General features: G+C 37.8%; 1 protein-coding gene and 6 pseudogenes across 3 annotated transcripts; 6 read left to right on the top strand and 1 right to left on the bottom strand.

Moving 5' to 3' along the window:
* The first annotated feature begins 5,815 nt into the window (after nucleotides 1-5,815).
* On the top strand, nucleotides 5,816-10,365 carry LOC143892982 (plasma membrane ATPase 2-like; annotated as a pseudogene). The gene is made up of 9 exons (XR_013255676.1): nucleotides 5,816-5,996; nucleotides 6,076-6,281; nucleotides 6,550-6,582; nucleotides 6,797-6,878; nucleotides 7,027-7,187; nucleotides 7,795-8,007; nucleotides 9,273-9,455; nucleotides 9,563-9,740; nucleotides 10,041-10,365. The product of XR_013255676.1 is annotated as a plasma membrane ATPase 2-like (transcript).
* A 4,830-nt stretch (nucleotides 10,366-15,195) lies between these two features.
* Nucleotides 15,196-16,942, bottom strand: LOC143892977 (protein Brevis radix-like 2). Its single transcript, XM_077397897.1, has 3 exons — nucleotides 16,710-16,942; nucleotides 15,858-16,029; nucleotides 15,196-15,504 (listed from the first exon to the last, which is right to left on the bottom strand). Exons 1-3 carry the CDS (start codon nucleotides 16,940-16,942, stop codon nucleotides 15,196-15,198), a joined length of 714 nt encoding a protein of 237 aa, XP_077254012.1.
* Nucleotides 16,943-20,856: 3,914 nt separating this feature from the next.
* LOC143878348 (plasma membrane ATPase 2-like) lies at nucleotides 20,857-26,969 on the top strand (annotated as a pseudogene).
* A 2,863-nt stretch (nucleotides 26,970-29,832) lies between these two features.
* LOC143892965 (3-isopropylmalate dehydratase small subunit 1 pseudogene) lies at nucleotides 29,833-30,459 on the top strand (annotated as a pseudogene).
* A 10,594-nt stretch (nucleotides 30,460-41,053) lies between these two features.
* Nucleotides 41,054-42,077, top strand: LOC143892954 (plasma membrane ATPase 2-like; annotated as a pseudogene). Its single transcript, XR_013255665.1, has 3 exons — nucleotides 41,054-41,254; nucleotides 41,362-41,539; nucleotides 41,840-42,077. The product of XR_013255665.1 is annotated as a plasma membrane ATPase 2-like (transcript).
* Nucleotides 42,078-45,438: 3,361 nt separating this feature from the next.
* LOC143892946 (3-isopropylmalate dehydratase small subunit 1 pseudogene) lies at nucleotides 45,439-62,279 on the top strand (annotated as a pseudogene).
* Nucleotides 52,656-58,767, top strand: LOC143878338 (plasma membrane ATPase 2-like; annotated as a pseudogene).
* Nucleotides 62,280-72,089: the final 9,810 nt, after the last annotated feature.

Here is a 72,089-nt window from a genome sequence, read left to right as displayed (position 1 = left end):
ATTTAGATCTGAATGGAGGGCACCAATGTATGAAAATACTCTTCAAGAAGGTTATTTTCATAACATTTAAAACCCCTACAACTAACAACATTTTATTTTCCCTCTTCTCTTTCCATGGCAATTCTCTTTATCTAGTTTGTTTCCCACTTCCCTCCCATAAACCTAATCCCTAACTGTGTACACTGTCTAATTTGTTACCATCTTTCTTATTATTGCATTTACAGGTTGAGGGAGCTCGATCCACACCCTGAAAGGAAGGGTGGAATCATTTGCCAAACTAAAGGGCTTAGACATTGATGCTATCAACCAACACTACACACTGTAGATGTGTTTCTTGAGGGCTCCCTACCTTTCCCAAATTTCTTCATAATCATATTACCCATTTTCCAGTACTGTGCTCCATTTTCCGGTACTGCTATTCCTGGATCTTTATTTATCATTATAAATGAATAAAATATATTATTTATTTGCAAGTTTCATGGCCAATATGTAAGAGAAGGATTTGTAAATTTCCAAGCAATTATGGAGTTCATTTTGAGCCGGCAAGCATCATCACCATCACCATCAACTGTGATGCTTAATTGGAGCCTGGTCATTTGAGAGATAAAAAGAGGGGAAAGATCTCTAATAAGATCCTAAGCGTCTCTCAATGTCAGTATCCAAAGGCCTGTGGGCTCCACAAGTTTAGATGATCTAAAGCGTTCATTTACTGGGCCTTTCCTTGTATATATTTTGGGAAGTGATATATCCGCCCCTTTTGATTACTTGGGACACCCCGCAGCAGTGTGCATGGCAATCAGGCCCATTGAATGCTTCTGATGTGAAGTACATCAGCCCCTCTGCAGTCAGCTGCTGGGTGTCCCAAGTAATTAAAAGGGGCGGATTTATCACTTCCCTATGTTTTGCCCTAAAAATCTCCTCTACGTGATGATCCAAGCCCTCCGATTTGTGGATCAAACCTTAAGTGGATTCCACACTGACCCCAGTAGGGGTGCAACTTTGTTGGTTGGATTGGGTTGATGCCAGCTCTAGCCCAACCAGAGATAGCATTCCCTCAACCCTAACCCGAGCCTCTGGTTGGTTGAGGATGGTCAACTCTAAGGGGCCCACAACATTATAGAATACATATTAGGCTTAGGATTATCCTGTATATTGAGATGATTTATGAGGCACAACCTATTTACGTTGTAGCCCAACAAATGCAGAATTTGGATCATCATATGGAGTGGGACCACTGTACTTTTTGGAAAATATTGGACTTCATGCGCACTCAACGTATAAAATCTCAGAGAAGTGATATATTCACCCCCTTTTCCTTTTCGTACCTGGGACTACTCTTTTACACTAGATGTCGCTGTCCCAAGCAATAAAAAGGGGGGATATATCATTTCCCAAACTCTCATCTATAGAAGGTTGCTGTTGTTTCATCTTCGTCGTGACTTAGGCGTGTTACCTAGAAATCAGCCTTTCACATTTTTGTGTAGGGCTGGGATACAAGCTCACTCGGGATACAAGCTCACTCGAACACCATGCTTTAATCTCAGCCCTTTACATTTTCTTAAAAAAAAAAACTTAGCCCCTTACAAAATGTGAAAGGATGTTTTCTAGGTTACTGATGCAGGGTATTGGTACTGTAAATGTGCTTGCTAAGGGGATGCTCTGCATTAGTGTCCCTTTCCAAGAATTTTGCTTGGGAGCCTAGTAATCAAATAACATGAAGTGAGAATGGCTTCGGACCAAAAACTTTTGGGAACATTCTTCTGAAACATAATTGATCGAGCAACCTCTAATGTTAGAGGTGTCTCTGTTTTTCCTTTCAGACACACCATTTTGTTGAGGTGTGGAGATGCATGAGGTTTGATGAAGAATACTTTGATCTAAGAGATATTTTGAAAATATTGGACTTCATGCGCACTCAACGTATAAAATCTCAGAGAAGTGATAAATTCACTCCCTTTTCCTTTTCGTACCTGGGACTACTCTTTTACACTAGAGGTCGCTATCCAATAAAAGGGGCGAATATATCATTTCCCAAACTCTCATTTATAGAAGGTTGCTGTTGTTTCATCTTCATTCGTCGTGACTCAGGCGTGTTACCTAGAAATCAGCCTTTCACATTTTTGTGAAGGGCTGAGATAGAAGCTCACTCGAACACCATGCTTTTAATCTCAGCCCTTTACATTTCCTTTAAAAAAAAAAAAACTCAGCCCCTTACAAAATGTGAAAGGATGTTTTCTAGGTGACTGATGCAGGGTGTTGGTACTGTAAATGTGCTTGCTAAGGGGATGCTCTGAATTAGTGACCCTTTCCAAGAATCTTGCTTGGGAGCCTATTAATCAAATAACATGAAGTGAGAATGGCTTCGGACCAAAAACTTTTGGGAACATTCTTCTCAAACATAATTGATCGAGCAACCTCTAACAGGTCTCTGTTTTTCCTTTCAGACACACCATTTTGTTGAGATGTGGAGATTCATGAGGTTTGATGAAGAATACCTTGATCTAAGAGATATTTTGAAGTGAAACTATCACTGTAAGCTTCATAATTCGTTTTCTTTAAAAAAAAAAAAAAACTATGTACTGTCAATCAAGGACTGCAGATTTCATTCCTCCAAAAACTATAAACATGTTAATTTTAGCTTCTTAATTACTTCATACATTATTATCCTTGACGGAAATGATATTTCCGGTCTTTTTCTCAACATTCCCAATTTTCCACCCCTCCTTGTTTGCCTTCTTTGAAAAAATAAAGAAAAAAAATAAACAAATGGGAGTACAAATGCCTTATTAATTAATAAAATATCTTATTTAAGATTGTTGATATCTTAATTTTCTTCCAACTTTCAAGGTTAGAAGTTAAGGATTTTCCATATGATTATCACTAAGGGCACGGTTGGCCACAATGAAACTTTTTTCATGTTAAATCAGTGTCACCAAGTTGAGACCAGGGTGAAGTGGCTAAGGTCATGTTCGTTTGTAGGGGTGTAAACGGATCGAATTCGGAGCGAATATGGCTATATCCGAATTCGATTACAATTTACACTAGCCGAATTCGGATTCGACGGATATTTAATATTTATTACCGAATTCGTATCCGCCGGATATTGTTCGAATTCGGATATTATCCGTATCCGTTTATCCGGTAAATTCGAACATTTTATTGCAGCACTTTATATTTTTTCTCCTTCTTACTCGAATGAATTTTCCAAACCCTAAAACTAGACCTCTACATTCTTTTCACAAAATTAACTCTCAAACCCTAAAATATATGAGATCCTCTTCTTCCTTTTAAAACAAAGGCAGAGAGAGAGAGGGAGGCGGTAGGGTTGGATGATAGTGTTGGTAGTGGTCTTTGGGTTTTTCCTTTTTTTTTTGTATATGATGAAATGGGTTTGGGCTATTTTGATGGAATAGGTTTGGGCTATTTTTGTTTTTTTTTCCTAAAAAGAAAATTCACTTTTCTTTTAGAAACAAAAGATAGTCTGTCATTACTAAAAATAAATATTAATGATATTATTAATAATAAATAAAAAGGATTTACTTCTCGGATTCGGATGTTAAACGGATCGGATATACCATTTACCAGTTTCGCATCCGCTAAGAGCCGGATATCTCATAAACGGATTCAGATAATATCCGCTTGAAACGGATTCAGATTATATTCACTTTACACGGATTCGGATGCGGACGGTAATCGAATTTCCGAATATCCATTTACACCCCTATTCGTTTGAGATAGTGACAACCGATTGTTAGCCCAAAACCTATTATCAGACTCAAATTTAAAGATAATTTCGAGTCCAATAATAGGTTTGGGGCTCACCATCGGTTGTCACAATCTGAAACGAATAGGCCCTAAAAATCAAGAAACAAGAAACTAGTCTCCAAGCGATGAGAAGTAGCTAGAAATCAGGAAGCAAAAAAATCCACTCAATATTGGATGGGTTTTTCTTGATTTTTAGCCACTTCTCAGCCCTATTTCGTTCGTGCCCTCTCAAATCTCTCCCCTTCTCCCACTTCCTTATCCCTATCTCACCAATTGGAGAAATCGATTTATCGTTAAAAAAAAAAAAAAATTCCTCACTGCCAGACACGGCCTAAATTGCTTCATTTACCTTTATTTTTCTTAGGGAAGTGATATATTTGAAGTCGAATCAAGTTACACGGCGTGTGAATTATCCTACAGGGGGAGCGAATTTTTTATTTATTGCTACATCTAAATTTGGGAAAATAGCCATTTAGACATTTTGTGAACATGCTATGGCAACCTTATTTGTGGAATTCAGCTTAATTTTTTGCCCATGGGAAGACAAGTTTTCTGGAATTGGGCAGTCTTCTGGTCCATAACCTTTGAAATAAAGTCACACCCAGGACTCCATAAAATGGTCTACGGATTAGCTTGAGACGGTGATTCTGCATGTAGCCATATGGTAAGTTGATTGACAGGTCCCTTTAGAGCTTGTGGCGTACTTGGCTAGGCAGGTCCTCGCCACCAATATTCTCCCATTGATTTTGTAGTTTTTCTTAAGATCCATTTTATCACTTGGAATTGCAGGAAGCTGCCTAACATTTCCAAGTCTAGTGGGAAGCTAAACCGTCATGAGACTTGTGGATGGCAGTGTTGTAATATTGTGTTGTTCTCATTCTTCTATCTGATTTTAAAGCTCCATCTTCTTGTATTTTATCTGAAGTGAAACATGCAAGAAGCTCACAATTAGAGTCGGGACTTCCTAATGAATGTGTGGCTGTCAATTTTGGAAATAAACTGGGTATGCAGATTATGGAAGCTCGTGATGATAAAAAGATGTCAGAACCAACTCGGACTACAAGTGAACATAAAAATGATTAAAAAAATCAGCATCGATCGTGAATATGTAGCAGATTCTGTGGAGTATCACTCCCACAACATAAAAAGTTTGTGGGTCATTCTATAACTTGTCAATAAAAAGTTCAACTAGAAGAGTGCATGTGGAGATGAGTATGAATCCAACACCATAACAGGTTTCTTAGTTACATTGTGGAACTTGTAAATGGAAGTTATATTGTTTTTAGAGTATCTGCTTTTTTAATGGTAAAATATCTGGTTACGTATCTGCAAGTTCACTTTCCGAAAACTTAATTCATGAAACTTCCAAACACTTAGGGGCCGTTTGGATATGCGGATTTTAGAATCCAGGTTTTTAGTTTGAAAACAGGGTAAAAAAGGGTTCATGATCAAGCTGTTGTATGCTGTCTTGACAGCGTTTCTTGGATTTTGAGTGAGAAATTCAGGTTTTAAAAATCTCTCCCTCATCCTGTGATTTCTAAAACCTGGAAATGTGGGAGAATCTGTTACTCTCTGGCTAACGGAAAGAAGGCCGAGAAGTAAAAAACAAGTCAAAAACGACGACTGGTCCTCTTCTTCTCTTGTCTCTTAGCTACAATTTTGAAGAAATCCCGGATTCTAAAATCCGTGTATCCAAACAGCCCCTTACTCTCCAGTCAGTCTAAATTAAGGTTCAATTGTGAGCATTTACATTGGAATGTAAGAATTGGCTGAAAATCATATTTTTGGTATGTTTCTCTTGGTGGAACTTTGTTAAACTGAATTTTATCGGTCCTCAATGCTCCTGGTGGGCCTCTTTGTGTAGATTTCTTAATAAATTCAAGCGAATACATGAATCCAGTGGTTGGGCGGCATTAACAACTAAAATTTATTGTTGCATTTATCAAGAAAATCCTTGTTTTCAAGTTTGAATGGTTTCCTTTTAATTTTTTTTTTTGAACCGGTGCTCAATGCTACTGTTGTTAAATACACTTCACTAAGCTGTTCGCTCATGGAAAATTTTACAGGGGATCAATTGGCAATTGCCAAGGAAACTGGGCGTACGCTGGAAATGGGCACAAACATGTACCCATCTTCATCTTTGTTGGGGGAAAGCAAGGATGAGGCAGCTTCATCCCTTCCAATTGATGAACTTATAGAGAAAGCCGATGGTTTTGCTGGAGTCTTTCCTGGTAATTATCCTGTTTATATTCCATGAGTTTTATGAATTTATCTTATTCTTGTCTCTGATTTCTCTGAGTTGGTCCACAGAACATAAATATGAGATTGTGAAGAAATTGCAAGCTAGAAAGCACATCTGTGGAATGACCGGAGATGGAGTTAATGATGCACCTGCTCTAAAGAAGGCTGACATAGGAATTGCAGTGGCAGATGCCACAGATGCCGCTCGAAGAGCTTCTGACATAGTTCTAACAGAGCCTGGGCTGAGTGTAATCATTAGTGCTGTTTTAACACAGTAATGCTCCATCCATTTTCATCTTTGAAAATCTATATGGTGGGTCACTTACACAAGTACCTTAATCATTTCATTTGGTATATTACACTTGTTCCTGAAAATAAGAGGCTATGCTTTTCTGCAGAAAAAGGGAAAAACATGGTGTATCATTTTCTAATGCTCATCGAGACAATTTATTTATAGTTTAATAGAGGGAAATATATTTGTCCTAAACAGATTTCTATGACTGTAGATGCTGACAGTTTCACTCATGTTTCTTTCTCGTGCAGATATATGCTGTGTCTATCACTATTCGTATTGTGGTAAGCTGTCAATTTTCCTCCCCTCCCCCCCCCCCCCCCCCTTCCCCTCTCTCTCGTTGTTCAAAATAAGTCTTTGGGTAGGTTTACCTTTCATGGATGTTGATATATGGATCTGCTAAGATATTATCTGAAGTAAATGTTTAAAATGCAATAACTTTTCCTCCAGCATGAAGCCATGGCTTCTCTTTAACATTCTGGGTTTCTGTGGAAACAGCTAGGATTTATGCTGCTGACGCTGTTCTGGAGATTCGACTTTCCTCCATTCATGGTTCTTGTCATTGCCATTCTTAATGATGGTTAGCAGTAAACTCTTAGCTTGAATTGCCTGTTTGGTTGTGGAATATTTTTTCATCCGTCATTTTGATACGCATTGCATAATGCTGAAATTTTTGTTTGTTTTTCGTCTTTCTTATAATATTTGCTAATTTATGAGCCCATTTCCAGGTACTATCATGACTATCTCCAAGGACAGAGTAAAGCCTTCTCCACTTCCTGACAGTTGGAAGCTCACTGAAATATTTGCAACTGGAGTTGTCATTGGCACTTATCTTGCTCTCATGACCGTTATATTATTCTGGGTAGCTCATGACACTAATTTTTTTGCAGTACGTATTCCTCTTGGTTCTTCATTGTTGTAACAAAGACTTCACATTTCCATATCTTTACCAATTTTTTCCTCACAACAAAAACACTCTTTTGTGGAATGAGAAAAACTACCGACTGTAAATGGACAAAATACATTTAAGGCACTCCCCAAAAATCCTGGTATCTGTGGGAAATGGAATTTCATGGCTGACATTATTTTTTCAAAAAAATAAAAAAGATGCCTGGGCCCTGGGAATTGGTAAGCACGTGTTTCCTTCATCTTGTATATGTTTAGCTTTGCTTTGTGTTCTTTAGCTCGGCTGGTAATTTTCGTGCCTTTCAACTTGTGGTTTTGGTTTGTGTTCTTTAGTTCTGCTGGTAATTTTCATTACTTGCAATTGTTGCCACAGTTCTCACTGTTCTCACTACTTTTATCTGGTTTTCTATACCCATGCTTGGTGATTAACTATTATCAGTGCATTTTTCTTTAGTGACCCATTACCTCCTTTTCTGGGCCCTCTACAATATTAAGTGTGTCTCATATACACATTTGTCACATAGAGATAAAATATACATTTTCACATGTGCTGGCATGAAGTCTTAATTCTCACTTATTTTATTTTTCAGAAAATATTCCACGTCAACACCCTCAATAAACACGAGATAAAAAATAACGATACAGATGCTATAGACGCAAACCAAAGGATGCTAGCATCTGCAGTATATCTTCAAGTGAGTACCATTAGCCAGGCCTTAATATTTGTGACGCGCTCAAGGGGCTGGTCTCTCCTGGAACGCCCAGGTCTTCTGCTTGTTGCCGCTTTCATCATCGCACAAATGGTATTGCCTTTGAGACTTCTGTAGTTCTACTTCATTTTGATTGCTCAAGTTAGAAGCTATGTCACAAATATATCCGATATTTTCAAAATTTAGCATTTTTATCGCAATATTTTGATAAAACGACAAAATCCCAATATAATACTCGGAATTTTAAAAATATAGCGATAATATCACGATAATATCACAATATTTTTACGATATTTTAATGTTTTCTTTTTTTAATTTATATATTTTATATAATTATAAATAATTTTATTGTATCGTTTTTGTTTCCCGATATAAACAAAAAAATATAAAAACATTAATATATCCCGAGATTTTCCCTTGCCGAGAAATTCCAGAGAACGATATTTGTGACATAGGTTAGAAGAAACCATAGCAACCGGTATGCCTCTGGGATGGATTGATGATTCTTAAGTAAATTAACAGCCATCAATTCGCAGTTGGTTATTAAGTAACAACATGACATCAGCTAGCCCAACTTTTACTTGGGAAATTGGGCCTTGGATTGATTTTATTGTCCTAATTTTGTCTACATAATCTACATACACAAATACATGTGGATGTACACATATCTAGATGCGCATGTGTTCATATAGGTAGATTGCCCTTGTCCCTTGCTTCCAATTTCTCTTCGTCTCACCCACATACCACTGTTTTTGCACTATGATAAACGATATTTTCCCACTAGAAATTGACACTCATCAGGGTATAAGTAGTTTAACTAGTTTCCCAATCAGTTGGTGTCGAGGGTACAATTTGGGTTTGGTTGGGTTGAGCTTCTGCTGAAAATGAATTGGAATCAACCCGAACCCAGCCCGATTTTGTAGTAAAAACTCAACCAGAGTTGTGCCCGCAGTAAGTGTTGAATATTAACTCAGCACACACACATCTATATCCGTCATTTGCATATGTTTCCATAAATTTACAGGATATCTACCGAAATTTTCGTCCGAAACAAATATGTTTCTATTTCCATCACACCCAAAAGACATTCCGAAACCTTAACTTTTGCTTTTCTTTTCAGTGGTTCTTCATTATTATACTAATTTTGTTGCTGCTTATTGTTTTCGCATTTCTGTTTTCCTTCTTCAAACCTACATTACACTCTCTCTTTTTCACTTCTGGAATTGTTGTGCTAGTTATGCGTGTTCTTATATCGCAATCTGTGAATCAAATAATTTATCATTTCTCACATTCTGTTTCCATTATTTTGTTTTGAAAGATTCGATATTAGAACCAGTGGAATGTCCTCTCTTGTGCAGGTTGCTACCGTCATATCTGCCGAAGCAAACTGGAAATTTGCTGGAATAAAAAGCATCGGTTAGCGTTGGACTGGAGTTGTTTGGCTCTTTAATATTGTAACTTACATGTTTCTTGATCCTTTCAAATTCTGTGTTCAATATGCACTCAGTGGAAAAGCCTGGGGTCTGGTTCTGGATAAGAGGGTCAGTAAATTTAAATTTTACCATTCAAATACTTTTATACCTGTTATCCCATATTTTTTTAATGGCTCTTCTTCTATTTCTTTACGGTCGGCCTTATGTTTGAGCAGACGGCATTTACAAACCAGAAAGACTTTGGTAGGGAAGTTCGAGAGGTGGCATGGGCACGTGAGCAGCGTACACTGCATGGACTTCAGTCGATAGAGACAAAGATGTTTGCCGATCGGACCACTTCAGAGACATTAATATGATGGCTGAAGAAGCTAAAAGGCGTGCAGAGATTGCAAGGTTAGTAACAGAATCCTTGAAATTATTTTGGATTGTGACCCAGACGTAGATACAAAATCCAACGGAGCATTTTAGAATTTAGATCTGAATGGAGGGCACCAATGTATGAAAATACTCTTCAAGAAGGGTATTTTCATAACATTTAAAACCCCTACAACTAACAACATGTTATTTTCCCTCTTCTGTTTCCATGGCAATTCTCTTTATCTAGATTTTTTCCCACTTCCCTCCCATAAACCTAATCCCTAACTGTGTACACTGTCTAATTTGTTACCATCTTTCTTATTATTGCATTTACAGGTTGAGGGAGCTCCACACTCTGAAAGGAAGGGTGGAATCGTTTGCCAAACTAAAGGGCTTAGACATTGATGCTATCAACCAACACTACACACTGTAGATGTGTTTCTTGAGGGCTCCCTACCTTTCCCAAATTTCTTCATAATCATATTACCCATTTTCCGGTACTGTGCTCCATTTTCCGGTACTGCTATTCCTGGATCTTTATTTATCATTATAAATGAATAAAATCTATTATTTATTTGCAAGTTTCATGGCCAATATGTAAGAGAAGGATTTGTAAATTTCCAAGCAATTATGGAGTTCATTTTGAGCTGGCAAGCACCATCACCATCACCATCAACAGTCTGTGATGCTTAATTGGAGCCTGGTCATTTGAGAGATGAAAAGAGGGGAAATATCTCTAATGAGATCCTAAGCATCTCTCAATGTCAGTATCCAAAGGCCTGTGGGCTCCACATGTTTAGATGATCTAAAGCATTCATTTACTGGGCCTTTCCTTGTATATGTTTTGGGAAGTGATATATCCGCCCCTTTTGATTACTTGGGACACCCAGCAGCAGTGTACATGGCAATCAGGCCCATTGAATGCTTCTGATGTGAAGTACATCAGCCCCTCTGCAGTCAGCTGCTGGGTGTCCCAAGTAATCAAAAGGGGCGGATTTATCACTTCCCTATGTTTTGCCCTAAAAATCTCCTCTACGTGATGATCCAAGCCCTCCGATTTGTGGATCGAACCGTAAGTGGATTCCACACTGACCTCAGTAGGGGAGCAACTTTGTCGGTTGGATTGGGTTGATGCCAGCCCTAGCCCAACCAGAGATAGCATTCTGATGCAGAACGTGCGGCGTGGATCAAATCTTTTATTTTTAATTTCTTATTTTCGTCATTTTATTTGTGGTATTTTTTTGGGATGTCAAATGTTGTTCTTTTAGCTTGATTTTGGTGTTTTTAGAAAGGTTTTTCGATTACCTATCTAAAGAGCCCAAGATTACGCTATTTGGAGTTGATTTGGCTATGTTATAGGCAGTTTTAGGATATGATATAGTTATATTACGGGATTACTATTTAAAGAAATTTTTAGTTATGTTTCTTCTTTTTATTTATCTTGCTTTAGTTAAAAGATTGAGAATAATAGTTAGGCAAGAATTTAGCGTTGCTATTCTTAGGTTTTGGTTTTTTATATAATGTAATGGCATGAGGAAAGATAGATTTGAATAAAGTTTATTTTTGGGATATCTGTTGTGAAGAACATTGGCTCGTTCACGTGGGTGAAGGAGATTCGCTTCGGTCATTTGTTATGTTCGAGCTTTTCTCCAAACCGTGGCCTGGCCTTTCAAGACCCCACGAGATTATTTTAATGCTGCTCGTGTCAATCTTTATCTTGGTGTTGCCGCTCTGACGCTCCCTGCGTCAGTTGGTATCAGAGCTCAAGGGATCTCCGACGAATGCACGACGGGATGAAGAAGTCGGTGCGCCTAACGTCGGCCTGTCTGATCTAGCCGCGGAGAACGATGATCTCCAACAACGGGTGAAGTCTTTCACACAGTTAGCATTACTCGAAGCCCGCATCCATGAGACGACGACCATGGATCTGAGAGTGCCTTCGAGATCCCTTTTCATGGTTATGCTTCATGTAAGGGATTACAAAAAAAATAAAAATAAAAAATAATAATAAAGGGGGAATGAAGAATAGAAGATTGATGCAGTGCCGAAAATCAGATTTGGAGAACGATGGCCTAAACTTGAGATCGAGTTTTCTTCAAGCGGGGGTGAATGATGCAGAACGTGCGGCGTGGATCAAATCTTTTATTTTTAATTTCTTATTTTCGTCATTTTATTTGTGGTATTTTTTTGGGATGTCAAATGTTGTTCTTTTAGCATGATTTTGGTGTTTTTAGAAAGGTTTTTCGATTACCTATCTAAAGAGCCCAAGATTACGCTATTTGGAGTTGATTTGGCTAAGTTATAGGCAGTTTTAGGATATGGTATAGTTATATTACGGGATTACTATTTAAGGAAAGTTTTAGTCATGTTTCTTCTTTTTATTTATCTTGTTTTAGTTAATAGATTGAGAATAATAGTTAGGCAAGAATTTAGAGTTGCTATTCTTAGGTTTTGGTTTTTTATATAATGTAATGGCATGAGGAAACAAAGATAGATTTGATCAATAAAGTTTATTTTTGGGATATCTGTTGTGAAGAGCATTTGCTCGTTCACGTGGGTGAAGGAGCTTCGCTCCTGTCATTTGTTATGTTTGAGCTTTTCTCCAAACCGTGGCATGGCCTTTCAAGCCCCCACGAGATTATTTTAGTGCTGCTCGTGTCAATCTTTATCTTGGTGTTGCCGCTCTCACGCTCCCTTCGTTAGTTGGTATCAGAGCTCAAGGGATCTCCGACGAATGCACGACGGGATGAAGAAGTCGGTGCGCCTAGCGTCGGCCTGTCTGGTCTAGCCGCAGAGAACGAAGATCTCCAACAATGGGTGAAGTCTTTCACGCAGTTAGCATTACTCGAAGCCCGCATCCATGAGACGACGGCCATGGATCTGAGAGTGCCTTGGCCTAAACTTGAGGTCGAGTTTTCTTCAAGCGGGGGTGAATGATGCAGAACGTGCGGTGTGGATCAAATCTTTTATTTTTAATTTCTTATTTTCGTCATTTTATTTGTGGTATTTTTTTGGGATGTCAAATGTTGTTCTTTTAGCATGATTTTGGTGTTTTTAGAAAGGTTTTTCGATTACCTATCTAAAGAGCCCAAGATTACGCTATTTGGAGTTGATTTGGCTAAGTTATAGGCAGTTTTAGGATATGGTATAATTATATTACAGGATTACTATTTAAGGAAAGTTTTAGTCATGTTTCTTCTTTTTATTTATCTTGTTTTAGTTAAAAGATTGAGAATAATAGTTAGGCAAGAATTTAGGGTTGCTATTCTTAGGTTTTGATTTTTTATATAATGTAATGGCATGAGGAAAGAAAGATAGATTTGACTAAAGTTTATTTTTGGGATATCTGTTGTGAAGAGCATTGGCTCGTTCACGTGGGTGAAGGAGCTTCACTTCGGTCATTTGTTATGTTGGAGCTTTTCTCCAAATCGTGGCCTTGCCTTTCAAACCCCCACGAGATTATTTTAGTGCAGCTCGTGTCAATCTTTATCTTGGTGTTGCCGCTCTCACGCTCCCTGCGTCACATTCCCTCAACCCTAACCCGAGCCTCTGGTTGGTTGAGGATGGTCAACTCTAACCCAACCTGCCTCTAAATCTCTCAACCTTAACCTAATCCATCTAACCTGAAATCGGATTGGATTTAATTGGGTCGGTCAGAAAAATACAAGAAAAAAACATAACCCAAATAAAATCAACATAAAATTAGAGGAGGGAGGTCGGGTCGGGTTGCCAAGGCGTAAACTCCAACCCAATCCGATGAAATGCCAACCCAACTCGAGCCAAAATCAGGTTGAATCTGTTGGGTTTGGTTTGAGTCCGAACCAAGTTGCACCCCAAATAGTAGGGGTGTGGACTTACACACAACAAAAAGCGTAGAGAGAGAGAGAGAGAGAGAGAGAGAGAGAGAGAGAGAGAGAGAGAGAGAGGTCCATGGCAATGGCAATGGTGGCAGCAACAACAGTAGCAGTAGCAGCATCAGCATCAACATCAGCTTCTTCAAATCCAACCTTCCTCTATTCTAAAAAACACCCCACCCCCTCTCCCCATTTCTTCCCACGCCACGCCACCCCTCCCCGATCCCTAATTCCCTAAAACGCCCTCAAACCCCATCTCCCCTCCAAACCCCCCTAAAACACTCTCCATCCCCCCTCTAATCACCCTAGCCGCCCCCCCACCTCTCCTCCCCCTTCCCCCACCTTCCGTGGCCAATGCTTCATCCTCCCAGACAACATAGACACGGATCAAATAATCCCAACCGAACACGATGTCAACGAAGTGTTGATGGATTTTAACCCCCTTTTCCAACATTTTCTGCGCCAAGTCTCGTAACTGAGCAAGGCCTTAGTGACTGCGGATCCTATGCGATTGCAAATCCTTGGGAGTTACATCATTGCAATGTTGTGTGCGATTGAAAGGCATCAAGGACTTGCAATCACAGACCACTTCTAGCCAATCCTAATTTTGCATGGACAAAATTGATTTCGGTGTAAAGGTTCCTCGAGCATAGCCATTGGAGGTTGCCGGAGCCGTTTGATGAATTTAGGTAAACCCTAACATGAAAGAAAAATGACTAGCTATGAAATGATAAAAGAAACTAGCATTTATAGCATTTTAATGAACTTGAAAAACAAAAGGGGTCTTCATATTCAGGCTTCAGCTCCGTGAAAAACAATGGATCTTGATACAACATGCGTAGTTTTGAACATTACACTCTATTTAAAATACTAGTTTTCTTATATTATGCAACTTTAAAGTAGTCTTACAATGAAAAATTGCAGAGTTTTTTCATTCATGATTAGTTGAAAGTAGTCCATCTCGGCCTCCTAATTTTGTTATATATAATTATTGCCATTTCAAAAAAAAAGGAAGATGGGGTTGGTCCAAAAGTATTTAAAGAGGACAGATCAAAAAGATCATATACATCCCTGATTATACTTCTGTTAAAAAAGGTATTAAAAGAGGACATGATAAAAAAGATCAGATGAATCCCTGATTATACTTTTGTTAAACTCATAGTGCACAATGCTTTTTAAGATCAGTACCGCAAGGGGCCATGAACTTACAGTTACTGAGAGAAAGGAAACAAACAAAAAGGTTCATATATGGAGTGTATCCAGATGGAGTGACTAAACCCTAGTGGTACATCTGAGAGAGAGATCAGAATATCCCAAAAACAATGTATTGGTCATGTAATCTGGCTTTGTGTTTTTTCAACCATTCCCTTGCCTTCACCACGTCAAACTTTCTCCGCTGCAAGATTGTCAAAACAAAAGCTTAGATAATTTTTCTATTCAATTTACTTAATTATCATGATCGCTTTTTTTCTCATTGCAGTAAGTAAAATCATGCCACTATCTTTATCATATTTATCTTTTTGTTCCTTACTATCTCTACTTATTTTTGGCGCATTCTTTCTTAAAATTTGAATGGAAATTCTAATGAAAACCCAAGATAAAATTTTGAAATATAGCATCAAACTAGCGAATTGGGCTCACCAAAATCTGATACGTCTGATCTCCCTAGTCCCATCAGGGAAGGACCTGATCATTAATGAGACGCCCGGTTGATCTTCTCCCACCCATTCAATCTCTTGATCATAAAAGTATCTCTTGGGGCTCGATGTGGAAGCTCCGTCTGAGGATGATGTATCTTTTATCATGCTCAAATGGTTATGACTCAAAGACTGCTGAATGTCGTCCGAGGAGCAGTGATGGCTCGAATCCGGGTTCTGTACAGATGAGCCCGAGGATACCACAGTGCACTCCTCAGCAGTGCTCTCCTCAGCAGTATTATATGGGCTCTAGGAAAGGAAAAAATAGTGAATATTTTTCTTATGCTTCAAAGTAACTAGTAAAGTTAGATGTGTTAATCTGTTAAAACTAGGAAAGCCAGAAGTGGAAACGTCATTTCTATAAAGAAATGGAGGTATGAAGTTCAGAGTTCATAAGCACTCTAATTATTCAATCAAAAGAAAATCTAGTATGACATTACTGGTAAAAGAAGAGAAATTAAGATGAAATAAAATTACCATTAAATAAATGAAAAACATTTGAATAGATAAAAACATCTAAGATGGAGAAGTAGGAATTACAGTATTAATTGCAGTTTGCTGAAATACCAAGATTAAGCATTTAAGAAAAAAGTAGGACTAACCTCTTCTGGTGGATTGGATACTGGGACACTCTGTAGTGTCGAAATATGCAATCCATCAGAGCTCTGCAGTTCTTGTGGTGGAGTGCATGTTTGGACACTGTAGAGCTCCATGACTTTCTCATAGTTGTCTCTCCACCATGCTCGAGCATCCTCCACATCAAACATATCCTCACTGAATCCAGACAATTAAGATCCAATATTTTAAAAAGCTCAACAATCTCAACAACAAATAAGTACTGAAACAAAAACAGTGTGATTAAATGTTCGATTGGTCGCATAGTGTTAAACCAAAAAAAGAAGAAAAAAATTCTTCATTTGAAAGGTCTACTACCAAAAGTTCCACTTTTACTGGATATATTGTCTAAATTAAGGGTCTCATAATCCACTTGTATTGTGCACATCATTCACACTATTTTTCTAATGGCAAAGAATTATATTAATAGAGAAAGGAACAGGTGAACCCATAGCAGGCTCCATGGATCATCTTTCCAGTAAAAATGCAAAAACTAACGTTTACGAAGCTGTTTTGATTAAACAATCCTAGCCTTCAATTTTGGGCCTTGATGTGGGACAGGTTTTCTTGTTTTCCTTTTGATTTTTTTCCTTTTTCTTTTTGGTTTCTTAGTCCTACTCTAATTAGAAGTCAGAATTATAGTTAAGGGTCGCAGTCGAGTTTGAATATTATAAGATGATTTTTTGTAGAAGAAGGAGAATAAGGTTTGAAAGTCTATAAATATGAGACATCTGTGTATGTAGAGATCTTTCATTGAATAACAAAACAGTTTCAGTTTTTTTCCTTTATCTTCCTTGCGGATTCAAGGTTTTATCTCTACAGGTTGAAGCGGAATATACCTGAAGTATACTTTCTTTATAGAGTTGCCTATAAAGTTGGGCTCAGAAACGAAAACTATATGTACGCCAGTCTCAACCTCGGCCGTCCATTCTACTGGCTCTTCTTCATGCCCCACAACATCTCCATCACTTGCACTGCTTGTTGTCGTTGTTGTTCTGACCATCTCCATTTGTACATTTGGGATGGAACGCGGCTTCATGTGACGATAAGTTCGGAAAACTTTGACCACCATGTCTTTGATCTGTGCTAAATGAATCCCAAGTTTTGTAATAATGGAAAAAGAACAAAAAAATATATAAAAAATGGATTTTTGCCAATAAATACTTAGTTTTTCCATGGAATATTAGCTTACGCAGTGGTAAGGAAGGGTGGTAGAGGGAGAGATCTAGACATGAGTGAATGAGTGAGGAGAGGGTAAGAAAAGGATGAAGAAAGGAAAAAGAAAACTCCACTCAAAATACGATTTTTTTTTTCCGTTGTCTAGCCACTTCTCACCCTTCCCACTCATGCTCTCTCAAGTCTCTCCTCCCCATTTTTCTCTCACAACTTGATTAAACTAATGTTCCAAGAAACAATTTCATGGATGTCAAACATAGCCTTAAGATATGATATTTTCCCAAAAAATTCTTGTTTTGAAGAAACAACTTAATTTTCTAATATGAAAAACATCAAGAATAAATATCTTAGGGAAAAATGATTTTAGAGTTGATTGAATGCATGTTGGACGTCAAAACTTTAGTATAGACCTTTTGAAAATATTTTAAAAAGTTAGCCATTTCATAACTTTTAATGACTAATATCGAAAAATTCTTTGCAAAGTAGGTAATTGTAGGGGAAACTCCCCACCCACGCAAAAAAGAGAAAAAAGAAAAGAGGGAAGAAAACAATAAACATCCGCCGCCTTTTAATGACTAACATCCGCCGCCTTTTAATAATAATAATAATAATGGTAATAATAATAAACTTCTGCTTACTTGACAAAGTGAAAATGTGATCATACCTGAGTGAGAAGTCCTTTGGCTCTTCTACTGGTTTTGTTGTTGATGGCTTCTCTAGTGCCAGTGCTACGACAGTATATGCATGTAAACATCTTATCTCCTCTCTGTTTCTCTCACTCTATCACCCTCTTCAAGCTTCATACACACAAAAATCCATGACGAAAAAGGAAATTATTTATATTGAAACATGTCTTGCAAATGGCTTTTGAATTTCAAACCCATCAAATTGGACAAAAACATTTTGCAAACGTGTCTTTCGTTCGTTTTACTTTTTTAACGTTGAAATGGAGATAATATTAGCTTCTTTCTAAACTTCTTATCAGTTTTGCGTTAATTAAGTTGGTTGGATAGTGGAAAGGCACGAAAACTAATAGAAATCCCTTTTGGAAAGTCTTTAAAGGGCAAAGGGTATAATGGTTCTTAGGCTGTAGAAATTGATTTTGGGAAAGAAACAAGAAACGGAAGTATGGAAAAAAAAGGGTTAATAAGCAAGATGGTGGGTATAGGCTGAGAAAGAAACTCTTTCTCAGGCCTTGTTTGGGGCTGAGATAATCAAGGGTAGGGATAGTGGATCGATGGGTGCAATTTGAAGCATCAATGGGGATGGAAACTTGCATAAAAACAAGTTTAAAACCTGCATAAAACAGATTAGATAGATAAAAGACAGATTGAAGTTTTCGTGAAGAAAACTTACAACTTCTCTTCCGAACAAAAGAGATAAACGAGTAAACTTTCTCCACCTAAAAGAAAACGTTTTACAATGCCATATTTATAGGCTTTACTTTGGACGTTTCCTACCTCTACAAAAACTAGGAAAGATAAACTAAAAGATCCTAAATTTTCTCAAATTCCTAAAATCTCTCAACCTTTTCTCAAATTTCTGCAACTCCTAAATTGCCTCTACTTGGAAGAAAATCCCGGGATTTATGAAAACCTTCCCAAAAGTTCCTGGAATTGAAAATAAAGAAGAAGAAACCCTAGATTCCTGCAAATCGATAATCCAAGCGTAGAAACAGCCTTGATTCCTTCAAATTCAATGGCTGCTCCACTGCTACAAATCATCTTCATCTTAATCTCTTTTCAATCTTCATCCTCACTTCCCTTCATCGTATTACACGGTCAGTATAAATCTATCTCGTTTTCCCTAATTTTCTATCTAATTTCATGCCCTATCTCAAAGCTTTTTCATTTTGTTTGATTATAATCTCGTTTTGCGATTTCGAATGGCTGTATATAATCAATTATACAAAAGAAGAAACCTTTGATTGATGTTTTACATAAAATAGTGGAAATTCAGTTGCTAATTTCTATTTGAACTGTTATCTAATCATGTTTTTAAGTTTCTAATGTATAATAATTTGTGACAGGCATTGGAGACCAATGCTCTAATCGAGGAATTGCACAGTTCACTAATAATTTAAGCAACTGGTCCAGCTCTGAAGGACATTGCATGTATGTACTGTTTCTTTTGTTTTATTTCGTGCGACATGGTGATTTTCTTTGTCCTATCTTATAAGATGACATGTCCAAACATGAACTCATGAATTGAGAATTATCTTGTTTGTTTTGCATATAATGCTAATACTCTTGCCTACATGCCGGAATTGTTCTTTTTTCACTGCATTATAAGTGATAGTTGGCAATCTGTTATGAACTTATGACAGGGGTACCAACAGTAAATTCGTTGGTGATATGTCTATGCTGGTTCAAATCCAGCTCTGCCCAATAATTTTCCGGTCCGTGAGGATCATATAACCAATTTGTCCTCCAGAAATTTCTGATATAGATGAATAAATAGTCAATTTTTTCTGCTATATCTTTATATATTTTGTTGTTCCCACATGTTCTGATCTTTCGAACGATCTATATTAATATACTGTAAGTATAAGGAAAGGAAAAAACAAGTCCTTTTTTTCATTGCAAGATTGATTATTAATCGATTGGCAATAACCACAGGATTAGTACTTAGTAGTAATATGTGTAATTCTCAATATTATCTATTTTTATTTCTATATCAGTATATAAAGTTCCCAATCAATGTTTAGTGACTATAACTAGTGTTAATCAATGATCATTACCATTTATCTGAATTTTTTTTTATCGCTACATCTAAATTTGGGAAAAGAGACATTTAGACATTTTGTGAACATGCTATGGCAACCTTATTTGTGGAATTCAGCTTAATTTTTTGCCCATGGGAAGACAAGTTTTCTGAAATTGGGCAGTCTTCTGGTCCATAACCTTTGAAATAAAGTCACACCCAGGACTCCATAAAATGGTCTACGGATTAGCTTGAGATGATTGACAGGTCCCTTTAGAGCTTGTGGCGTACTTGGCTAGGCAGGTCCTCGCCACCAATATTCTCCCATTGATTTTGTAGTTTTTCTTAGGATCCATTTTATCACTTGGAATTGCAGGAAGCTGCCTAACATTTCCAAGTCTAGTGGGAAGCTAAACCGTCATGAGACTTGTGGATGGCAGTGTTGTAATATTGTGTTGTTCTCATTCTTCAATCTGATTTTAAAGCTCCATCTTGTATTTTATCTGAAGTGAAACACACAAGAAGCTCACAATTAGAGTCGGGACTTCCTAATGAATGTGTGGCTGTCAATTTTGGAAATAAACTGGGTATGTAGATTATGGAAGCCCGTGATGATTAAAAAGATGTTAGAACCAACTCAGACTACAATATCTTCTTTTTTTCATCTATTACTTTACTTGTTATTTATCTTAGTAAAATATTCTCATATGGGTATTAGCGTTCGAATTGGATATGAATCCCTCCTTTGTACCATTTGATGAAAGTTCCAGCCTCGTGCATGCTTCAACATTCATAGAAACTCCTGTGTGAATGGAATCAAATTCTGTCAGACAGCTTGGAAAGCCATAAGGTGGACAGAGTGGTTTATACATAGATGATGTTCTCCCTTTTTGCTCCTTTCAGGGGTGTTCTATGCCCCTTGTCTTTTAACATATTTACCATTTTGCATCTGGAATTCTTACTGTTTTGTCCTTCGACTTCATTCGGCTGCTACTGAAAAAATCGAAGGCTTTTAGCCGAATCAATCTTGCATTGTACTAATTATTAACACAAATGACTATTTCACTTTAAAATTTTATCAAACTTTTGAATTCTTCTGTTCCTGTTATTTTAGATTCTCAATCTAGCATGCAATAAGTCAGATATAGAACGACGCGTTCATGGAATAATTGACAAATTTGCAGAACGTGGGCTTCGAGCACTTGCAGTTGCCCGCCAGGTAATTCATCTTTTAACTCTCGAGATATTTATCTGGTCAACTGAGTGTCTTATATTTCCAGTCCATTTGATAATATGGTTGGATATTCCTTTTCTTCAGAACGTACCTAAAGGAACTAAGGAAAGTCCTGGAGGGCCCTGGGAATTTGTCGGTCTTCTCCCTTTATTTGATCCTCCTCGCCATGATAGTGCGGAAACGATTAGAAGGGCTCTGGATCTTGGAGTGAGCGTTAAGATGATCACAGGTGTGTGTCACCATAAGATGTTCTTCCTTTTCTGCACCTGCAACTCGCATGTGCTACTGGCCGCATGTTGCTATTGTGGAACTGGCATAAATAACCTTAAATCTCATCCATTATGTTATTTACTTACTTGAAATGTGCATGCACATGTATCTGTATCTGTGTGTGTGTGTGTGTGTGATTATTTACTTGAATAAGATATGCACTGCATAATTGCTGAATGGTCAGACAAATTGGCCAAACCTTTTTCTTGTAGCCACATAGGCAGGGTTCCTTTTTAGTTGTGTCTTGCAATTGTAAAATCTACAAAGCACCTCTTTGTTTTCAATATTTTCTTACATTGATAAAAGTACATATTCTCAAAAGAAAGTTACATTTACCTTGTTTGCTAGTGCATGCATAGTTGCCAAAATCCTTGTTTTCAAGTTTGAATGGTTTCCTTTAATTTTTTTTTTGAACCGGTACTCAATGCTACTGTTGTTAAATACACTTCACTAAGCTGTTCGCTCGTGGAAAATTTTCCAGGGGATCAATTGGCAATTGCCAAGGAAACTGGGGGTAGGCTGGGAATGGGTTCAAACATGTACCCATCTTCATCTTTGTTGGGGGAAAGCAAGGATGAGGCAGCTTCATCCCTTCCAATTGATGAACTTATAGAGAAAGCCGATGGTTTTGCTGGAGTCTTTCCTGGTAATTCTCCTGTTTATATTCCATGAGTTTTATGAATTTATCTTATTCTTGTCTCTGATTTCTCTGAGTTTGTCCACAGAACATAAATATGAGATTGTGAAGAAATTGCAAGCTAGAAAGCACATCTGTGGAATGACCGGAGATGGAGTTAATGATGCACCCGCTCTAAAGAAGGCTGACATAGGAATTGCAGTGGCAGATGCCACAGATGCCGCTCGAAGCGCTTCTGACATAGTTCTAACAGAGCCTGGGCTGAGTGTAATCATTAGTGCTATTTTAACAAGCCATGCGATTTTCCAGAGAATGAAAAACTATAAGGTAAATCTGGCATTTCTATTTCATGGGCTGTTTTACATTTGTTATATTACTCAAATCCATGGTTTTAAATTTCAGCCGAAATTTCGGATTTCGATTGGGACCGAAACCGAAATCACAAAAATCAGAAATTTCAGCCGAAATTCAGGAATTTCAGGAAAATGTGAATTTTTAAGGTTTTTTTTTTTTCAAAATTTTGCCCGAAATTTCACATTTTGGTAATTTCAGCCGAAATTTCGATTTCAGCTATGTCTGAAACTGAAACCAAAATTTAAATCCCTGCTCAAATCAGTCCATGTATCCGCTGCCAGGCTTCCTGTGAGTATGTTTATAATAGTTTTGATTTGTTTTAAGAGAGTTTAACTGGGGGAAATTTCTTTTCCTGTCAAACAATGAAACAACCTAGATTGGCGACGAAAGCTATATCACCAAACTATTGCAAGAACCAGTAGTTACATCATGTTTCTCCTATTCTTGCCCTTATACTAATTGGTTGATTGTTCAACATGATAAATAATAGTGCAGTTGTATTGTGTCACGCATGTGGCCAATATCAGTCAATAAATATTTTTTTTTAATGGCAGTCAATAAATGCTTGCTAACGTCTGTGTGATGAAAAACTGCATATTTATCTGTTTTGAGTAACCCATATAAGGATCATTTACTCTTTTGTTAACTACCTAATTCTTGGCGGTACACAGTAGAGCTCCATCCATTTTCATCTTTGAAAATCTATATTGTGGGTCACTTACACAAGTACCTTAATCATTTCATTTGGTATATTACACTTGTTCCTGAAAATAAGAGGCTATGGTTTTCTGCAGAAAAAGGGAAAAACATGGTGTATTATTTTCTGATGTTCATCGAGACAATTTATTTATAGTTTAATGAAGGGAAATATATTTGTCCTAAACAGATTTCTATGACTGTAGATGCTGACAGTTTCACTCATGTTTCTTTCTCGTGCAGATATATGCTGTGTCTATCACTATTCGTATTGTGGTAAGCTGTCAATTTTCCTCCCCCCCCCCACTCTCTCTCTCTCTCTCTCTCGTTGTTCAAAATAAGTCTTTGAGTAGGTTTACCTTTCATGGATGTTGATATATGGATCTGCTAAGATATTATCTGAAGTAAATGTTTAAAATGCAATAACTTTTCCTCCAGCATGAAGCCATGGCTTCTCTTTAACATTCTGGGTTTCTGTGGAAACAGCTAGGATTTATGCTGCTGACGCTGGTCTGGAGATTCGACTTTCCTCCATTCATGGTTCTTGTCATTGCCATTCTTAATGATGGTTAGCAGTAAACTCTTAGCTTGAATTGCCTGTTTGGTTGTGGAATATTTTTTCATCCGTCATTTTGATACGCATTGCATAATGCTGAAATTTTTGTTTGTTTTTCGTCTTTCTTATAATATTTGCTAATTTATGAGCCCATTTCCAGGTACTATCATGACTATCTCCAAGGACAGAGTCAAGCCTTCTCCACTTCTTGACAGTTGGAAGCTCACTGAAATATTTGCAACTGGAGTTGTCATTGGCACTTATCTTGCTCTCATGACCGTTATATTCTTCTGGGTAGCTCATGACACTAATTTTTTTGCAGTACGTATTCCTCTTGGTTCTTCATTGTTGTAAAAAAGACTTCACATTTCCATATCTTTACCAATTTTTTCCTCACAACAAAAACACTCTTTTGTGGAATGAGAAAAACTACCGACTGTAAATGGACAAAATACATTTAAGGCACTCCCCAAAAATCCTGGTATCTGTGGGAAATGGAATTTCATGGCTGACATTATTTTTTCAAAAAAATAAAAAAGATGCCTGGGCCCTGGGAATTGGTAAGCACGTGTTTCCTTCATCTTGTATATGTTTAGCTTTGCTTTGTGTTCTTTAGCTCGGCTGGTAATTTTCGTGCCTTTCAACTTGTGGTTTTGGTTTGTGTTCTTTAGTTCTGCTGGTAATTTTCATTACTTGCAATTGTTGCCACAGTTCTCACTGTTCTCACTACTTTTATCTGGTTTTCTATACCCATGCTTGGTGATTAACTATTATCAGTGCATTTTTCTTTAGTGACCCATTACCTCCTTTTATGGGCCGTCTACAATATTAAGTGTGTCTCATATACACATTTGTCACATAGAGATAAAATACACATTTTCACATGTGCTGGCATGAAGTCTTAATTCTCACTTATTTTATTTTTCAGAAAATATTCCACGTCAACACCCTCAATAAACACGAGATAAAAAATAACGATACAGATGCTATAGACGCAAACCAAAGGATGCTGGCATCTGCAGTATATCTTCAAGTGAGTACCATTAGCCAGGCCTTAATATTTGTGACGCGCTCAAGGGGCTGGTCTCTCCTGGAACGCCCAGGTCTTCTGCTTGTTGCCGCTTTCATCATCGCACAAATGGTATTGCCTTTGAGACTTCTGTAGTTCTACTTCATTTTGATTGCTCAAGTTAGAAGCTATGTCACAAATATATCCGATATTTTCAAAATTTAGCATTTTTATCGCAATATTTTGATAAAACGACAAAATCCCAATATAATACTCAAAATTTTAAAAATATAGCGATAATATCACAATATTTTTACGATATTTTAATGTTTTTTTTTTTAATTTATATATTTTATATAATTATAAATAATTTTATTGTATCGTTTTTTTCCCCGATATAAACAAAAAAATATAAAAACATTAATATATCCCGAGATTTTCCCTTGCCGAGAAATTCCAGAGAACGATATTTGTGACATAGGTTAGAAGAAACCATAGCAACCGGTATGCCTCTGGGATGGATTGATGATTCTTAAGTAAATTAACAGCCATCAATTCGCAGTTGGTTATTAAGTAACAACATGACATCAGCTAGCCCAACTTTTACTTGGGAAATTGGGCCTTGGATTGATTTTATTGTCCTAATTTTGTCTACATAATCTACATACACAAATACATGTGGATGTACACATATCTAGATGCGCATGTGTTCATATAGGTAGATTGCCCTTGTCCCTTGCTTCCAATTTCTCTTCGTCTCACCCACATACCACTGTTTTTGCACTATGATAAACGATATTTTCCCACTAGAAATTGACACTCATCAGGGTATAAGTAGTTTAACTAGTTTCCCAATCAGTTGGTGTCGAGGGTACAATTTGGGTTTGGTTGGGTTGAGCTTCTGCTGAAAATGAATTGGAATCAACCCGAACCCAGCCCGATTTTGTAGTAAAAACTCAACCAGAGTTGTGCCCGTAGTAAGTGTTGAATATTAACTCAGCACACACACATCTATATCCGTCATTTGCATATGTTTCCATAAATTTACAGGATATCTACCGAAATTTTCGTCCGAAACAAATATGTTTCTATTTCCATCACACCCAAAAGACATTCCGAAACCTTAACTTTTGCTTTTCTTTTCAGTGGTTCTTCATTATTATACTAATTTTGTTGCTGCTTATTGTTTTCGCATTTCTGTTTTCCTTCTTCAAACCTACATTACACTCTCTCTTTTTCACTTCTGGAATTGTTGTGCTAGTTATGCGTGTTCTTATATCGCAATCTGTGAATCAAACAATTTATCATTTCTCACATTCTGTTTCCATTATTTTGTTTTGAAAGATTCGATATTAGAACCAGTGGAATGTCCTCTCTTGTGCAGGTTGCTACCGTCATATCTGCCGAAGCAAACTGGAAATTTGCTGGAATAAAAAGCATCGGTTAGCGTTGGACTGGAGTTGTTTGGCTCTTTAATATTGTAACTTACATGTTTCTTGATCCTCTCAAATTCTGTGTTCAATATGCACTCAGTGGAAAAGCCTGGGGTCTGGTTCTGGATCAGAGGGTCAGTAAATTTAAATTTTACCATTCAAATACTTTTATACCTGTTATCCCATATTTTTTTAATGGCTCTTCTTCTATTTCTTTACGGTCGGCCTTATGTTTGAGCAGACGGCATTTACAAACCAGAAAGACTTTGGTAGGGAAGTTCGAGAGGTGGCATGGGCACGTGAGCAGCGTACACTGCATGGACTTCAGTCGATAGAGACAAAGATGTTTGCCGATCGGACCACTTCAGAGACATTAATATGATGGCTGAAGAAGCTAAAAGGCGTGCAGAGATTGCAAGGTTAGTAACAGAATCCTTGAAATTATTTTGGATTGTGACCCAGACGTAGATACAAAATCCAACGGAGCATTTTAGAATTTAGATCTGAATGGAGGGCACCAATGTATGAAAATACTCTTCAAGAAGGGTATTTTCATAACATTTAAAACCCCTACAACTAACAACATGTTATTTTCCCTCTTCTGTTTCCATGGCAATTCTCTTTATCTAGTTTTTTTCCCACTTCCCTCCCATAAACCTAATCCCTAACTGTGTACACTGTCTAATTTGTTACCATCTTTCTTATTATTGCATTTACAGGTTGAGGGAGCTCCACACTCTGAAAGGAAGGGTGGAATCGTTTGCCAAACTAAAGGGCTTAGACATTGATGCTATCAACCAACACTACACACTGTAGATGTGTTTCTTGAGGGCTCCCTACCTTTCCCAAATTTCTTCATAATCATATTACCCATTTTCCGGTACTATGCTCCATTTTCCGGTACTGCTATTCCTGGATCTTTATTTATCATTATAAATGAATAAAATCTATTATTTATTTGCAAGTTTCATGGCCAATATGTAAGAGAAGGATTTGTAAATTTCCAAGCAATTATGGAGTTCATTTTGAGCTGGCAAGCACCATCACCATCACCATCAACAGTCTGTGATGCTTAATTGGAGCCTGGTCATTTGAGAGATGAAAAGAGGGGAAAGATCTCTAATGAGATCCTAAGCATCTCTCAATGTCAGTATCCAAAGGCCTGTGGGCTCCACATGTTTAGATGATCTAAAGCATTCATTTACTGGGCCTTTCCTTGTATATGTTTTGGGAAGTGATATATCCGCCCCTTTTGATTACTTGGGACACCCAGCAGCAGTGTACATGGCAATCATGCCCATTGAATGCTTCTGATGTGAAGTAGATCAGCCCCTCTGCAGTCAGCTGCTGGGTGTCCCAAGTAATCAAAAGGGGCGGATTTATCACTTCCCTATGTTTTGCCCTAAAAATCTCCTCTACGTGATGATCCAAGCCCTCCGATTTGTGGATCGAACCTTAAGTGGATTCCACACTGACCTCAGTAGGGGAGCAACTTTGTCGGTTGGATTGGGTTGATGCCAGCCCTAGCCCAACCAGAGATAGCATTCTGATGCAGAACGTGCGGCGTGGATCAAATCTTTTATTTTTAATTTCTTATTTTCGTCATTTTATTTGTGGTATTTTTTTGGGATGTCAAATGTTGTTCTTTTAGCATGATTTTGGTGTTTTTAGAAAGGTTTTTCGATTACCTATCTAAAGAGCCCAAGATTACGCTATTTGGAGTTGATTTGGCTAAGTTATAGGCAGTTTTAGGATATGGTACAGTTATATTACGGGATTACTATTTAAGAAAAGTTTTAGTCATGTTTCTTCTTTTTATTTATCTTGCTTTAGTTAAAAGATTGAGAATAATAGTTAGGCAAGAATTTAGGGTTGCTATTCTTAGGTTTTGGTTTTTTATATAATGTAATGGCATGAGGAAACAAAGATAGATTTGATCAATAAAGTTTATTTTTGGGATATCTGTTGTGAAGAGCATTTGCTCGTTCACGTGGGTGAAGGAGCTTCGCTCCTGTCATTTGTTATGTTTGAGCTTTTCTCCAAACCGTGGCATGGCCTTTCAAGCCCCCACGAGATTATTTTAGTGCTGCTCGTGTCAATCTTTATCTTGGTGTTGCCGCTCTCACGCTCCCTTCGTTAGTTGGTATCAGAGCTCAAGGGATCCCCGACGAATGCACGACGGGATGAAGAAGTCGGTGCGCCTAGCGTCGGCCTGTCTGATCTAGCCGCGGAGAACGAAGATCTCCAACAACGGGTGAAGTCTTTCACGCAGTTAGCATTACTCGAAGCCCGCATCCATGAGACGACGGCCTTGGATCTGAGAGTGCCTTGGCCTAAACTTGAGGTCGAGTTTTCTTCAAGCGGGGGTGAATGATGCAGAACGTGCGGTGTGGATCAAATCTTTTATTTTTAATTTCTTATTTTCGTCATTTTATTTGTGGTATTTTTTTGGGATGTCAAATGTTGTTCTTTTAGCATGATTTTGGTGTTTTTAGAAAGGTTTTTCGATTACCTATCTAAAGAGCCCAAGATTACGCTATTTGGAGTTGATTCGGCTAAGTTATAGGCAGTTTTAGGATATGGTATAATTATATTACAGGATTACTATTTAAGGAAAGTTTTAGTCATGTTTCTTCTTTTTATTTATCTTGTTTTAGTTAAAAGATTGAGAATAATAGTTAGGCAAGAATTTAGGGTTGCTATTCTTAGGTTTTGGTTTTTTATATAATGTAATGGCATGAGGAAAGAAAGATAGATTTGACTAAAGTTTATTTTTGGGATATCTGTTGTGAAGAGCATTGGCTCGTTCACGTGGGTGAAGGAGCTTCACTTCGGTCATTTGTTATGTTGGAGCTTTTCTCCAAACCGTGGCCTGGCCTTTCAAACCCCCACGAGATTATTTTAGTGCAGCTCGTGTCAATCTTTATCTTGGTGTTGCCGCTCTCACGCTCCCTGCGTCACATTCCCTCAACCCTAACCCGAGCCTCTGGTTGGTTGAGGATGGTCAACTCTAACCCAACCTGCCTCTAAATCTCTCAACCTTAACCTAATCCATCTAACCTGAAATCGGATCGGATTGAATCGGGTCGGTCAGAAAAATACAAGAAAAAAACATAACCCCAATAAAATCAACATAAAATTAGAAGAGGGAGGTCGGGTCGGGTTGCCAAGGCGTAAACTCCAACCCAACTCGAGCCAAAATCAGGTTGAATCTGTTGGGTTTGGTTTGAGTCCGAACGAAGTTGCACCCCAAATAGTAGGGCTGTGGACTTACACACAACAAAAAGCGTAGAGAGAGAGAGAGAGAGAGAGAGAGAGAGAGAGAGAGAGAGAGGTCCAAGGCAATGGCAATGGTGGCAGCAACAACAGTAGCAACATCAGCATCAACATCAGCTTCTTCAAATCCAACCTTCCTCTATTCTAAAAAACACCCCACCCCCTCCCCCCATTTCTTCCCACCCCACCCCTCCCCGATCCCTAATTCCCTAAAACCCCATCTCCCCTCCAAACCCCCCTAAAACACTCTCCATCGCCCCTCTAATCACCCTAGCCTCCCCCCACCTCTCCTCCCCCTTCCCCCACCTTCCGTGGCCAATGCTTCATCCTCCCAGACAACATAGACACGGATCAAATAATCCCAACCGAACACCTAACCCTAGTCCCTTCAAACCCTAACGAATATCAAAAACTCGGTGCCAATGCTTCGCCCTCAAACACTCTTCATCCGCCCCCTCTAATCCCCCTAGCCGCCCCCAATTCTCCTCCCCCTTCCCCCACCTTCCATGGCCAATGCTTCGTCCTCCCAGACAACATAGAGACAGATCAAATAATCCCAGCCGAACACCTAACACTAGTCCCTTCAAACCCTAACGAATATAAAAAAACTCGGTGCCAATGCTTCGTCCTCGAACACTCTCCATCCCCCCCCCCTCTCTAATCCCCCTAGCCGCCCCCACCTCTCGTCCCCCTTCCCCCACCTTCCATGGCCAATGCTTCGTCCTCCCAGACAACATATACACAGATCAAATAATCCCAGCCGAACACCTAACCCTAGTCCCTTCAAACCCTAACGAATACCAAACACTCGGAGCCCTGGCCCTAATCGGCCTCCCTTCCTCTTACCCAATCCGATTCATAGAACCAGACCAAACCCCAACCCAATTCTCAATCATAATCGCCGGCGCCAATTTTGGATGTGGGTCCTCCTGTGAGCACGTTCCGGTGGCCCTCGGCGCAGCCAGAGTTAGGGCGGTCCTTGCCGAGTCTTATGCTCGGATTTTCTTCAAGAATTCCGTCGCCACCGGGGAAATCTACCCGTTGGAATCCAAGGGAAAGTTATGTGAGTCTACTGGGGATTTTGTGACTATTGAGCTTGCAGAGTGTAGGTTGATTAATCATACTACTGGGAAGGAGTATGGATTGAAGCCAATTGGGGATGCTGGGCCTGTTATTGAAGCTGGTGGGATTTTCGCTTATGCGAGGAAGACCGGCATGATCGAGACTCGGTTGGGTTCGGATTAGTAGCCGGCATGATAGCGACTTGGTCGGGTTCGGATTAGTAGGATATGGGCCTGGTAAGGGAGATTGAATCTTAGTTTTTTGTGGGTTTTTGTTTTAATTTAGAATTGGGTCTTCTTCTACTTCATTGGGTTGGTTTTAGTTTGTATTAGACTGTTAGTTTTTGTGGGTTGTTGTTCTAATTTAGAATTGGGTCTTCTTCTTCACTGGGTTGTTTTTACGTAGTATTAGACTATTGCTGTTTTCCTGTTTTGATTGATAGGCATGTGGAGTTTGTTGCTTTTCTATAGCTTTTATGGGCTTTGGATGGGTATAAATTAAGGTGTTTTGGTTTTGGTTATTTTTGTAAACTGTAGAATGTAGTAGTTTTTTGTTTAGTGGAAATCTATTGAATTGTGTGACCAGATCTGAATTGTTGTTTTCTGATTGATTTGCCTTTTGGGGTATCATTTATATTCGTTTTAGGAGTGGACGAGTAGTGATGCTACTGCATCATAGTCTTGAAATATCAAATTTTAACTTTGAGTTTTATCAATTTCTTTTCTCATGTCAATGGGTTATATGTGGAATGTGAAGGATCACAAAATGTAGAGTAATTGAGTCGTCTTAGCAAAAAACCATCTAAGTTGTGGGCTTGTTCATCCTAGACTCCAATGTGGTTGTCGTAAGATGCGGTTCCAACGCTCGCCCCACGTACTAATTTTTGTGGGCTTGTGTTTCCTTTTCAGTCTGTATTTGTTGAAGTTGGAGCGAAAACACTCGAACCTCTCAGAACTTAACTAGATTCGTAACCTAGGAAGGGCCTATGACCTGTAGTTCACTCTACAATCCCTCGTCTGCATTTCTAAGCCCATGTTCGTTTGGGATTGGGGCAGCCAATTGTGATTATTGGACTCAAAATTAATAATCACAATTGGCCACCACAATCGAATGCCACAATCTCAAACGAACCGTGCTTAAGTGGGTTTGTAACCAGGTTACGGAACCATAAGGTGTTAGGCACCAATTCTGGCTGATTCCAACAAGAGGGTCTCTATTAGAATACGTGGGGTCACCATATTGGTTTAAGTCATTGATTATTTAGTCAAGATGATAGATTTGGATTGTACACTATAGGCTAAAATCAGTTGCGTTGCTTGTAGGGGTGGCCAACCGGTTCGGTTCTCGGTTCTCGGTTCCTTTTTTTTCGGTTCTCGGTTCTTGGTTCCATGAACCATAAGAACCGAGCCGAACTGTAGTACACAGTAGGACCGAACCGAACCGGACCGAACATAATCGGTTCGGTCCGGTCCGGTTCTTCGGTTCTAAAGGCTAATTATTAATTATTAATTATAATTTATAAAAACTTTTAATTAAAGTTATAATATAAGTTATTTCTTATTATAAGAATAGTATTAACTATTACTTATTAATATTATAAGTAATTTATATTATTAAGTATATGTATAATAGAAATATAAAAATATTATATATATATATATCCAAAGTTCGGTTCTTCGGTTCTGGAACCGAACCGAGAAGATTAGACCCGGAACCGAACCGAATAAGTTCGGTTCTTCATCAGTGGAACCGAACCGGACCAAAAATATTTTTTTACAGTTCGATTCCGGTTCGGTTCTTCGGTTCCGGTTCGGTTCTTCGGTTCTGGTTCGGTTCTGACCACCCCTAGTTGCTTGGTTCGGAAAACCCAAGGAAATGATGTGGAGAGAAGAAAAGAAAAGGAAATAGAAAATTGAGAGAGAGAATGATTCCACTCATTTTCCACTTTTGGAAGATGGAAAAGGGCTGGAATCTGTGTTGGGGTTTTTAGAAACATGAAAGAAAAGCTGGGGAGGACACACTGCTGCTGGGACGGGAACCAAACACGATGTCAACGAAGTGTTGATGGATTTTAACCCCCTTTTCCAACATTTTCTGCGCCAAGTCTCGTAACTGAGCAAGGCCTTAGTGGCTGCGGATCCTATGCGATTGCAAATCCTTGGGAGTTACATCATTGCAATGTTGTGTGCGATTGAAAGGCATCAAGGACTTGCAATCACAGACCACTTCTAGCCAATCCTAATTTTGCATGGACAAAATTGATTTCGGTGTAAAGGTTCCTCGAGCATAGCCATTGGAGGTTGCCGGAGCCGTTTGATGAATTTAGGTAAACCCTAACATGAAAGAAAAAGGACTAGCTATGAAATGATAAAAGAAACTAGCATTTATAGCATTTTAATGAACTTGAAAAACAAAAGGGGTCTTCATATTCAGGCTTCAGCTCCGTGAAAAACAATGGATCTTGATACAACATGCGTAGTTTTGAACATTACACTCTATTTAAAATACTAGTTTTCTTATATTATGCAACTTTAAAGTAGTCTTACAATGAAAAATTGCAGAGTTTTTTCATTCATGATTAGTTGAAAGTAGTCCATCTCGGCCTCCTAATTTATTTATATATAATTATTGCCATTTAAAAAAAAAGGAAGATGGGGTTGTTCCAAAAGTATTTAAAGAGGACAGATCAAAAAGATCATATACATCCCTGATTATACTTTTGTTAAAAAGGGTATTAAAAGAGGACATGATAAAAAAGATCAGATGCATCCCTGATTATACTTTTGTTAAATTCATAGTGCACAATGCTTTTTAAGATCAGTACCGCAAGGGGCCATGAACTTACAGTTACTGAGAGAAAGGAAACAAACAAAAAGGTTCATATATGGAGTGTATCCAGATGGAGTGACTAAAACCTAGTGGTACATCTGAGAGAGAGATCAGAATATCCCAAAAACAATGTATTGGTCATGTAATCTGGCTTTGTGTTTTTTCAACCATTCCCTTGCCTTCACCACGTCAAACTTTCTCCGCTGCAAGATTGTCAAAACAAAAGCTTAGATAATTTTTCTATTCAATTTACTTAATTATCATGATCGCTTTTTTTCTCATTGCAGTAAGTAAAATCATGCCACTATCTTTATCATATTTATCTTTTTGTTCCTTACTATCTCTACTTATTTTTGGCGCATTCTTTCTTAAAATTTGAATGGAAATTCTAATGAAAACCCAAGATAAAATTTTGAAATATAGCATCAAACTAGCGAATTGGGCTCACCAAAATCTGATACGTCTGATCTCCCTAGTCCCATCAGGGAAGGACCTGATCATTAATGAGACGCCCGGTTGATCTTCTCCCACCCATTCAATCTCTTGATCATAAAAGTATCTCTTGGGGCTCGATGTGGAAGCTCCGTCCGAGGATGATGTATCTTTTATCATGCTCAAATGGTTATGACTCAAAGACTGCTGAATGTCGTCCGAGGAGCAGTGATGGCTCGAATCCGGGTTCTGTACAGATGAGCCCGAGGATACCACAGTGCACTCCTCAGCAGTGCTCTCCTCAGCAGTATTATATGGGCTCTAGGAAAGGAAAAAAATAGTGAATATTTTTCTTATGCTTCAAAGTAACTAGTAAAGTTAGATGTGTTAATCTGTTAAAACTAGGAAAGCCAGAAGTGGAAACGTCATTTCTATAAAGAAATGGAGGTATGAAGTTCAGAGTTCATAGGCACTCTAATTATTCAATCAAAAGAAAATCTAGTATGACATTACTGGTAAAAGAAGAGAAATTAAGATGAAATAAAATTACCATTAAATAAATGAAAAGCATTTGAATAGATAAAAACATCTAAGATGGGGAAGTAGGAATTACAGTATTAATTGCAGTTTGCTGAAATACCAAGATTAAACATTTAAGAAAAAAGTAGGACTAACCTCTTCTGGTGGATCGGTTACTGGGACACTCTGTAGTGTCGAAATATGCAATCCATCAGAGCTCTGCAGTTCTTGTGGTGGAGTGCATGTTTGGACACTGTAGAGCTCCTTGACTTTCTCATAGTTGTCTCTCCACCATGCTCGAGCATCCTCCACATCAAACATATCCTCACTGAATCCAGACAATTAAGATCCAATATTTTAAAAAGCTCAACAATCTCAACAACAAATAAGTACTGAAACAAAAACAGTGTAATTAAATATTCGATTGGTCGTAAACTGTTAAACCAAAAAAAGAAGAAAAAAATTCTTCATTTGAAAGGTCTACCACCAAAAGTTCTACTTTTACTTAATGGATTGTCTAAATTAAGGGTCTCATAATCCACTTGTATTGTGCACATCATTCACACTATTTTTCTAATGGCAAAGAATTATGCATGCCACTATCTTTATCATATTTATCTTTTTGTTCCTTACTATCTCTACTTATTTTTGGCACATTCTTTCTTAAAATTTGAATAGAAATTCTAATGAAAACCCAAGATAAAATTTTGAAATATAGCATCAAACTAGCGTAATTTGGCTCACCAAAATCTGATACGTCTGATTTTCCTAGTCCCGTCAGGGAAGGACCTGATCGTTAATGAGACGCCCGGTTGATCTTCTTCCACCCATTCAATCTCTTGATCATAAAAGTATCTCTTGGGGCTCGATGTGGAAGCTCCGTCCGAGGATGACGTATTTTTTATCATGCTCAAATGGTTATGACTCAAAGACTGCTGAATGTCGTCCGAGGAGCAGTGATGGCTCGAATCCGGGTTCTGTACAGATGAGCCCGAGGATACCACAGTGCTCTCCACAGCAGTGCTCTCCTCAGCAGTATTATATGGGCTCTAGGAAAGGAAAAAAAATAGTGAATATTTTTCTTATGCTTCAAAGTAACTAGTAAAGTTAGGTGTGTTAATCTGTTAAAACTAGGAAAGCCAGAAGTGGAAACGTCATTTCTATAAAGAAATGGAGGTATGAAGTTCAGAGTTCATAGGCACTCTAATTATTCAATCAAAAGAAAATCTAGTATGACATTACTGGTAAAAGAAGAGAAATAAAGTTACCATTAAATAAATGAAAAGCATTTGAATAGATGAAAACATCTAAGATGGAGAAGTAGGAATTACAGTATTAATTGCAGTTTGCTGAAATACCAAGATTAAACATTTAAGAAAAAAGTAGGACTAACCTCTTCTGGTGGATCGGTTACTGGGACACTCTGTAGTGTCGAAATATGCAATCCATCAGAGCTCTGCAGTTCTTGTGGTGGAGTGCATGTTTGGACACTGTAGAGCTCCTTGACTTTCTCATAGTTGTCTCTCCACCATGCTCGAGCATCCTCCACATCAAACATATCCTCACTGAATCCAGACAATTAAGATCCAATATTTTAAAAAGCTCAACAATCTCAACAACAAATAAGTACTGAAACAAAAACAGTGTGATTAAATATTGGATTGGTCGCACAGTGTTAAACCAAAAAAAGAAGAAAAAAAATTCTTCATTTGAAAGGTCTACTACCAAAAGTTCCACTTTTACTTGATGGATTGTCTAAATTAAGGGTCTCATAATCCACTTGTATTGTGCACATCATTCACACCATTTTTCTAATGGCAAAGAATTATATTAATAGAGAAAGGAACAAGTGAACCCATAGCATCCTCCATGGATCATCTTTCCAGTAAATATGCAAAAACTACCGTTTACAAAGCTGTTTTGATTAAACAATCCTAGCCTTCAATTTTGGGCCTTCATGTAGGACAGGTTTTCTTGTTTTCCCTTTGATTTTTTTCCTTTTTCTTTTTGGTTTCTTAGTCCTACTCTAATTAGAAGTCAGAATTATAGTTAAGGGTCATAGTCGAGTTTGAATATTATAAGATGATTTTTTGTAGAATAGGGAGAATAAGGTTTGAAAGTCTATAAATATGAGACATCTGTGTATGTAGAGATCTTTCATTGAATAACAAAACAGTTTCAGTTTTTTTCCTTCATCTTCCTTTCGGATTCAAGGTTTTACCCCTACAGGTTGAAGCGGAACATACCTGAAGTATACTTTCTTTATAGAGTTGCCTATAAAGTTGGGCTTAGAAATGAAAACTATATGTACTCCAGTCTCAACCTCGGCCGTCCATTCTACTGGCTCTTCTTCATGCCCCACAACATCTCCATTACTTGCACTGCTTGTTGTCGTTGTAGTTGTTGTGACCATCTCCATTTGTACATTTGGGATGGAACGCGGCTTCATGTGACGATAAGTTCGGAAAACTTTGACCACCTTGTCTTTGATCTGTCCTAAATGAATCCCATGTTTTGTAATAATGGAAAAAGAACAAAAAAAAATATAAAAAATGGATTTTTGCCAATAAATACTTAGTTTTTCCATGGAATATTAGCTTACACAGTGGTAAGGAAGGGTGGTAGAGGGAGAGACATGAGTGAATGAGTGAGGAGAGGGCAAGAAAAGGATGAAGAAAGGAAAAAGAAAACTCCACTCAAAATACGATTTTTTTTTTCGTTGTCTAGCCACTTCTCACCCTTCCCACTCATGCTCTCTCAAGTCTCCCCTCCCCATTTTTCTCTCACAACTTGATTAAACTAATATACCAAGAAAAAATTTCATGGATGTCAAGCACAGCCTTAAGATATGATATTTTCCGAAAAAATTCTTGTTTTTAAGAAACAACTTAATTTTCTAGTATGAAAAACATCAAGAATAAATATCTTAGGGAAAAATGATTTTAGAGTTGATTGAATGCATGTTGGACATCAAAACTTTATTATAGACCTTTTGAAAATATTTTAAAAAGTTAGCCATTTCATAACTTTTAATGACTAATATCGAAAAATTCTTTGCAAAGTAGGAAATTGTAGGGGAAAATCCCCACCCACCCAAAAAAGAGAGAAAAAAAGAGAGGGAAGAAAACGATAAACATCCGCCGCCTTTTAATAATAATAATGAGAAAAATGTGATCATACCTGAGTGAGAAGTCCTTTGGCTCTTCTACTGGTTTTGTTGTTGATGGCTTCTCTAGTGCCAGTTCTAGGACAGTATATGCATGTAAACATCTTATCTCCTCTTTGTTTCACTCTATCACCCTCTTCAAGCTTCATACACACAAAAATCCAGGACGAAAAAGGAAATTATTTATATTGCAAGGAGGGCTTAGTAAAAGTGAAAATTGAAGGAAATTCAATGAGTTTCTTAAAATGGGTTTTTTTTTTTTTTTTTTTTTAAAGTTGATTTGAGACATTTAGCCTTGAATTACGAAACTACGAAACACATAGCTAAGAGAGGAAGGATTGAAACATGTCTTGCTAATGGCTTTTGAATTTCAAACCCATCAAATTGGACAAAAACATTTTGCAAACGTGTCTTTCGTTCGTTTTACTTTTTTAACGTTGAAATGGAGAAAATATTAGCTTCTTTCTAAACTTCTTGTCAGTTTTGCGTTAATTACGTTGGTTGGATAGTGGAAAGGCACGTAAACTAATAGAAATCCCTTTTGGAAATTCTTTAAAGTCTAAGGGTATAATGGTTCTTAGGCTGTAGGAGTTCAAAGAAGAAATTGATTTTGGGAAAGAAACAAGAAACGGAAGTATGGGAAAAAAAAAATGTTCTCGGCTGATTTGATATGAGGGTGTTGAATGGTTAGAAGAGACAAAAAGGGGTGTGGGTTTTACTTGAAACAAATGGGTTAATAAGATAACAGCAAGATGGTGGCTATAGGCTGAGATAATCAAGCGTAGGGATAGTGGATCGATGGGTGCAATTTGAAGCAGGAACGGCTGCATCAATGGGGATGAAAACTTGCATCAAGTTTAAAACCTGCATAAAACAGATTAGATAGATAAAAGACAAATTGAAGTTTTTGTGAAGAAAACTTACAACTTCTCTTCCGAACAAAAGAGCTAAAAGAGTAAACTTTCTCCACCTAAAAGAGAACGTTTTACAATGCCATATTTATAGGCTTTAGTTTGGACGTTTCCTACCTCTACAGAAACTAGGAAAGATAAACTAAAAGATCCTAAATTTTCTCAAATTCCTAAACTCTCTCTACCTTTCCTCAAATGTCTACAACTCCTAAATTACCCCTACTTGGACGTCCAAATCACCACAAATCATTCCAAAAATATTCTACTAACAATATAATTCTAATCAAACTAAAACTCTTTCTATTCCACGGATCAGCGTGAACCGTTGATCTCAATGATCTGATAATGCACCTGCATCAGAAAGGCAAGTTCGATGCATGGATAGGGCTGCAGGTAAGGATATTTTTGGGGGAAAAGGTGTACTACGGCATGCAAATTTGCAATATTTGTAGCACAAAAAAGAGGAATGCTGTCGTGCCACTCCTCTCTTTACTAACACTTATCTAATTATCTATTAGGATTTTTTTTTTCAAGCATAGGTAAGCTAGGATTTAACCTCTAACCTCCAGGTTGAAGAACATAGCCTTGACCATTGAGTTAGATGTCCAATCACTATTAGGAGATTTTTATATGCGCGCTGTGTGGGCGTTAAGTCCTCCGATCTTAGTATAAAATCTCATTATTTGCATCAGTAACTTCTACTTTGAATTTTGAAAAGGAAAATGATTTCATCGCTCCAATGTTTTGATAAACATGCGCTCCACATGTTTGTCGTGTAGCATTTAAAGGCTTTAAGAGCTTTTTGGCAACCACTGACAGCCCTTTAAATACTACATGACAAAAATTGGAGCGCATGTTTATCAAAACATTGGAGCGCATAAATCATTTCCCTTTTAAAAAACAGGTGCAAAACGAAGGGGCCCACAACATTATAGAATACATATTAGGCTTAGGATTATCCTGAATATTGAGATGATTTATGAGGCACAACCTATTTACGTTGTGGCCCAACAAATGCGGAGTTTGGATCATCATATGGAGTGGGACCACTGTACTTTTTGGAAAATATTAGACTTCATGCGCACTCAATGTACAAAATCTCAGAGAAGTGATATATTCACCCCCTTTTCCTTTTCGTACCTGAGACTACTCTTTTACACTAGAGGTGGCTGTCCCAAGCAATAAAAGGGGCAAATATATCATTTCCCCAACTCTCATCTATAGAAGGTTGTTGTTGTTTCATCATCGTCGTGACTCAGGCGTGTTACCTAGAAATCAGCCTTTCACATTTTTGTGAAGGGCTGAGATAAAAGCTCACTCGAACACCATGCTTTTAATCTCAGCCCTTTACATTTTCTTAAAAAAAAAAAAAACTCAGCCCCTTACAAAATGTGAAAGGATGTTTTCTAGGTGACTGATGCAGGGTATTGGTACTGTAAATGTGCTTGCTAAGGGGATGCTCTGCATTAGTGTCCCTTTCCAAGAATCTTGCTTGGGAGCCTATTAATCAAATAACATAAAGTAAGAATGGCTTCGGACCAAAAACTTTTGGGAACATTCTTCTCAAACATAATTGATCGAGCAACCTCTAGCAGGTGTCTGTTTTTCCTTTCAGACACACCATTTTGTTGAGGTGTGGAGATGCATGAGGTTTGATGAAGAATACCTTGATCTAAGAGATATTTTGAAGTGAAACTATCACTATAAGCTTCATAATTCGTTTTCTTTTTAAAAAAAAAAAAAAACTATGTACTGTCAATCATGGACTGCGGATTTCATTCCCCCAAAAACTATAAACAAGTTAATTTTAGCTTCTTAATTACTTCATACATTATTATCCTTGACGGAAATGATATTTCCGGTCTCTTTCTCAACATTCCCAATTTTCCACCACTCCTTGTTTGCCTTTTTTGAAAAAATAAAGAAAAAAAATAAACAAATGGGAGTACAAATGCCTTATTAATTAAAAAAATATCTTATTTAATATCTTAATTTTTTTCCAACTTTCAAGGTTAGAAGTTAAGGATTCGCCATATGATCATCACTAAGCGCACGGTTGGCCACAATGAAACTTGTTTCATGTTAAATCAGTGTCTCCAAGTTGAGACCAGGGTGAAGTGGCTAAGGTCATGTTCGTTTGAGATAGTGACAACCGATTGTTAGCGCAAAACCAATTATCAGACTCAAATTTAAATGTAATTTCGAGTCCAATAATAGGTTTGGGGCTCACCATTGGTTGTTACAATCTGAAACGAATAGGCCCTAAAAAACAAGAAACAAGAAACTAGTCTCCAAGCGATGAGAGGTAGAAACAAAAAAAATCCACTCAATATTGGATGAGTTTTTCTTGATTTTTAGCCACTTCTCAGCCCTATCTCATTCGTGCCCCCTCAAATCTCTCCCCTTCTCCCACCACCGCACCCCTTTCTCACCAATTGGAGAAATCGATTTATCGTAAAAAAAAATGAATTGGAATCAACCCGAACCCAGCCCGATTTTGTAGTAAAAACTCAACCAGAGTTGTGCCGTAGTAAGTGTTGAATATTAACTCAGCACAGACACATCTATATCCATCATTTGCATATGTTTCCATAAATTCACAGGATATCTACCGAACTTTTCATCCGAAACAAATATGTTTCTATTTCCATCACACCCAAAACACATTCCGAAACCTTAACTTCTGCTTTTGTTTTCAGTGGTTCTTCATTATTATACTAATTTGGTTGCTGCTTATTGTTTTCGCATTTCTGTTTTTCCTTCTTCAAACCTACATTACACTCTCTTTTTTTCACTTATGGAATTGTTGTGCTAGTTATGCGTGTTCTTATATCGCAATCTGTGAATCAAACAATTTATCATTTCTCACATTCTGTTTCCATTATTTTGTTTTGAAAGATTCAATATTAGAACCAGTGGAATGTCCTCTCTTGTGCAGGCAGCTACCGTCATATCTGCCGAAGCAAACTGGAAATTTGCTGGAATAAAAAGCATCGGTTGGCGTTGGACTGGAGTTGTTTGGCTCTTTAATATTGTAACTTACATGTTTCTTGATCCTCTCAAATTCTGTGTTCAATATGCACTCAGTGGAAAAGCCTGGGGTCTGGTTCTGGATCAGAGGGTCAATAAATTCAAATTTTACCATTCAAATACTTTTATATCTGTTATCCCATATTTTTTTAATGGCTCTTCTTCTATTTCTTTACGGTCGGCCTTATGTTTGAGCAGACGGCATTTACAAACCAGAAAGACTTTGGTAGGGAAGTTCGAAGGCGGCATGGGCACGTGAGCGGCGTACACTGCATGGACTTCAGTCGATAGAGACAAAGATGTTTGCCGATCGGACCACTTTCAGAGACATTAATATGATGGCTGAAGAAGCTAAAAGGCGTGCAGAGATTGCAAGGTTAGTAACAGAATCCTTGAAATTATTTTGGATTGTGACCCAGACGTAGATACAAAATCCAACGGAGCATTTTAGAATTTAGATCTGAATGGAGGGCACCAATGTATGAAAATACTCTTCAAGAAGGGTATTTTCATAACATTTAAAACCCCTACAACTAACAACATGTTATTTTCCCTCTTCTGTTTCCATGGCAATTCTCTTTATCTAGTTTTTTTCCCACTTCCCTCCCATAAACCTAATCCCTAACTGTGTACACTGTCTAATTTGTTACCATCTTTCTTATTATTGCATTTACAGGTTGAGGGAGCTCCACACTCTGAAAGGAAGGGTGGAATCGTTTGCCAAACTAAAGGGCTTAGACATTGATGCTATCAACCAACACTACACACTGTAGATGTGTTTCTTGAGGGCTCCCTACCTTTCCCAAATTTCTTCATAATCATATTACCCATTTTCCGGTACTGTGCTCCATTTTCCGGTACTGCTATTCCTGGATCTTTATTTATCATTATAAATGAATAAAATCTATTATTTATTTGCAAGTTTCATGGCCAATATGTAAGAGAAGGATTTGTAAATTTCCAAGCAATTATGGAGTTCATTTTGAGCTGGCAAGCACCATCACCATCACCATCAACAGTCTGTGATGCTTAATTGGAGCCTGGTCATTTGAGAGATGAAAAGAGGGGAAAGATCTCTAATGAGGTCCTAAGCATCTCTCAATGTCAGTATCCAAAGGCCAATGGGCTCCACATGTTTAGATGATCTAAAGCATTCATTTACTGGGCCTTTCCTTGTATATGTTTTGGGAAGTGATATATCCGCCCCTTTTGATTACTTGGGACACCCAGCAGCAGTGTACATGGCAATCAGGCCCATTGAATGCTTCTGATGTGAAGTACATCAGCCCCTCTGCAGTCAGCTGCTGGGTGTCCCAAGTAATCAAAAGGGGCGGATTTATCACTTCCCTATGTTTTGCCCTAAAAATCTCCTCTACGTGATGATCCAAGCCCTCCGATTTGTGGATCGAACCGTAAGTGGATTCCACACTGACCTCAGTAGGGGAGCAACTTTGTCGGTTGGATTGGGTTGATGCCAGCCCTAGCCCAACCAGAGATAGCATTCTGATGCAGAACGTGCGGCGTGGATCAAATCTTTTATTTTTAATTTCTTATTTTCGTCATTTTATTTGTGGTATTTTTTTGGGATGTCAAATGTTGTTCTTTTAGCATGATTTTGGTGTTTTTAGAAAGGTTTTTCGATTACCTATCTAAAGAGCCCAAGATTACGCTATTTGGAGTTGATTTGGCTATGTTATAGGCAGTTTTAGGATATGATATAGTTATATTACGGGATTACTATTTAAAGAAAGTTTTAGTCATGTTTCTTCTTTTTATTTATCTTGCTTTAGTTAAAAGATTGAGAATAATAGTTAGGCAAGAATTTAGCGTTGCTATTCTTAGGTTTTGGTTTTTTATATAATGTAATGGCATGAGGAAAGATAGATTTGAATAAAGTTTATTTTTGGGATATCTGTTGTGAAGAACATTGGCTCGTTCACGTGGGTGAAGGAGCTTCGCTTCGGTCATTTGTTATGTTCGAGCTTTTCTCCAAACCGTGGCCTGGCCTTTCAAGCCCCCACGAGATTATTTTAATGCTGCTCGTGTCAATCTTTATCTTGGTGTTGCCGCTCTGACGCTCCCTGCGTCAGTTGGTATCAGAGCTCAAGGGATCTCCGACGAATGCACGACGGGATGAAGAAGTCGGTGCGCCTAACGTCGGCCTGTCTGATCTAGCCGTGGAGAACGATGATCTCCAACAACGGGTGAAGTCTTTCACACAGTTAGCATTACTCGAAGCCCGCATCCATGAGACGACGACCATGGATCTGAGAGTGCCTTCGAGAGCCCTTTTCATGGTTATGCTTCATGTAAGGGATTACAAAAAAAAATAAAAAAAAATAATAATAATAATGGGGGAATGAAGAATAGAAGATTGATGCAGTGCCGAAAATCAGATTTGGAGATCGATGGCCTAAACTTGAGATCGAGTTTTCTTCAAGCGGGGGTGAATGATGCAGAACGTGCGGCGTGGATCAAATCTTTTATTTTTAATTTCTTATTTTCGTCATTTTATTTGTGGTATTTTTTTGGGATGTCAAATGTTGTTCTTTTAGCATGATTTTGGTGTTTTTAGAAAGGTTTTTCGATTACCTATCTAAAGAGCCCAAGATTACGCTATTTGGAGTTGATTTGGCTAAGTTATAGGCAGTTTTAGGATATGGTATAGTTATATTACGGGATTACTATTTAAGGAAAGTTTTAGTCATGTTTCTTCTTCTTATTTATCTTGTTTTAGTTAAAAGATTGAGAATAATAGTTAGGCAAGAATTTAGAGTTGCTATTCTTAGGTTTTGGTTTTTTATATAATGTAATGGCATGAGGAAACAAAGATAGATTTGATCAATAAAGTTTATTTTTGGGATATCTGTTGTGAAGAGCATTTGCTCGTTCACGTGGGTGAAGGAGCTTCGCTCCTGTCATTTGTTATGTTTGAGCTTTTCTCCAAACTGTGGCATGGCCTTTCAAGCCCCCACGAGATTATTTTAGTGCTGCTCGGGTCAATCTTTATCTTGGTGTTGCCGCTCTCACGCTCCCTTCGTTAGTTGGTATCAGAGCTCAAGGGATCTCCGACGAATGCACGACGGGATGAAGAAGTCGGTGCGCCTAGCGTCGGCCTGTCTGATCAAGCCGCAGAGAACGAAGATCTCCAACAATGGGTGAAGTCTTTCACGCAGTTAGCATTACTCGAAGCCCGCATCCATGAGACGACGGCCATGGATCTGAGAGTGCCTTGGCCTAAACTTGAGGTCGAGTTTTCTTCAAGCGGAGGTGAATGATGCAGAACGTGCGGTGTGGATCAAATCTTTTATTTTTAATTTCTTATTTTCGTCATTTTATTTGTGGTATTTTTTTGGGATGTCAAATGTTGTTCTTTTAGCATGATTTTGGTGTTTTTAGAAAGGTTTTTCGATTACCTATCTAAAGAGCCCAAGATTACGCTATTTGGAGTTGATTTGGCTAAGTTATAGGCAGTTTTAGGATATGGTATAATTATATTACAGGATTACTATTTAAGGAAAGTTTTAGTCATGTTTCTTCTTTTTATTTATCTTGCTTTAGTTAAAAGATTGAGAATAATAGTTAGGCAAGAATTTAGGGTTGCTATTCTTAGGTTTTGGTTTTTTATATAATGTAATGGCATGAGGAAAGAAAGATAGATTTGACTAAAGTTTATTTTTGGGATATCTGTTGTGAAGAGCATTGGCTCGTTCACGTGGGTGAAGGAGCTTCACTTCGGTCATTTGTTATGTTGGAGCTTTTCTCCAAACCGTGGCCTGGCCTTTCAAACCCCCACGAGATTATTTTAGTGCAGCTCGTGTCAATCTTTATCTTGGTGTTGCCGCTCTCACGCTCCCTGCGTCACATTCCCTCAACCCTAACCCGAGCCTCTGGTTGGTTGAGGATGGTCAACTCTAACCCAACCTGCCTCTAAATCTCTCAACCTTAACCTAATCCATCTAACCTGAAATCGGATTGGATTTAATCGGGTCGGACAGAAAAATACAAGAAAAAAACATAACCCAAATAAAATCAACATAAAATTAGAGGAGGGAGGTCGGGTCGGGTTGCCAAGGCGTAAACTCCAACCCAATCCGATGAAATGCCAACCCAACTCGAGCCAAAATCAGGTTGAATCTGTTGGGTTTGGTTTGAGTCCGAACCAAGTTGCACCCCAAATAGTAGGGCTGTGGACTTACACATAACAAAAAGCGTAGAGAGAGAGAGAGAGAGAGAGAGAGAGAGAGAGAGAGAGAGAGAGAGAGGTCCATGGCAATGGCAATGGTGGCAGCAACAACAGTAGCAGTAGCAGCATCAGCATCAACATCAGCTTCTTCAAATCCAACCTTCCTCTATTCTAAAAAACACCCCACCCCCTCCCCCCATTTCTTCCCACGCCACCCCTCCCCGATCCCTAATTCCCAAAAACGCCCTCAAACCCCATCTCCCCTCCAAACCCCCCTAAAACACTCTCCATCCCCCCTCTAATCACCCTAGCCGCCCCCCACCTCTCCTCCCCCTTCCCCCACCTTCCGTGGCCAATGCTTCATCCTCCCAGACAACATAGACACGGATCAAATAATCCCAACCGAACACGATGTCAACGAAGTGTTGATGGATTTTAACCCCCTTTTCCAACATTTTCTGCGCCAAGTCTCGTAACTGAGCAAGGCCTTAGTGACTGCGGATCCTATGCGATTGCAAATCCTTGGGAGTTACATCATTGCAATGTTGTGTGCGATTGAAAGGCATCAAGGACTTGCAATCACAGACCACTTCTAGCCAATCCTAATTTTGCATGGACAAAATTGATTTCGGTGTAAAGGTTCCTCGAGCATAGCCATTGGAGGTTGCCGGAGCCGTTTGATGAATTTAGGTAAACCCTAACATGAAAGAAAAATGACTAGCTATGAAATGATAAAAGAAACTAGCATTTATAGCATTTTAATGAACTTGAAAAACAAAAGGGGTCTTCATATTCAGGCTTCAGCTCCGTGAAAAACAACGGATCTTGATACAACATGCGTAGTTTTGAACATTACACTCTATTTAAAATACTAGTTTTCTTATATTATGCAACTTTAAAGTAGTCTTACAATGAAAAATTGCAGAGTTTTTTCATTCATGATTAGTTGAAAGTAGTCCATCTCGGCCTCCTAATTTTGTTATATATAATTATTGCCATTTCAAAAAAAAAGGAAGATGGGGTTGGTCCAAAAGTATTTAAAGAGGACAGATCAAAAAGATCATATACATCCCTGATTATACTTTTGTTAAAAAAGGTATTAAAAGAGGACATGATAAAAAAGATCAGATGCATCCCTGATTATACTTTTGTTAAACTCATAGTGCACAATGCTTTTTAAGATCAGTACCGCAAGGGGCCATGAACTTACAGTTACTGAGAGAAAGGAAACAAACAAAAAGGTTCATATATGGAGTGTATCCAGATGGAGTGACTAAACCCTAGTGGTACATCTGAGAGAGAGAGATCAGAATATCCCAAAAACAATGTATTGGTCATGTAATCTGGCTTTGTGTTTTTTCAACCATTCCCTTGCCTTCACCACGTCAAACTTTCTCCACTGCAAGATTGTCAAAACAAAAGCTTAGATAATTTTTCTATTCAATTTACTTAATTATCATGATCGCTTTTTTTCTCATTGCAGTAAGTAAAATCATGCCACTATCTTTATCATATTTATCTTTTTGTTCCTTACTATCTCTACTTATTTTTGGCGCATTCTTTCTTAAAATTTGAATGGAAATTCTAATGAAAACCCAAGATAAAATTTTGAAATATAGCATCAAACTAGCGAATTGGGCTCACCAAAATTTGATACGTCTGATCTCCCTAGTCCCATCAGGGAAGGACCTGATCATTAATGAGACGCCCGGTTGATCTTCTTCCACCCATTCAATCTCTTGATCATAAAAGTATCTCTTGGGGCTCGATGTGGAAGCTCCGTCCGAGGATGATGTATTTTTTGTCATACTCAAATGGTTATGACTCAAAGACTGCTGAATGTCATCCGAGGAGCAGTGATGGCTCGAATCCGGGTTCTGTACAGATGAGCCCGAGGATACCACAGTGCACTCCTCAGCAGTGCTCTCCTCAGCAGTATTATATGGGCTCTAGGAAAGGAAAAAAATAGTGAATATTTTTCTTATGCTTCAAAGTAACTAGTAAAGTTAGATGTGTTAATCTGTTAAAACTAGTTAAGCCAGAAGTGGAAACATCATTTCTATAAAGAAATGGAGGTATGAAGTTCAGAGTTCATAGGCACTCTAATTATTCAATCAAAAGAAAATCTAGTATGACATTACTGGTAAAAGAAGAGAAATTAAGATGAAATAAAATTACCATTAAATAAATGAAAAGCATTTGAATAGATAAAAACATCTAAGATGGAGAAGTAGGAATTACAGTATTAATTGCAGTTTGCTGAAATACCAAGATTAAGCATTTAAGAAAGAAAGTAGGACTAACCTGTTCTGGTGGATTGGATACTGGGACACTCTGTAGTGTCGAAATATGCAATCCATCAGAGCTCTGCAGTTCTTGTGGTGGAGTGCATGTTTGGACACTGTAGAGCTCCATGACTTTCTCATAGTTGTCTCTCCACCATGCTCGAGCATCCTCCACATCAAACATATCCTCACTGAATCCAGACAATTAAGATCCAATATTTTAAAAAGCTCAACAATCTCAACAACAAATAAGTACTAAAACAAAAACAGTGTAATTAAATATTTGATTGGTCGCATAGTGTTAAACCAAAAAAAGAAGAACAAAATTCTTCATTTGAAAGGTCTACCACCAAAAGTTCCACTTTTACTTAATGGATTGTCTAAATTAAGGGTCTCATAATCCACTTGTATTGTGCACATCATTCACACTATTTTTCTAATGGCAAAGAATTATATTAATAGAGAAAGGAACAGGTGAACCCATAGCATGCTCCATGGATCATCTTTCCAGTAAAAATGCAAAAACTAACATTTACGAAGCTGTTTTGATTAAACAATCCTAGCCTTCAATTTTGGGCCTTGATGTAGGACAAGTTTTCTTGTTTTCCTTTTGATTTTTTTCCTTTTTCTTTTTGGTTTCTTAGTCCTACTCTAATTAGAAGTCAGAATTATAGTTAAGGGTCAGAGTCGAGTTTGAATATTATAAGATGATTTTTTGTAGAATAGGGAGAATAAGGTTTGAAAGTCTATAAATATGAGACATCTATGTATGTAGAGATCTTTCATTGAATAACAAAACAGTTTCAATTTTTTTCCTTTATCTTCCTTGCGGATTCAAGGTTTTATCTCTACAGGTTGAAGCGGAAACATACCTGAAGTATACTTTCTTTATAGAGTTGCCTATAAAGTTGGGCTCAGAAACGAAAACTATATGTACGCCAGTCTCAACCTCGGCCGTCCATTCTACTGGCTCTTCTTCATGCCCCACAACATCTCCATCACTTGCACTGCTTGTTGTCGTTGTAGTTGTTGTGACCATCTCCATTTGTACATTTGGGATGGAACGCCGGTTCATGTGACGACAAGTTCGGAAAACTTTGACCACCATGTCTTTGATCTGTGCTAAATGAATCCCAAGTTTTGTAATAATGGAGAAAGAACAAAAAAATATATAAAAAATGGATTTTTGCCAATAAATACTTAGTTTTTCCATGGAATATTAGCTTACGCAGTGGTAAGGAAGGGTGGTAGAGGGAGAGATCTAGACATGAGTGAATGAGTGAGGAGAGGGTAAGAAAAGGATGAAGAAAGGAAAAAGAAAACTCCACTCAAAATACGATTTTTTTTTCTGTTGTCTAGCCACTTCTCACCCTTCCCACTCATGCTCTCTCAAGTCTCTCCTTCCCATTTTTCTCTCACAACTTGATTAAACTAATATTCCAAGAAACAATTTCATGGATGTCAAACATAGCCTTAAGATATGATATTTTCCCAAAAAATTCTTGTTTTGAAGAAACAACTTAATTTTCTAATATGAAAAACATCAAGAATAAATATCTTAGGGAAAAATGATTTTAGAGTTGATTGAATGCATGTTGGACGTCAAAACTTTAGTATAGACCTTTTGAAAATATTTTAAAAAGTTAGCCATTTCATAACTTTTAATGACTAATATCGAAAAATTCTTTGCAAAGTAGGTAATTGTAGGGGAAACTCCCCACCCACGCAAAAAAGAGAAAAAAGAAAAGAGGGAAGAAAACAATAAACATCCGCCGCCTTTTAATGACTAACATCCGCCGCCTTTTAATAATGATAATAATAATGGTAATAATAATAAACTCCTGCTTACTTGACAAAGTGAAAATGTGATCATACCTGAGTGAGAAGTCCTTTGGCTCTTCTACTGGTTTTGTTGTTGATGGCTTCTCTAGTGCCAGTGCTACGACAGTATATGCATGTAAACATCTTATCTCCTCTCTGTTTCTCTCACTCTATCACCCTCTTCAAGCTTCATACACACAAAAATCCATGACGAAAAAGGAAATTATTTATATTGAAACATGTCTTGCAAATGGCTTTTGAATTTCAAACCCATCAAATTGGACAAAAACATTTTGCAAACGTGTCTTTCGTTCGTTTTACTTTTTTAACGTTGAAATGGAGATAATATTAGCTTCTTTCTAAACTTCTTATCAGTTTTGCGTTAATTAAGTTGGTTGGATAGTGGAAAGGCACGAAAACTAATAGAAATCCCTTTTGGAAAGTCTTTAAAGGGCAAAGGGTATAATGGTTCTTAGGCTGTAGAAATTGATTTTGGGAAAGAAACAAGAAACGGAAGTATGGAAAAAAAAGGGTTAATAAGCAAGATGGTGGGTATAGGCTGAGAAAGAAACTCTTTCTCAGGCCTTGTTTGGGGCTGAGATAATCAAGGGTAGGGATAGTGGATCGATGGGTGCAATTTGAAGCATCAATGGGGATGGAAACTTGCATAAAAACAAGTTTAAAACCTGCATAAAACAGATTAGATAGATAAAAGACAGATTGAAGTTTTCGTGAAGAAAACTTACAACTTCTCTTCCGAACAAAAGAGATAAACGAGTAAACTTTCTCCACCTAAAAGAAAACGTTTTACAATGCCATATTTATAGGCTTTACTTTGGACGTTTCCTACCTCTACAAAAACTAGGAAAGATAAACTAAAAGATCCTAAATTTTCTCAAATTCCTAAAATCTCTCAACCTTTTCTCAAATTTCTACAACTCCTAAATTGCCTCTACTTGGAAGAAAATCCCGGGATTTATGAAAACCTTCCCAAAAGTTCCTGGAATTGAAAATAAAGAAGAAGAAACCCTAGATTCCTGCAAATCGATAATCCAAGCGTAGAAACAGCCTTGATTCCTTCAAATTCAATGGCTGCTCCACTGCTACAAATCATCTTCATCTTAATCTCTTTTCAATCTTCATCCTCACTTCCCTTCATCGTATTACACGGTCAGTATAAATCTATCTCGTTTTCCCTAATTTTCTATCTAATTTCATGCCCTATCTCAAAGCTTTTTCATTTTGTTTGATTATAATCTCGTTTTGCGATTTCGAATGGCTGTATATAATCAATTATACAAAAGAAGAAACCTTTGATTGATGTTTTACATAAAATAGTGGAAATTCAGTTGCTAATTTCTATTTGAACTGTTATCTAATCATGTTTTTAAGTTTCTAATGTATAATAATTTGTGACAGGCATTGGAGACCAATGCTCTAATCGAGGAATTGCACAGTTCACTAATAATTTAAGCAACTGGTCCAGCTCTGAAGGACATTGCATGTATGTACTGTTTCTTTTGTTTTATTTCGTGCGACATGGTGATTTTCTTTGTCCTATCTTATAAGATGACATGTCCAAACATGAACTCATGAATTGAGAATTATCTTGTTTGTTTTGCATATAATGCTAATACTCTTGCCTACATGCCGGAATTGTTCTTTTTTCACTGCATTATAAGTGATAGTTGGCAATCTGTTATGAACTTATGACAGGGGTACCAACAGTAAATTCGTTGGTGATATGTCTATGCTGGTTCAAATCCAGCTCTGCCCAATAATTTTCCGGTCCGTGAGGATCATATAACCAATTTGTCCTCCAGAAATTTCTGATATAGATGAATAAATAGTCAATTTTTTCTGCTATATCTTTATATATTTTGTTGTTCCCACATGTTCTGATCTTTCGAACGATCTATATTAATATACTGTAAGTATAAGGAAAGGAAAAAACAAGTCCTTTTTTTCATTGCAAGATTGATTATTAATCGATTGGCAATAACCACAGGATTAGTACTTAGTAGTAATATGTGTAATTCTCAATATTATCTATTTTTATTTCTATATCAGTATATAAAGTTCCCAATCAATGTTTAGTGACTATAACTAGTGTTAATCAATGATCATTACCATTTATCTGAATTTTTTTTTATCGCTACATCTAAATTTGGGAAAAGAGACATTTAGACATTTTGTGAACATGCTATGGCAACCTTATTTGTGGAATTCAGCTTAATTTTTTGCCCATGGGAAGACAAGTTTTCTGAAATTGGGCAGTCTTCTGGTCCATAACCTTTGAAATAAAGTCACACCCAGGACTCCATAAAATGGTCTACGGATTAGCTTGAGATGATTGACAGGTCCCTTTAGAGCTTGTGGCGTACTTGGCTAGGCAGGTCCTCGCCACCAATATTCTCCCATTGATTTTGTAGTTTTTCTTAGGATCCATTTTATCACTTGGAATTGCAGGAAGCTGCCTAACATTTCCAAGTCTAGTGGGAAGCTAAACCGTCATGAGACTTGTGGATGGCAGTGTTGTAATATTGTGTTGTTCTCATTCTTCAATCTGATTTTAAAGCTCCATCTTGTATTTTATCTGAAGTGAAACACACAAGAAGCTCACAATTAGAGTCGGGACTTCCTAATGAATGTGTGGCTGTCAATTTTGGAAATAAACTGGGTATGTAGATTATGGAAGCCCGTGATGATTAAAAAGATGTTAGAACCAACTCAGACTACAATATCTTCTTTTTTTCATCTATTACTTTACTTGTTATTTATCTTAGTAAAATATTCTCATATGGGTATTAGCGTTCGAATTGGATATGAATCCCTCCTTTGTACCATTTGATGAAAGTTCCAGCCTCGTGCATGCTTCAACATTCATAGAAACTCCTGTGTGAATGGAATCAAATTCTGTCAGACAGCTTGGAAAGCCATAAGGTGGACAGAGTGGTTTATACATAGATGATGTTCTCCCTTTTTGCTCCTTTCAGGGGTGTTCTATGCCCCTTGTCTTTTAACATATTTACCATTTTGCATCTGGAATTCTTACTGTTTTGTCCTTCGACTTCATTCGGCTGCTACTGAAAAAATCGAAGGCTTTTAGCCGAATCAATCTTGCATTGTACTAATTATTAACACAAATGACTATTTCACTTTAAAATTTTATCAAACTTTTGAATTCTTCTGTTCCTGTTATTTTAGATTCTCAATCTAGCATGCAATAAGTCAGATATAGAACGACGCGTTCATGGAATAATTGACAAATTTGCAGAACGTGGGCTTCGAGCACTTGCAGTTGCCCGCCAGGTAATTCATCTTTTAACTCTCGAGATATTTATCTGGTCAACTGAGTGTCTTATATTTCCAGTCCATTTGATAATATGGTTGGATATTCCTTTTCTTCAGAACGTACCTAAAGGAACTAAGGAAAGTCCTGGAGGGCCCTGGGAATTTGTCGGTCTTCTCCCTTTATTTGATCCTCCTCGCCATGATAGTGCGGAAACGATTAGAAGGGCTCTGGATCTTGGAGTGAGCGTTAAGATGATCACAGGTGTGTGTCACCATAAGATGTTCTTCCTTTTCTGCACCTGCAACTCGCATGTGCTACTGGCCGCATGTTGCTATTGTGGAACTGGCATAAATAACCTTAAATCTCATCCATTATGTTATTTACTTACTTGAAATGTGCATGCACATGTATCTGTATCTGTGTGTGTGTGTGTGTGTGATTATTTACTTGAATAAGATATGCACTGCATAATTGCTGAATGGTCAGACAAATTGGCCAAACCTTTTTCTTGTAGCCACATAGGCAGGGTTCCTTTTTAGTTGTGTCTTGCAATTGTAAAATCTACAAAGCACCTCTTTGTTTTCAATATTTTCTTACATTGATAAAAGTACATATTCTCAAAAGAAAGTTACATTTACCTTGTTTGCTAGTGCATGCATAGTTGCCAAAATCCTTGTTTTCAAGTTTGAATGGTTTCCTTTAATTTTTTTTTTGAACCGGTACTCAATGCTACTGTTGTTAAATACACTTCACTAAGCTGTTCGCTCGTGGAAAATTTTCCAGGGGATCAATTGGCAATTGCCAAGGAAACTGGGGGTAGGCTGGGAATGGGTTCAAACATGTACCCATCTTCATCTTTGTTGGGGGAAAGCAAGGATGAGGCAGCTTCATCCCTTCCAATTGATGAACTTATAGAGAAAGCCGATGGTTTTGCTGGAGTCTTTCCTGGTAATTCTCCTGTTTATATTCCATGAGTTTTATGAATTTATCTTATTCTTGTCTCTGATTTCTCTGAGTTTGTCCACAGAACATAAATATGAGATTGTGAAGAAATTGCAAGCTAGAAAGCACATCTGTGGAATGACCGGAGATGGAGTTAATGATGCACCCGCTCTAAAGAAGGCTGACATAGGAATTGCAGTGGCAGATGCCACAGATGCCGCTCGAAGCGCTTCTGACATAGTTCTAACAGAGCCTGGGCTGAGTGTAATCATTAGTGCTATTTTAACAAGCCATGCGATTTTCCAGAGAATGAAAAACTATAAGGTAAATCTGGCATTTCTATTTCATGGGCTGTTTTACATTTGTTATATTACTCAAATCCATGGTTTTAAATTTCAGCCGAAATTTCGGATTTCGATTGGGACCGAAACCGAAATCACAAAAATCAGAAATTTCAGCCGAAATTCAGGAATTTCAGGAAAATGTGAATTTTTAAGGTTTTTTTTTTTTCAAAATTTTGCCCGAAATTTCACATTTTGGTAATTTCGGCCGAAATTTCGATTTCAGCTATGTCTGAAACTGAAACCAAAATTTAAATCCCTGCTCAAATCAGTCCATGTATCCGCTGCCAGGCTTCCTGTGAGTATGTTTATAATAGTTTTGATTTGTTTTAAGAGAGTTTAACTGGGGGAAATTTCTTTTCCTGTCAAACAATGAAACAACCTAGATTGGCGACGAAAGCTATATCACCAAACTATTGCAAGAACCAGTAGTTACATCATGTTTCTCCTATTCTTGCCCTTATACTAATTGGTTGATTGTTCAACATGATAAATAATAGTGCAGTTGTATTGTGTCACGCATGTGGCCAATATCAGTCAATAAATGTTTTTTTTTAATGGCAGTCAATAAATGCTTGCTAACGTCTGTGTGATGAAAAACTGCATATTTATCTGTTTTGAGTAACCCATATAAGGATCATTTACTCTTTGGTTAACTACCTAATTCTTGGCGGTACACAGTAGAGCTCCATCCATTTTCATCTTTGAAAATCTATATTGTGGGTCACTTACACAAGTACCTTAATCATTTCATTTGGTATATTACACTTGTTCCTGAAAATAAGAGGCTATGGTTTTCTGCAGAAAAAGGGAAAAACATGGTGTATTATTTTCTGATGTTCATCGAGACAATTTATTTATAGTTTAATGAAGGGAAATATATTTGTCCTAAACAGATTTCTATGACTGTAGATGCTGACAGTTTCACTCATGTTTCTTTCTCGTGCAGATATATGCTGTGTCTATCACTATTCGTATTGTGGTAAGCTGTCAATTTTCCTCCCCCCCCCCACTCTCTCTCTCTCTCTCTCTCGTTGTTCAAAATAAGTCTTTGAGTAGGTTTACCTTTCATGGATGTTGATATATGGATCTGCTAAGATATTATCTGAAGTAAATGTTTAAAATGCAATAACTTTTCCTCCAGCATGAAGCCATGGCTTCTCTTTAACATTCTGGGTTTCTGTGGAAACAGCTAGGATTTATGCTGCTGACGCTGGTCTGGAGATTCGACTTTCCTCCATTCATGGTTCTTGTCATTGCCATTCTTAATGATGGTTAGCAGTAAACTCTTAGCTTGAATTGCCTGTTTGGTTGTGGAATATTTTTTCATCCGTCATTTTGATACGCATTGCATAATGCTGAAATTTTTGTTTGTTTTTCGTCTTTCTTATAATATTTGCTAATTTATGAGCCCATTTCCAGGTACTATCATGACTATCTCCAAGGACAGAGTCAAGCCTTCTCCACTTCTTGACAGTTGGAAGCTCACTGAAATATTTGCAACTGGAGTTGTCATTGGCACTTATCTTGCTCTCATGACCGTTATATTCTTCTGGGTAGCTCATGACACTAATTTTTTTGCAGTACGTATTCCTCTTGGTTCTTCATTGTTGTAAAAAAGACTTCACATTTCCATATCTTTACCAATTTTTTCCTCACAACAAAAACACTCTTTTGTGGAATGAGAAAAACTACCGACTGTAAATGGACAAAATACATTTAAGGCACTCCCCAAAAATCCTGGTATCTGTGGGAAATGGAATTTCATGGCTGACATTATTTTTTCAAAAAAATAAAAAAGATGCCTGGGCCCTGGGAATTGGTAAGCACGTGTTTCCTTCATCTTGTATATGTTTAGCTTTGCTTTGTGTTCTTTAGCTCGGCTGGTAATTTTCGTGCCTTTCAACTTGTGGTTTTGGTTTGTGTTCTTTAGTTCTGCTGGTAATTTTCATTACTTGCAATTGTTGCCACAGTTCTCACTGTTCTCACTACTTTTATCTGGTTTTCTATACCCATGCTTGGTGATTAACTATTATCAGTGCATTTTTCTTTAGTGACCCATTACCTCCTTTTATGGGCCGTCTACAATATTAAGTGTGTCTCATATACACATTTGTCACATAGAGATAAAATACACATTTTCACATGTGCTGGCATGAAGTCTTAATTCTCACTTATTTTATTTTTCAGAAAATATTCCACGTCAACACCCTCAATAAACACGAGATAAAAAATAACGATACAGATGCTATAGACGCAAACCAAAGGATGCTGGCATCTGCAGTATATCTTCAAGTGAGTACCATTAGCCAGGCCTTAATATTTGTGACGCGCTCAAGGGGCTGGTCTCTCCTGGAACGCCCAGGTCTTCTGCTTGTTGCCGCTTTCATCATCGCACAAATGGTATTGCCTTTGAGACTTCTGTAGTTCTACTTCATTTTGATTGCTCAAGTTAGAAGCTATGTCACAAATATATCCGATATTTTCAAAATTTAGCATTTTTATCGCAATATTTTGATAAAACGACAAAATCCCAATATAATACTCAAAATTTTAAAAATATAGCGATAATATCACAATATTTTTACGATATTTTAATGTTTTTTTTTTAATTTATATATTTTATATAATTATAAATAATTTTATTGTATCGTTTTTTTTCCCGATATAAACAAAAAAATATAAAAACATTAATATATCCTGAGATTTTCCCTTGCCGAGAAATTCCAGAGAACGATATTTGTGACATAGGTTAGAAGAAACCATAGCAACCGGTATGCCTCTGGGATGGATTGATGATTCTTAAGTAAATTAACAGCCATCAATTCGCAGTTGGTTATTAAGTAACAACATGACATCAGCTAGCCCAACTTTTACTTGGGAAATTGGGCCTTGGATTGATTTTATTGTCCTAATTTTGTCTACATAATCTACATACACAAATACATGTGGATGTACACATATCTAGATGCGCATGTGTTCATATAGGTAGATTGCCCTTGTCCCTTGCTTCCAATTTCTCTTCGTCTCACCCACATACCACTGTTTTTGCACTATGATAAACGATATTTTCCCACTAGAAATTGACACTCATCAGGGTATAAGTAGTTTAACTAGTTTCCCAATCAGTTGGTGTCGAAGGTACAATTTGGGTTTGGTTGGGTTGAGCTTCTGCTGAAAATGAATTGGAATCAACCCGAACCCAGCCCGATTTTGTAGTAAAAACTCAACCAGAGTTGTGCCCGTAGTAAGTGTTGAATATTAACTCAGCACACACACATCTATATCCGTCATTTGCATATGTTTCCATAAATTTACAGGATATCTACCGAAATTTTCGTCCGAAACAAATATGTTTCTATTTCCATCACACCCAAAAGACATTCCGAAACCTTAACTTTTGCTTTTCTTTTCAGTGGTTCTTCATTATTATACTAATTTTGTTGCTGCTTATTGTTTTCGCATTTCTGTTTTCCTTCTTCAAACCTACATTACACTCTCTCTTTTTCACTTCTGGAATTGTTGTGCTAGTTATGCGTGTTCTTATATCGCAATCTGTGAATCAAACAATTTATCATTTCTCACATTCTGTTTCCATTATTTTGTTTTGAAAGATTCGATATTAGAACCAGTGGAATGTCCTCTCTTGTGCAGGTTGCTACCGTCATATCTGCCGAAGCAAACTGGAAATTTGCTGGAATAAAAAGCATCGGTTAGCGTTGGACTGGAGTTGTTTGGCTCTTTAATATTGTAACTTACATGTTTCTTGATCCTCTCAAATTCTGTGTTCAATATGCACTCAGTGGAAAAGCCTGGGGTCTGGTTCTGGATCAGAGGGTCAGTAAATTTAAATTTTACCATTCAAATACTTTTATACCTGTTATCCCATATTTTTTTAATGGCTCTTCTTCTATTTCTTTACGGTCGGCCTTATGTTTGAGCAGACGGCATTTACAAACCAGAAAGACTTTGGTAGGGAAGTTCGAGAGGTGGCATGGGCACGTGAGCAGCGTACACTGCATGGACTTCAGTCGATAGAGACAAAGATGTTTGCCGATCGGACCACTTCAGAGACATTAATATGATGGCTGAAGAAGCTAAAAGGCGTGCAGAGATTGCAAGGTTAGTAACAGAATCCTTGAAATTATTTTGGATTGTGACCCAGACGTAGATACAAAATCCAACGGAGCATTTTAGAATTTAGATCTGAATGGAGGGCACCAATGTATGAAAATACTCTTCAAGAAGGGTATTTTCATAACATTTAAAACCCCTACAACTAACAACATGTTATTTTCCCTCTTCTGTTTCCATGGCAATTCTCTTTATCTAGTTTTTTTCCCACTTCCCTCCCATAAACCTAATCCCTAACTGTGTACACTGTCTAATTTGTTACCATCTTTCTTATTATTGCATTTACAGGTTGAGGGAGCTCCACACTCTGAAAGGAAGGGTGGAATCGTTTGCCAAACTAAAGGGCTTAGACATTGATGCTATCAACCAACACTACACACTGTAGATGTGTTTCTTGAGGGCTCCCTACCTTTCCCAAATTTCTTCATAATCATATTACCCATTTTCCGGTACTATGCTCCATTTTCCGGTACTGCTATTCCTGGATCTTTATTTATCATTATAAATGAATAAAATCTATTATTTATTTGCAAGTTTCATGGCCAATATGTAAGAGAAGGATTTGTAAATTTCCAAGCAATTATGGAGTTCATTTTGAGCTGGCAAGCACCATCACCATCACCATCAACAGTCTGTGATGCTTAATTGGAGCCTGGTCATTTGAGAGATGAAAAGAGGGGAAAGATCTCTAATGAGATCCTAAGCATCTCTCAATGTCAGTATCCAAAGGCCTGTGGGCTCCACATGTTTAGATGATCTAAAGCATTCATTTACTGGGCCTTTCCTTGTATATGTTTTGGGAAGTGATATATCCGCCCCTTTTGATTACTTGGGACACCCAGCAACAGTGTACATGGCAATCATGCCCATTGAATGCTTCTGATGTGAAGTAGATCAGCCCCTCTGCAGTCAGCTGCTGGGTGTCCCAAGTAATCAAAAGGGGCGGATTTATCACTTCCCTATGTTTTGCCCTAAAAATCTCCTCTACGTGATGATCCAAGCCCTCCGATTTGTGGATCGAACCTTAAGTGGATTCCACACTGACCTCAGTAGGGGAGCAACTTTGTCGGTTGGATTGGGTTGATGCCAGCCCTAGCCCAACCAGAGATAGCATTCTGATGCAGAACGTGCGGCGTGGATCAAATCTTTTATTTTTAATTTCTTATTTTCGTCATTTTATTTGTGGTATTTTTTTGGGATGTCAAATGTTGTTCTTTTAGCATGATTTTGGTGTTTTTAGAAAGGTTTTTCGATTACCTATCTAAAGAGCCCAAGATTACGCTATTTGGAGTTGATTTGGCTAAGTTATAGGCAGTTTTAGGATATGGTACAGTTATATTACGGGATTACTATTTAAGAAAAGTTTTAGTCATGTTTCTTCTTTTTATTTATCTTGCTTTAGTTAAAAGATTGAGAATAATAGTTAGGCAAGAATTTAGGGTTGCTATTCTTAGGTTTTGGTTTTTTATATAATGTAATGGCATGAGGAAACAAAGATAGATTTGATCAATAAAGTTTATTTTTGGGATATCTGTTGTGAAGAGCATTTGCTCGTTCACGTGGGTGAAGGAGCTTCGCTCCTGTCATTTGTTATGTTTGAGCTTTTCTCCAAACCGTGGCATGGCCTTTCAAGCCCCCACGAGATTATTTTAGTGTTGCTCGTGTCAATCTTTATCTTGGTGTTGCCGCTCTCACGCTCCCTTCGTTAGTTGGTATCAGAGCTCAAGGGATCCCCGACGAATGCACGACGGGATGAAGAAGTCGGTGCGCCTAGCGTCGGCCTGTCTGATCTAGCCGCGGAGAACGAAGATCTCCAACAACGGGTGAAGTCTTTCACGCAGTTAGCATTACTCGAAGCCCGCATCCATGAGACGACGGCCTTGGATCTGAGAGTGCCTTGGCCTAAACTTGAGGTCGAGTTTTCTTCAAGCGGGGGTGAATGATGCAGAACGTGCGGTGTGGATCAAATCTTTTATTTTTAATTTCTTATTTTCGTCATTTTATTTGTGGTATTTTTTTGGGATGTCAAATGTTGTTCTTTTAGCATGATTTTGGTGTTTTTAGAAAGGTTTTTCGATTACCTATCTAAAGAGCCCAAGATTACGCTATTTGGAGTTGATTCGGCTAAGTTATAGGCAGTTTTAGGATATGGTATAATTATATTACAGGATTACTATTTAAGGAAAGTTTTAGTCATGTTTCTTCTTTTTATTTATCTTGTTTTAGTTAAAAGATTGAGAATAATAGTTAGGCAAGAATTTAGGGTTGCTATTCTTAGGTTTTGGTTTTTTATATAATGTAATGGCATGAGGAAAGAAAGATAGATTTGACTAAAGTTTATTTTTGGGATATCTGTTGTGAAGAGCATTGGCTCGTTCACGTGGGTGAAGGAGCTTCACTTCGGTCATTTGTTATGTTGGAGCTTTTCTCCAAACCGTGGCCTGGCCTTTCAAACCCCCACGAGATTATTTTAGTGCAGCTCGTGTCAATCTTTATCTTGGTGTTGCCGCTCTCACGCTCCCTGCGTCACATTCCCTCAACCCTAACCCGAGCCTCTGGTTGGTTGAGGATGGTCAACTCTAACCCAACCTGCCTCTAAATCTCTCAACCTTAACCTAATCCATCTAACCTGAAATCGGATCGGATTGAATCGGGTCGGTTAGAAAAATACAAGAAAAAAACATAACCCCAATAAAATCAACATAAAATTAGAAGAGGGAGGTCGGGTCGGGTTGCCAAGGCGTAAACTCCAACCCAACTCGAGCCAAAATCAGGTTGAATCTGTTGGGTTTGGTTTGAGTCCGAACGAAGTTGCACCCCAAATAGTAGGGCTGTGGACTTACACACAACAAAAAGCGTAAGAGAGAGAGAGAGAGAGAGAGAGAGAGAGAGAGAGAGAGAGAGAGAGAGAGAGAGGTCCAAGGCAATGGCAATGGTGGCAGCAACAACAGTAGCAGCATCAGCATCAACATCAGCTTCTTCAAATCCAACCTTCCTCTATTCTAAAAAACACCCCACCCCCTCCCCCCATTTCTTCCCACCCCACCCCTCCCCGATCCCTAATTCCCTAAAACCCCATCTCCCCTCCAAACCCCCCTAAAACACTCTCCATCGCCCCTCTAATCACCCTAGCCTCCCCCCACCTCTCCTCCCCCTTCCCCCACCTTCCGTGGCCAATGCTTCATCCTCCCAGACAACATAGACACGGATCAAATAATCCCAACCGAACACCTAACCCTAGTCCCTTCAAACCCTAACGAATATCAAAAACTCGGTGCCAATGCTTCGCCCTCAAACACTCTTCATCCGCCCCCTCTAATCCCCCTAGCCGCCCCCAATTCTCCTCCCCCTTCCCCCACCTTCCATGGCCAATGCTTCGTCCTCCCAGACAACATAGAGACAGATCAAATAATCCCAGCCGAACACCTAACACTAGTCCCTTCAAACCCTAACGAATATAAAAAAACTCGGTGCCAATGCTTCGTCCTCGAACACTCTCCATCCCCCCCCCCCCTCTCTAATCCCCCTAGCCGCCCCCACCTCTCGTCCCCCTTCCCCCACCTTCCATGGCCAATGCTTCGTCCTCCCAGACAACATATACACAGATCAAATAATCCCAGCCGAACACCTAACCCTAGTCCCTTCAAACCCTAACGAATACCAAACACTCGGAGCCCTGGCCCTAATCGGCCTCCCTTCCTCTTACCCAATCCGATTCATAGAACCAGACCAAACCCAAACCCAATTCTCAATCATAATCGCCGGCGCCAATTTTGGATGTGGGTCCTCCTGTGAGCACGTTCCGGTGGCCCTCGGCGCAGCCAGAGTTAGGGCGGTCCTTGCCGAGTCTTATGCTCGGATTTTCTTCAAGAATTCCGTCGCCACCGGGGAAATCTACCCGTTGGAATCCAAGGGAAAGTTATGTGAGTCTACTGGGGATTTTGTGACTATTGAGCTTGCAGAGTGTAGGTTGATTAATCATACTACTGGGAAGGAGTATGGATTGAAGCCAATTGGGGATGCTGGGCCTGTTATTGAAGCTGGTGGGATTTTCGCTTATGCGAGGAAGACCGGCATGATCGAGACTCGGTTGGGTTCGGATTAGTAGCCGGCATGATAGCGACTTGGTCGGGTTCGGATTAGTAGGATATGGGCCTGGTAAGGGAGATTGAATCTTAGTTTTTTGTGGGTTTTTGTTTTAATTTAGAATTGGGTCTTCTTCTACTTCATTGGGTTGGTTTTAGTTTGTATTAGACTGTTAGTTTTTGTGGGTTGTTGTTCTAATTTAGAATTGGGTCTTCTTCTTCACTGGGTTGTTTTTACGTAGTATTAGACTATTGTTGTTTTCCTGTTTTGATTGATAGGCATGTGGAGTTTGTTGCTTTTCTATAGCTTTTATGGGCTTTGGATGGGTATAAATTAAGGAGTTTTGGTTTTGGTTATTTTTGTAAACTGTAGAATGTAGTAGTTTTTTGTTTAGTGGAAATCTATTGAATTGTGTGACCAGATCTGAATTGTTGTTTTCTGATTGATTTGCCTTTTGGGGTATCATTTATATTCGTTTTAGGAGTGGACGAGTAGTGATGCTACTGCATCATAGTCTTGAAATATCAAATTTTAACTTTGAGTTTTATCAATTTCTTTTCTCATGTCAATGGGTTATATGTGGAATGTGAAGGATCACAAAATGTAGAGTAATTGAGTCGTCTTAGCAAAAAACCATCTAAGTTGTGGGCTTGTTCATCCTAGACTCCAATGTGGTTGTCGTAAGATGCGGTTCCAACGCTCGCCCCACGTACTAATTTTTGTGGGCTTGTGTTTCCTTTTCAGTCTGTATTTGTTGAAGTTGGAGCGAAAACACTCGAACCTCTCAGAACTTAACTAGATTCGTAACCTAGGAAGGGCCTATGACCTGTAGTTCACTCTACAATCCCTCGTCTGCATTTCTAAGCCCATGTTCGTTTGGGATTGGGGCAGCCAATTGTGATTATTGGACTCAAAATTAATAATCACAATTGGCCACCACAATCGAATGCCACAATCTCAAACGAACCGTGCTTAAGTGGGTTTGTAACCAGGTTACGGAACCATAAGGTGTTAGGCACCAATTCTGGCTGATTCCAACAAGAGGGTCTCTATTAGAATACGTGGGGTCACCATATTGGTTTAAGTCATTGATTATTTAGTCAAGATGATAGATTTGGATTGTACACTATAGGCTAAAATCAGTTGCGTTGCTTGTAGGGGTGGCCAACCGGTTCGGTTCTCGGTTCTCGGTTCCTTTTTTTTCGGTTCTCGGTTCTTGGTTCCATGAACCATAAGAACCGAACCGAACTGTAGTACACAGTAGGACCGAACCGAACCGGACCGAACATAATCGGTTCGGTCCGGTCCGGTTCTTCGGTTCTAAAGGCTAATTATTAATTATTAATTATAATTTATAAAAACTTTTAATTAAAGTTATAATATAAGTTACTTTCTTATTATAAGAATAGTATTAACTATTACTTATTAATATTATAAGTAATTTATATTATTAAGTATATGTATAATAGAAATATAAAAATATTATATATATATATATCCAAAGTTCGGTTCTTCGGTTCTGGAACCGAACCGAGAAGATTAGACCCGGAACCGAACCGAATAAGTTCGGTTCTTCATCAGTGGAACCGAACCGGACCAAAAATATTTTTTTACAGTTCGATTCCGGTTCGGTTCTTCGGTTCCGGTTCGGTTCTTCGGTTCTGGTTCGGTTCTGACCACCCCTAGTTGCTTGGTTCGGAAAACCCAAGGAAATGATGTGGAGAGAAGAAAAGAAAAGGAAATAGAAAATTGAGAGAGAGAATGATTCCACTCATTTTCCACTTTTGGAAGATGGAAAAGGGCTGGAATCTGTGTTGGGGTTTTTAGAAACATGAAAGAAAAGTTGGGGAGGACACACTGCTGCTGGGACGGGAACCAAACACGATGTCAACGAAGTGTTGATGGATTTTAACCCCCTTTTCCAACATTTTCTGCGCCAAGTCTCGTAACTGAGCAAGGCCTTAGTGACTGCGGATCCTATGCGATTGCAAATCCTTGGGAGTTACATCATTGCAATGTTGTGTGCGATTGAAAGGCATCAAGGACTTGCAATCACAGACCACTTCTAGCCAATCCTAATTTTGCATGGACAAAATTGATTTCGGTGTAAAGGTTCCTCGAGCATAGCCATTGGAGGTTGCCGGAGCCGTTTGATGAATTTAGGTAAACCCTAACATGAAAGAAAAAGGACTAGCTATGAAATGATAAAAGAAACTAGCATTTATAGCATTTTAATGAACTTGAAAAACAAAAGGGGTCTTCATATTCAGGCTTCAGCTCCGTGAAAAACAATGGATCTTGATACAACATGCGTAGTTTTGAACATTACACTCTATTTAAAATACTAGTTTTCTTATATTATGCAACTTTAAAGTAGTCTTACAATGAAAAATTGCAGAGTTTTTTCATTCATGATTAGTTGAAAGTAGTCCATCTCGGCCTCCTAATTTATTTATATATAATTATTGCCATTTAAAAAAAAAGGAAGATGGGGTTGTTCCAAAAGTATTTAAAGAGGACAGATCAAAAAGATCATATACATCCCTGATTATACTTTTGTTAAAAAGGGTATTAAAAGAGGACATGATAAAAAAGATCAGATGCATCCCTGATTATACTTTTGTTAAACTCATAGTGCACAATGCTTTTTAAGATCAGTACCGCAAGGGGCCATGAACTTACAGTTACTGAGAGAAAGGAAACAAACAAAAAGGTTCATATATGGAGTGTATCCAGATGGAGTGACTAAAACCTAGTGGTACATCTGAGAGAGAGATCAGAATATCCCAAAAACAATGTATTGGTCATGTAATCTGGCTTTGTGTTTTTTCAACCATTCCCTTGCCTTCACCACGTCAAACTTTCTCCGCTGCAAGATTGTCAAAACAAAAGCTTAGATAATTTTTCTATTCAATTTACTTAATTATCATGATCGCTTTTTTTCTCATTGCAGTAAGTAAAATCATGCCACTATCTTTATCATATTTATCTTTTTGTTCCTTACTATCTCTACTTATTTTTGGCGCATTCTTTCTTAAAATTTGAATGGAAATTCTAATGAAAACCCAAGATAAAATTTTGAAATATAGCATCAAACTAGCGAATTGGGCTCACCAAAATCTGATACGTTTGATCTCCCTAGTCCCATCAGGGAAGGACCTGATCATTAATGAGACGCCCGGTTGATCTTCTCCCACCCATTCAATCTCTTGATCATAAAAGTATCTCTTGGGGCTCGATGTGGAAGCTCCGTCCGAGGATGATGTATCTTTTATCATGCTCAAATGGTTATGACTCAAAGACTGCTGAATGTCGTCCGAGGAGCAGTGATGGCTCGAATCCGGGTTCTGTACAGATGAGCCCGAGGATACCACAGTGCACTCCTCAGCAGTGCTCTCCTCAGCAGTATTATATGGGCTCTAGGAAAGGAAAAAAATAGTGAATATTTTTCTTATGCTTCAAAGTAACTAGTAAAGTTAGATGTGTTAATCTGTTAAAACTAGGAAAGCCAGAAGTGGAAACGTCATTTCTATAAAGAAATGGAGGTATGAAGTTCAGAGTTCATAGGCACTCTAATTATTCAATCAAAAGAAAATCTAGTATGACATTACTGGTAAAAGAAGAGAAATTAAGATGAAATAAAATTACCATTAAATAAATGAAAAGCATTTGAATAGATAAAAACATCTAAGATGGGGAAGTAGGAATTACAGTATTAATTGCAGTTTGCTGAAATACCAAGATTAAACATTTAAGAAAAAAGTAGGACTAACCTCTTCTGGTGGATCGGTTACTGGGACACTCTGTAGTGTCGAAATATGCAATCCATCAGAGCTCTGCAGTTCTTGTGGTGGAGTGCATGTTTGGACACTGTAGAGCTCCTTGACTTTCTCATAGTTGTCTCTCCACCATGCTCGAGCATCCTCCACATCAAACATATCCTCACTGAATCCAGACAATTAAGATCCAATATTTTAAAAAGCTCAACAATCTCAACAACAAATAAGTACTGAAACAAAAACAGTGTAATTAAATATTCGATTGGTCGTAAACTGTTAAACCAAAAAAAGAAGAAAAAAATTCTTCATTTGAAAGGTCTACCACCAAAAGTTCTACTTTTACTTAATGGATTGTCTAAATTAAGGGTCTCATAATCCACTTGTATTGTGCACATCATTCACACTATTTTTCTAATGGCAAAGAATTATGCATGCCACTATCTTTATCATATTTATCTTTTTGTTCCTTACTATCTCTACTTATTTTTGGCACATTCTTTCTTAAAATTTGAATAGAAATTCTAATGAAAACCCAAGATAAAATTTTGAAATATAGCATCAAACTAGCGTAATTTGGCTCACCAAAATCTGATACGTCTGATTTTCCTAGTCCCGTCAGGGAAGGACCTGATCGTTAATGAGACGCCCGGTTGATCTTCTTCCACCCATTCAATCTCTTGATCATAAAAGTATCTCTTGGGGCTCGATGTGGAAGCTCCGTCCGAGGATGACGTATTTTTTATCATGCTCAAATCGTTATGACTCAAAGACTGCTGAATGTCGTCCGAGGAGCAGTGATGGCTCGAATCCGGGTTCTGTACAGATGAGCCCGAGGATACCACAGTGCTCTCCACAGCAGTGCTCTCCTCAGCAGTATTATATGGGCTCTAGGAAAGGAAAAAAAATAGTGAATATTTTTCTTATGCTTCAAAGTAACTAGTAAAGTTAGGTGTGTTAATCTGTTAAAACTAGGAAAGCCAGAAGTGGAAACGTCATTTCTATAAAGAAATGGAGGTATGAAGTTCAGAGTTCATAGGCACTCTAATTATTCAATCAAAAGAAAATCTAGTATGACATTACTGGTAAAAGAAGAGAAATAAAATTACCATTAAATAAATGGAAAGCATTTGAATAGATGAAAACATCTAAGATGGAGAAGTAGGAATTACAGTATTAATTGCAGTTTGCTGAAATACCAAGATTAAACATTTAAGAAAAAAGTAGGACTAACCTCTTCTGGTGGATCGGTTACTGGGACACTCTGTAGTGTCGAAATATGCAATCCATCAGAGCTCTGCAGTTCTTGTGGTGGAGTGCATGTTTGGACACTGTAGAGCTCCTTGACTTTCTCATAGTTGTCTCTCCACCATGCTCGAGCATCCTCCACATCAAACATATCCTCACTGAATCCAGACAATTAAGATCCAATATTTTAAAAAGCTCAACAATCTCAACAACAAATAAGTACTGAAACAAAAACAGTGTGATTAAATATTGGATTGGTCGCACAGTGTTAAACCAAAAAAAGAAGAAAAAAAATTCTTCATTTGAAAGGTCTACTACCAAAAGTTCCACTTTTACTTGATGGATTGTCTAAATTAAGGGTCTCATAATCCACTTGTATTGTGCACATCATTCACACCATTTTTCTAATGGCAAAGAATTATATTAATAGAGAAAGGAACAAGTGAACCCATAGCATCCTCCATGGATCATCTTTCCAGTAAATATGCAAAAACTACCGTTTACAAAGCTGTTTTGATTAAACAATCCTAGCCTTCAATTTTGGGCCTTCATGTAGGACAGGTTTTCTTGTTTTCCCTTTGATTTTTTTCCTTTTTCTTTTTGGTTTCTTAGTCCTACTCTAATTAGAAGTCAGAATTATAGTTAAGGGTCATAGTCGAGTTTGAATATTATAAGATGATTTTTTGTAGAATAGGGAGAATAAGGTTTGAAAGTCTATAAATATGAGACATCTGTGTATGTAGAGATCTTTCATTGAATAACAAAACAGTTTCAGTTTTTTTCCTTCATCTTCCTTTCGGATTCAAGGTTTTACCCCTACAGGTTGAAGCGGAACATACCTAAAGTATACTTTCTTTATAGAGTTGCCTATAAAGTTGGGCTTAGAAATGAAAACTATATGTACTCCAGTCTCAACCTCGGCCGTCCATTCTACTGGCTCTTCTTCATGCCCCACAACATCTCCATTACTTGCACTGCTTGTTGTCGTTGTAGTTGTTGTGACCATCTCCATTTGTACATTTGGGATGGAACGCGGCTTCATGTGACGATAAGTTCGGAAAACTTTGACCACCTTGTCTTTGATCTGTCCTAAATGAATCCCATGTTTTGTAATAATGGAAAAAGAACAAAAAAAAATATAAAAAATGGATTTTTGCCAATAAATACTTAGTTTTTCCATGGAATATTAGCTTACACAGTGGTAAGGAAGGGTGGTAGAGGGAGAGACATGAGTGAATGAGTGAGGAGAGGGCAAGAAAAGGATGAAGAAAGGAAAAAGAAAACTCCACTCAAAATACGATTTTTTTTTTCGTTGTCTAGCCACTTCTCACCCTTCCCACTCATGCTCTCTCAAGTCTCCCCTCCCCATTTTTCTCTCACAACTTGATTAAACTAATATACCAAGAAAAAATTTCATGGATGTCAAGCACAGCCTTAAGATATGATATTTTCCGAAAAAATTCTTGTTTTTAAGAAACAACTTAATTTTCTAGTATGAAAAACATCAAGAATAAATATCTTAGGGAAAAATGATTTTAGAGTTGATTGAATGCATGTTGGACATCAAAACTTTATTATAGACCTTTTGAAAATATTTTAAAAAGTTAGCCATTTCATAACTTTTAATGACTAATATCGAAAAATTCTTTGCAAAGTAGGAAATTGTAGGGGAAAATCCCCACCCACCCAAAAAAGAGAGAAAAAAAGAGAGGGAAGAAAACGATAAACATCCGCCGCCTTTTAATAATAATAATGAGAAAAATGTGATCATACCTGAGTGAGAAGTCCTTTGGCTCTTCTACTGGTTTTGTTGTTGATGGCTTCTCTAGTGCCAGTTCTAGGACAGTATATGCATGTAAACATCTTATCTCCTCTTTGTTTCACTCTATCACCCTCTTCAAGCTTCATACACACAAAAATCCAGGACGAAAAAGGAAATTATTTATATTGCAAGGAGGGCTTAGTAAAAGTGAAAATTGAAGGAAATTCAATGAGTTTCTTAAAATGGGTTTTTTCTTTTCTTTTTTTTTTAAAGTTGATTTGAGACATTTAGCCTTGAATTACGAAACTACGAAACACATAGCTAAGAGAGGAAGGATTGAAACATGTCTTGCTAATGGCTTTTGAATTTCAAACCCATCAAATTGGACAAAAACATTTTGCAAACGTGTCTTTCGTTCGTTTTACTTTTTTAACGTTGAAATGGAGAAAATATTAGCTTCTTTCTAAACTTCTTGTCAGTTTTGCGTTAATTACGTTGGTTGGATAGTGGAAAGGCACGTAAACTAATAGAAATCCCTTTTGGAAATTCTTTAAAGTCTAAGGGTATAATGGTTCTTAGGCTGTAGGAGTTCAAAGAAGAAATTGATTTTGGGAAAGAAACAAGAAACGGAAGTATGGGAAAAAAAAAATGTTCTCGGCTGATTTGATATGAGGGTGTTGAATGGTTAGAAGAGACAAAAAGGGGTGTGGGTTTTACTTGAAACAAATGGGTTAATAAGATAACAGCAAGATGGTGGCTATAGGCTGAGATAATCAAGCGTAGGGATAGTGGATCGATGGGTGCAATTTGAAGCAGGAACGGCTGCATCAATGGGGATGAAAACTTGCATCAAGTTTAAAACCTGCATAAAACAGATTAGATAGATAAAAGACAAATTGAAGTTTTTGTGAAGAAAACTTACAACTTCTCTTCCGAACAAAAGAGCTAAAAGAGTAAACTTTCTCCACCTAAAAGAGAACGTTTTACAATGCCATATTTATAGGCTTTAGTTTGGACGTTTCCTACCTCTACAGAAACTAGGAAAGATAAACTAAAAGATCCTAAATTTTCTCAAATTCCTAAACTCTCTCTACCTTTCCTCAAATGTCTACAACTCCTAAATTACCCCTACTTGGACGTCCAAATCACCACAAATCACTCCAAAAATATTCTACTAACAATATAATTCTAATCAAACTAAAACTCTTTCTATTCCACGGATCAGCGTGAACTGTTGATCTCAATGATCTGATAATGCACCTGCATCAGAAAGGCAAGTTCGATGCATGGATAGGGCTGCAGGTAAGGATATTTTTGGGGGAAAAGGTGTACTACGGCATGCAAATTTGCAATATTTGTAGCACAAAAAAGAGGAATGCTGTCGTGCCACTCCTCTCTTTACTAACACTTATCTAATTATCTATTAGGATTTTTTTTTTCAAGCATAGGTAAGCTAGGATTTAACCTCTAACCTCCAGGTTGAAGAACATAGCCTTGACCATTGAGTTAGATGTCCAATCACTATTAGGAGATTTTTATATGCGCGCTGTGTGGGCGTTAAGTCCTCCGATCTTAGTATAAAATCTCATTATTTGCATCAGTAACTTCTACTTTGAATTTTGAAAAGGAAAATGATTTCATCGCTCCAATGTTTTGATAAACATGCGCTCCACATGTTTGTCGTGTAGCATTTAAAGGCTTTAAGAGCTTTTTGGCAACCACTGACAGCCCTTTAAATACTACATGACAAAAATTGGAGCGCATGTTTATCAAAACATTGGAGCGCATAAATCATTTCCCTTTTAAAAAACAGGTGCAAAACGAAGGGGCCCACAACATTATAGAATACATATTAGGCTTAGGATTATCCTGAATATTGAGATGATTTATGAGGCACAACCTATTTACGTTGTGGCCCAACAAATGCGGAGTTTGGATCATCATATGGAGTGGGACCACTGTACTTTTTGGAAAATATTAGACTTCATGCGCACTCAATGTACAAAATCTCAGAGAAGTGATATATTCACCCCCTTTTCCTTTTCGTACCTGAGACTACTCTTTTACACTAGAGGTGGCTGTCCCAAGCAATAAAAGGGGCAAATATATCATTTCCCCAACTCTCATCTATAGAAGGTTGTTGTTGTTTCATCATCGTCGTGACTCAGGCGTGTTACCTAGAAATCAGCCTTTCACATTTTTGTGAAGGGCTGAGATAAAAGCTCACTCGAACACCATGCTTTTAATCTCAGCCCTTTACATTTTCTTAAAAAAAAAAAAAACTCAGCCCCTTACAAAATGTGAAAGGATGTTTTCTAGGTGACTGATGCAGGGTATTGGTACTGTAAATGTGCTTGCTAAGGGGATGCTCTGCATTAGTGTCCCTTTCCAAGAATCTTGCTTGGGAGCCTATTAATCAAATAACATAAAGTAAGAATGGCTTCGGACCAAAAACTTTTGGGAACATTCTTCTCAAACATAATTGATCGAGCAACCTCTAGCAGGTGTCTGTTTTTCCTTTCAGACACACCATTTTGTTGAGGTGTGGAGATGCATGAGGTTTGATGAAGAATACCTTGATCTAAGAGATATTTTGAAGTGAAACTATCACTATAAGCTTCATAATTCGTTTTCTTTTTAAAAAAAAAAAAAAACTATGTACTGTCAATCATGGACTGCGGATTTCATTCCCCCAAAAACTATAAACAAGTTAATTTTAGCTTCTTAATTACTTCATACATTATTATCCTTGACGGAAATGATATTTCCGGTCTCTTTCTCAACATTCCCAATTTTCCACCACTCCTTGTTTGCCTTTTTTGAAAAAATAAAGAAAAAAAATAAACAAATGGGAGTACAAATGCCTTATTAATTAAAAAAATATCTTATTTAATATCTTAATTTTTTTCCAACTTTCAAGGTTAGAAGTTAAGGATTCGCCATATGATCATCACTAAGCGCACGGTTGGCCACAATGAAACTTGTTTCATGTTAAATCAGTGTCTCCAAGTTGAGACCAGGGTGAAGTGGCTAAGGTCATGTTCGTTTGA

Source organism: Tasmannia lanceolata, unplaced genomic scaffold (genome assembly GCF_043159265.1).
Source record: "Tasmannia lanceolata isolate RefF3 unplaced genomic scaffold, GAP_Taslan_0.1 ptg000002l, whole genome shotgun sequence".
In the NCBI taxonomy this organism is placed as follows: Eukaryota; Viridiplantae; Streptophyta; class Magnoliopsida; order Canellales; family Winteraceae; genus Tasmannia; species Tasmannia lanceolata.
The sequence above is the reverse complement of the archived record's forward strand: the minus strand, read 5'-3'. Positions and strand labels throughout refer to the sequence as shown.

What these genes read in the sequence shown, in the direction of transcription:
- LOC143892977 (XM_077397897.1), bottom strand. Translation starts at nt 16,942, where the DNA reads ATGGTGGTCAAAGTTTTCCGAACTTATCGTCACATGAAGCCGCGTTCC. An exon ending in ATAAAGAAAGTATACTTCAG is followed by an intron (nt 16,030 to 16,709) that starts GTATATTCCGCT and finishes GTCTGGATTCAG; the next exon opens with TGAGGATATGTTTGATGTGG. An exon ending in TATCCAATCCACCAGAAGAG is followed by an intron (nt 15,505 to 15,857) that starts GTTAGTCCTACT and finishes TTCCTTTCCTAG; the next exon opens with AGCCCATATAATACTGCTGA.